Genomic DNA, 69,341 nt, shown 5'->3' on the forward strand with positions numbered 1-69,341 from the left:
ATTGACATACGAATAATAAAATGCAATATATAATAGGTAATAGTTAAAAAATAACACGTGATAATCCATATTAGACAATGAGCAGGAAAAAATTAGGTTAAATTGTTGCAGACGTAACAAAATTAATAAATAAGGATAAGTGAAGAAAATATTTTCTTCAAAATAAAAAGGCAATAGGATAGGAATAAAATTGGTGCAATACATTTTTTTAGATGGAATTTGTTAGGTTAAATAATTGCAAACCTAATAAAACAAATGAGCGGGAAAAAATTAAGTTAAATTGCTGCAGACGTAACAAAGTTAATAAATTGTTAGGTTAAATAATTGCAAACCTAAAGCGCAAAAAAATTAGGTTAAATTGCTGAAGACGTAACAAAATTAATAAATAAGGATATATATATATATATATATATATATATATATATATATATATATATATATATATATATATATATATATTGGATGTATCCTAGCAAATGCCTATAGGAGTTGCTAACATACACTCACTTATTTTTTAGAATGTGTGTTTTAGCAACATTCACCTTGAGGTGTATTTAACAACTTTTTAGTTATATCTTTGCTAAAACACACCTTAATAAAAACTAGTGGGTGTATCCTAACAAACCCATATATATATATATTAATCAGGGATTCTTAATTATCTACTCTTCCAACATTGTCAAATGTATATCTACGGTATCATAGAAAAGTTACCACTGAGGTATAATTTTTATTGGATATCTAACTTTATTTTTTTCAGAGCATTTTATCATGATATACTCTTTTAAGTTGAAATAAGCATATATGTTAATACTTGTCAAAAAAGGCATACAAGCTAAATAAATTTTTTGTTTTAAATATTAGTAATAGCAATTTTAGGGAAAAAAAAATTGTATAGGAAACATCAATAATATTACTCCTTAATATTGTAGATAGTTGAAGTTCACCAATCACCTAGCTAGAAATTTTAGTTATTTTTGTGGTTGTTGTGATTATTAAACGTATACAAAAAAATCATCAAATAACACTGTTAGCTATTGCCATGCAACATGACTGTCTATATAATTTTCATTTCGGTAAACAAAGAATTTGAAAAGTCCCCTTGAACAATCATAATTCATAATTGAATTGGAGGGTCAAAGAAAGACTGAATAAAAACAAAAACAGGTATATATATAAACTAATCGATGTTTGTGAACTGCGATTTTGAAATTTTCTCAGCCTTCTAGAAACGAAATTATTAAATAACGAATATGACCATATATATTTTATGTAACTAAAATAAAATAAAGGAAGATTGCGTCGAAAATGTTCAGAGGTTCAACTCTATAGCACTATTTGTGAAAAGAACTTTATAAAACAAACAGTCGAAAGAAAACTTTTTATTTAAAACTTGTTATTATATGTACGTAAATTGAAATTATTTTTCTCAATATTTTCTCATCTTCATGTTTTTCATAGATATTATTATATCATATATATTGCTATAATAATTTAGTTTTAAATTTAAAATTCATCATTAGTTGACATGGTTAAATCATATGTTCTTATACTTTGATGATATTGTTTACAAAGATAAATATTTTTGAAATAAAAAGTTCAACTTTCTTGTCTTCTAGAAACATATATGTACCAAACCTGAAATAAATTAGTTACTACTAATTGGAAAGAGAAAGAGATAGTGTAGATAATTAATAGTTATCCATTATAAGAAAATGAATGAGAATGCATGTGGGCCACGTCATGTGATATAGACAGAATGTTAGCAACTACCCAACCCAACAAGATATGAGTAGAAAGAGAAAACAAAAACATAACATAAGTGAGGAAGGAAGGTATGTGATTGAAGAAGAGAAAAGAGTCGTGTTTGGTGAGAAGTGGGGCCAGACATGTTGGAAGGATGAATGGATGGTGCGATAGAAGGAAGAAGACAGAACAGAACACAACACAACACGTTAAGAAAGAAAGAAAGAGAACTCAACTCGTGAATCTATTATCAATGAAACATCAACATTGAACCCTGTGCTGGTTGGTTAGGTAGGTAAATGTTGCACAACGTCACCCTTCATACCTACCCTGTGTCTTTTCTCATTAATTCCACACTTCTATTATCAACTTAGACGATACAGATACGATACGACAAAATTTAAGATATAATATGGTCGAAATGTTTAAATAAAAAATTTAGTTTAAAATTAAATCTTTAAATTTGCAATATATACATATAAGTAATATTTTATGAAAATGGACAATTAATCGATTACATATATCTTGATAAAAATCATGTTTCCTCAATAATAGAAAAATCAGTATTCAACGCGTATCGATATTGGGGTGTATCTAATGCGTATCGATGCACGATACATATTGGATATGGTGCTTCATTAATTTTGAAGTATATGGACATCACAGCTTCTATCTAAAGTCTGGTAAAAGAAGTTTGAAATTTTATTTTTTCACTATAGATTTTATTTTGTGCATATACATTGTTTTATCTATAAAAAAAAATTAGTGTTCAGTTTATGGAAATACAAACAAATAAGGTTGCTCATACGTTAGATAATATAACCATATTTTCAGTTAGTTTTTCAAATCTTGATAGAGATCTCAAATTGTATTGAAGAAGTAATGAAATGATCTAAATTCTTTCCTTTAAAAAAAACTAAATTTAAACATTATATAACTGAAGTTTTACTCTAAAAAAAACTAAATTTTAGTTATACCTTTTTTGTGTATATACAATTCAGAACTAGTGAACCAATATTTGTTGAGACTCAAACAAAATCCCTCAAAAGGGAGATTTTAAAAGGAAAAAAGATATATGATATAAGTTGCCCTAACATAATCGAAAACGACGAGCATAAAGAAAATCTAACATGCATTAATATAAGAATATATTTTAATAGTATTTAAATAGCAATACACACACATAAAAAAAAAAAAAAAGGTGTAATTTTATACATTGTCATATACAGTGTCAACTTTTAGATATCCAAATAACATCCTTCTTTAAAAATGCTGGTTTTTAATGCAGTATATTTAAGATGCTGGTTTTTAATGCAGTATATTTAAGAAAGAATAAACAATGTTCATGTGTACCTACTTCATTTATAATAAAACTAATGTTTGTACCTACTTCCATGAATCCGCTCCTGACTTTAATTTATATGGATATTTTTCATAAGTATAGTACAGTGTTTATATGTATTTTACGGCTAGTATGGATATATATGTATATGCTTGCGTGACAAATAATGTAGATGAATAAATGTAGTAGCGTGAGGACTAAGGAGGGAAAGTGCAGTAATTAAGAAAAGAGGCATGTTACTTGCATTTCACCTAATTCTTTCTTTTTCATCTCCACGTCACGTGAGCTTTCCACTCTTTAGAAGTTGCCAGTTGGAGTTCTCTCAAATTATTGTTGTTTGGTTTGGTTTAATATTTTATTGTCAACTCTATTATCTTCAGTTTAGGCCTCAGCTTCAGCTACTTCTTCAACACTTTTTGTTTATTTCAGATATTAGTCAATCATTGATATTTATTAAAAACAAAATCAAGTCAACCGTTGCTATTAACTAAATGAATTAAGCAAATAAACCAAATAGGCAGAATTTGTATGGGATTCTTTCACTCTAAGGCTTCATTTTGAGTAAGAAAAATTATTATTAATTTTAATCCCTATTCAAAAGACAATCCACAGATGTTTAAGCGACCAATTACTATTGTGAAATTTTTGCAAGGACAATGGACGCTCATGTTGGGTTCTACAGCTTCACCATTCTCGTGTGCAACATGTGTCTATGAAGGGTACAAAGTTTTCTGATGCAATTTTTTGGGTAAAAAAATTAGTTTGAAAAGGTTAAAAGGGTTTTCTAACCCTAATTCATGCTAGACCCGTACGAGGCTTGAATAAATTTCTTTTAGTCAAAAAACAAGTTTACAATTAATAATCTCTTTCAAAAAAAAATTATTATTAAGATAATCAACTTTTCAATTTTCAACTGCTATGAATCCAGGCAACGATGCCAACCAAGCAAACAAAAGTTATTTCTCCAAGGGACTATTTTTTTTTTTTCAAGAAAGAAGACTACTCAACAAAACACAAATCTATCATAAAAGAAATAGATTTGTTTGCATCAGGAATGGGAGCCTCGGGTTGGACGGCAAACATGATTCCTTTTACGAGCATGCTCTTCACTACGGTGCTGTGTCCGACATGCATATCCATACCAGCAATCTTCTCTTGTCGATGCTTCTGGTGGGAGAAGCTTTTGGAAATACATACAAACAAAAACAAAAATCAAAAGGGTCAACTTAATTTGCACACTGCAAGTAGTTTCATTCAGCAACTAAATTTTTGTAGTGCATAAAACATTGTAATGTTATCAATTCGTTCAGCGGATTCCAGGAACTGGAATTAGTTTCTTAGTAATTTTGTGATTAGATTGCATAAATTTATATTTGGTAAGCCACTTTTTTACCAAAAAAATAATCCACTCATTGCTAAAAAGTACAGATAATTGAGTTAAAGAAAGACAGACTTCTGATAATGCTTTGAGTTAAGGTACTTACGTGTTTGGGTGTAGAAATGCGAAACCAGTACAAGAAAAATGACACCAACTTCTGATAACAATCACTGCATGATTAAAAGAATATGAACATTCAAAGGTTACAATAGTTATCAACCGGTATACGGTGTTAATATGTCAAATAGAAATACAAGACAAAGTAGAGTTCAATAGGATTTTTTTTTTGCAGTGTTAGGAAAATAGTGCATAATTGTCCACTCAGCAAATTAATTCAGTATAAATGTATGTACTATTTACCTACAGGTATGTATCACATTACAAAATGCAACCTTCAATAATTTTAAGGTTTGACATTGGGCCTATTAAAACATCTAGGTAAATCCACTTTAGCTCAATGATTCAGTATAAAACATACCTGCATACAAGAGTCCCAGCAGTCATCATCTCTGCGTGATTCAGCATCAGTCGTGTTGTATCTGCCAAGACAGTAGAAAAAAAATAAAAACTCATGTATAAGTCAATATCTGGTGACAGTGTGACACCATCAATGTACAATCAGATCAAACAATTTGCACCAATGAATAGCTTTTTGTAAGAAGAATATTTTGCAAAATTTACCACTCAATTGAAAATTTGCATTGAGCTCAGCAAGCTAATGCAAAATAGGAATCCAAGTGCATGTTTGATAAGTTTTTTCTTTTCATTTTTTCAGATATATTTTCACAACAATTTACAAAATTATCTCCCTGTTTACATTTTGTTTCCTTCATGCAATGAAAACAATAAATAAGGCCAGGACAAGGTTCAATTTTTGTAATCATCAGTTAAAACATCTCACCCAAAAGTGAAAGAAAAAAGCTAACTAAAAAAATCGGAAGAATTATTTCTCATTAACCATCACATGAAAGACAAGTTTGTCACTTTACCGATTTCTCTGTTATTCAGCTTTGCTATCCACTCTGATATGACATCCTGCAATGTCCTCCCCATTTGTCTTATGCAACTTTCAGTGATCTAGAAAGCCACAAAACGTAAACATAGTAAAAAAAATGATCAGCCAAAACAGACTCAACAACGAAAATGTTTATTCGGAAACGCATACATTCTGTTCATGCAGATTCTTTTCATGGGCTACCAAAGGAATTCCTGATATAGTGTGTTCAGATATCTGCAAAGAAAAAGTCAAGCACATGTCATATAAGTGACCGTTCCATCATCTATTCAAAGCCTTTAACTCCCTAGGAAGAGAAGAAAATTATGTTGCACGTTTAACATGATGATGAAATTGACAAACATCGACCATGCAGTGTTGTCAAATGCAGATCACGAAAAAATAGTTGTGTTCGAATTTTGCTACATAATAGTGTTTGACGATATTCTGTACTAAATAGCATATCTTGGAACATTAAGGATTTCTTCAGATATCATTAGGCTATAGCACTACTACTTTACCACACCATTACAAAAATATAAGAACTCTCCAGAAAGCAACTTTCATAAAGTTATTAACTTTAACGGTTATTACAAACAAAGTAGTCCATACCGGTCTTAAAGTATCTGGGGAACAAACAGGATAAGAGCCACTCCCAGTTACCCCAAGAGCACTCCAGTATGCTCCGCAAAAAGGTCTATCACATCCTAAGCCTACAATAAATGACAACATGAATTCTATGACATTTTGAAGCAAAAAATTGAATATTATAGTTCACCATAAAGAAAGTGGAAAAACAAAAAAAAATACTCTATTTCATCAGCATGAATTTAATGACGAGACACAAATTAAAAAAAAAACTACTCATTAGATAAATCGCACATTGACAACTTACAATATTGAGGAACACCAAGACCAGTACGGGAAGGCATCATTCCTCCACATTCTTGACATTGGAGATGAATAGTGCTGGGATCGCATTGAAACCCGCCAACAACAGTAACTATAATGAAAGACAATTCAATGAGTATGATGAAACTAAAAAAATGAAGGACATCACAAATAAGACATTTTTTTTACTATTTTGTTTTAACATCACACCTGACACATTGTAAAGAAAGTCAGCAGAATTACAATAGCAAATTGGAAGTACCCACACAAACAAAATTCAAATCTTTTTTAGGTCTAGGGATAATAAAAAAGAAAAGAAAATAAGTCTAAATGGCATTTCTGGCCCGATAGGCCATTTCAAAAAGATAAGCTTCAGCGTCATCAGTCTAAGCACCATTCAACTCAAAATAGAAAACGCACATTCTTAAGGATCCTATGTATATCTTGAATGATTCAGAGACTTGCTGAATTCAAACATAAACATTTTTCTCTGCAGCACAATACAGAATACAAACACGGTATACTTATTGATAACATAACTAACACTGAATGTCGTAAATAATTAGCACGGAAAACCAAGAAGATTGATGGGGAAAAAATATGTTGTGCTGCATAGACTGCCTCGTTTGACATTGTATAACGGTAATATTACCACACTGCGAACAATGATGATCTGGACCATCACTTTGATTAACCATTGTTGTGTTGGCCCTCTCCCTCTTTCTACTCTTCTTTCCAGATCCAATGACCTAACAGTGAAAATACAATAAACTCATTTTTCCAATAAAATTCCATGGCAAAGGGAGGATATTAAACTACAAGTCAACAACTCCCCACAACAAAAAAATATAGTTCATTTTTGGTCTAATATTTCAGTAAAGTTGGATAAAAATTTCACAACACAGTAGCAGGAGAGAAATCATGATCATTAAAGGAATCATCATACTCACAAGGTTTGACCGTACTGATGCATACGTATCTAAAAGCGCAACTTCATCGTGTGAGCGTCTTAGGGAAGAATCAGCTTTCACCATATCCTGAAAAAGGTATAGGAAAAACACACCTGCTGTGTAAAAATAACAACAAAACTTCACTACACCTAGTGGATCAACTATATGAAATCATGAATCTATCCAGAACATTCATATTTTCTATGAAACAATTCCGAGGAACTGTTTAGTGAAATGAAAGAAAAAAATCAATAGATCAAACAACATAGAAGTATAGCAAAAATAAAAAAGAACTCTCATAACTATGAACAAGAGGTTTGTCAAAAATATGACATAAAATTGCATAAACAACGTCAAATATTCACTGCCATGCCTACATGCTATGCTTTATGTCAATAATAAATACTATATCAAGTCCCATTTGCAATTCAGCTTAATCTCTGTGAAATGCTTCTGCATAAAATGTACCTCCGCGATGGTACGCAGAAAGTGATTTTTCCCAACAAATTGAACAACTGCTCTGCATTGAGGACAAAGTACAGTTGAACGTTTTTCCTGCGATCTCCGTAACCACTCTGAGAAGCAACCATTGCTGTAATGTCACATGACAATTCAAGAAAAAGTCAATGAACTAAACAGAACCATGTTCATTAAAAAAGGAGGATCAAAATATTATCATCCGTACCAAAAGTTATGAAGGCATGGAGCAACAGTAACAACATCATGCCATATGTTTAAGCAAATACTACATTTTGCATGATCAACATCTACACATATCTGGAAAAGAAACACAATCAAGTCATCAGCACTGCAATAAAAAACAGTATTGAAGAAGACATTAAGGATGCAGACGAATTAAAAAATGCCAACCTTTAGCAGCGTCTGGCAGATTTCTGGGCTAGACACAATTTGGAATTTGTAGCTGACAAATCCTAATGCCATAAAGTGGTAATGATGGAATTAAATAGACTGATAATCGGCTTAGAAATAATAAATTAATGGTATCAAAAACCAAATACTTTGCTTGGAGATAAAGTTTTTGTTGAACTCCACATTAAAGATATTTACTGGTTAATTAATCAATGGACTCAAATACCATGTTAAAAATATCAATCATAATTGTAGTATATGAAAGCATGAAAACTATTGAGGCAAGTAATTCTCACTGGTTATGAACATAATTGGATTACGATTAAAACATGCACAATTACATGTCATGATTTGTGCCAACGTTACACTATTTTTCGTCCCAGAACTTTTATTTAGTTAACTATTTAATACACCAAACAATTAATTAACAAGACTACTTTTGTCAACAAGTTTGAATATTATTAAAGAAAAAGGAAAACTTGGAATACATCTTTGCTAAAGATAATGTATGGATTGATGGGGCCAGATGGCAACACTACTTCATTGAAGTGCACCAATTAGATAATAGATTTAAAACACAATTTACAATTTTCTACTTTATATGTATAATCAGTTATAGGAGGTATTACACTAGCATAAATATTAAAAAGGTTCTAACCTTCTTTAGCAGGGCCTGGGATAATTTCACTTCTATCCTTGATAACAACAGTGTCACCTTTGCCTACCTCAGCCCCATCAACCAGTATTGTATTTGAACTACAGCATGAATGTGCAATGCAAGCAAAAAATAAATACTTTTTTTCGGCAAAAATTGACAACATATATGCAGAAGAAAGGAGATGACATCCTTGCAGAGACGTATACTTTCAATACTTCAACGGAGAAGAAAGGAATGTAAAGCGTGTAAAAAAATAATTTTTTCAGTAATTAGCACTCCTTTACTGTCATGAAGCTGAAACATATGTTCCTACTAACAATCAGCATGGAACATATAAGCTCCAACAGCATTTTTGAACGATATGTGACGAACAATGGATTAAAACAGTGACGATGAAATGGACACGTGCATTACAATTTTTAGTTTTAAAAATAATAGTTCCCTGTTTTTCTGAAAAATAATTTAGAATCAAACAAAACTAATCATCTTGGCAGATAGGGAGCACGACTTACTGAATTATTTAAAAGATAAATACTTGTAAGTCGTGAATTTACCTCTTATTTTTCAATGTGGCAGAACATAGATCAGAATTCCTTACTATTTTGCACCACCTATGTTTGTCACAAGAAGCGGTTGATATCTCCGAACGTATTTGGCCTTTATCTGACCTTATCTCAACATCAGGGTATCTCGAGTCAGACTGAACTGCATGAAAGAAAAAAGTGCCTTAAGAAAGTCACAAACTTCACACAAAATATATCCCTTCACTTGGTAATGATATCCCCTCTAAAATGGGATGACAAACCCAGATGAGTTTTCATCATATTTTCAAAGAAAAACCATTCCTTTATTTTCCATACTTGTTTTCAAGAGGAAGCCAAACTCATATAACAGTTAAAGCAAATGTCTTAGTAATTATCAGGTTTTAAATAAAAGACAGAAGCCACAATTTAGGGGGGCGACATAACGGATTTGATGTTGTCAAAGGCAACCATGATCGAAGCTGCGTCAGTTGCGTATGATCACTATTCTCCGCAATATCAAGAATGGAGACGCAACCGTAACTGTTATCACTATTTAAAAACCCTAGTAGTTAGTAAACAGCAATGAAATTACATCCTCATGATTCACCATCAGGTGTACAGACACAATAAAAACAGTGATATACATAACTAGCCCTATAAAATTGTTAAGATAGCTTTTTGTCATTATTATGATAGCATCCCCTATAAAATTGAAGCCCTAAAAAAATAACAAGCACACACACAGTAGAAGTAATTAACCAGTGGAACCTAACATGAAATTAATTTTTTAAGAGATAAAAATGGAGGCTTTATTGTGTTACGAAATGCTATTTTGAGTATTAAACAAATAAATACCAAAAATTTCAACCCTTTTGATTCTAATTTCAAAAATTTGAAGAATTGAGATGAAATCCCAAAGAGGGGAAAAATAATGAAACGCCCAAAGTTTGAAACTTCAATGGATAATTTAGTGCGTGAAATAAGGAAAAGGGGTTACCAAGCTTTGCCCAGATTTCATCTGAGGGTTTGGCTGAGGCTGAGGCTGAAGCAGAGCATTCTGCACTTTCTCCACTTTCTCCCATTGATCAAAATCAATTAGAATCTTCTGTCTCTGCGGTTCAAGGGTTTTTATTTTAGGGTCATGTATTTATAATTATATGCATTTATTGATTTTATTTATGCGACAAAATTGAAAATGTTGAAGAGAGTACAGAGGAAGATCTACTACTTCCTTGTCCTAGACTCCTCCTCATGTGCCGCTATATGTCATTTTGAGAGTATATCTATAGGTTTCGATGTTATGCTTTGTTTGATGACTAAAAGCCTTTGAGATACCATCAACATCGGTGGAGCCAGAAAAGAAAAAAAAGTTTGGTGTCACCACTAAAATCGAAATGTTAACTAGTGTCCCGGAGCACTCTGAACACTCTTACTTTAAAAAGGTAATTTTTTTTGAATTTTTTATAATTATTGCATGGAAAATTGAAATATTTGACTTTTTTATGGAATTATTACTTCTTTTAGAATGTTTAAAGAGTGTTTCGGAGGAATTCGTTAACAAGACTCATATATAAACATAAAATTAAGATTGTAATAAGTATTAAGCATCGAGTTAACTAAAATATTTGAGTGGATACAATTAATTACATATCTTACTATTGTTAAAAATTATGAAATTTTATGATACAGCAGTTAATTGGATGAACTTTCAATTTGACAAAATAAGTTAAGGGAGGTTTGAAACTCCGCAAATTAAAAGGTTTGTAAACCTCTTCTAATAAGCAATGTATAATCATGACAAAAATTATATGCCTCTTTCGGATATGCCGAAAACTAAAACCATGAGAAAATTATTTGAAATATTGCAAAATACACCTATATTTATTAATTTTAAATTTTTACGAATGGACCGTGGCCCGTCTCGATCCATAAAGGGCTCTGCCATCAGGCACCGTCTAACTTGTAAAACTTTATAGATGGGTAATTAGGTCAAAGAATGAATGATGATTTATAAGAACATTCGAGATATACAAAATTGAATTCTTTTTACGAGGATTAAATTTAATTTACAAGTCATATTATAAAGCTATACAAAAAGATTGTATGTGTAGAGCAGTTGATGCTCCATGTAAAAAGATTGTATGTGAGACTTGTCTATGTTCATAAATGATTTGAGAGGACAAAATGTTAAAAGAAATGAAAGTGGGTGGAAGATAAGTATAGAGTGTGATGATTTTAAATGATTTGACCAAGTTATTACCTTTTTATGAAAATATTTTTTAATTGTATTACTTCCTTGACAGACTTTTTCTAAGATAAGTTCTACAATATATTTCTTTAATCAAAATATAAAATTAACCATACAAATTATCATCAGCATCCTGCAACATCCGTATCAATCCAGTTATGTTTATGTAAACTTAGTGCGTTTTTACAGCTTAAAATAAACATGATGATATTTCATTCCCTACCCTGTTTTTCTGAAAATAATATTACAATGCTTTAAACAAACACATTTTAAAACAAACACAGGTAACTTTTGGATGTATGAGATTTTAAGACAAAGATATGATGTCTATGAAATGAGAATATTATTTGACTTAATAAATTTAAAATATAAGAATTTTTTTACAGATAAATAATGTGTAAAAATCTTTTGACAATAAATTAATAAAATTTGTTCTTCTCTCAAACACTTTTGTTCATTGTAACAAAAAAAAAAAAAAATTCCTACCTCAAACTGTTTAAAATAATTTTAAGGTGAGTTAACTCACGTTCAATAGACCAGATTTGACTTAACTCAAGCTAATATGCAACATGAGTTAACTCAGTTTGAATATCAACCTCAACGTGAGTTAACTCATGTTGGGTTGTCTTTATATACAATTACATACAACTTGTGCTTTTATGTGTTATTTGATTTTTGGTTGGGTTGTCTTTATATACAATTACATACAGCTTGTGCTTTTTGTACTTTTATGTGTTGTTTGCTTTTTGAATATTCTATATTGTGTGTCTGACATTAATTAAATATGAGTATTTTGTCAGCTAGAAATCAAACTTTATTTAGTCACAACTTTATTAGTGTGTGACATTATTAATATATATATAGGATTTGCTAGAACACACCCACTAGTTTTTATTTGGGAGTGTTTTATCAAGTTACACCTTAGGGTGTATTTAACTACCTTTTAGTTATAACTTGTTAAAACACACCTTCTAAAAAATAAGTTGGTGTATTCTAGCAAATGCCTGTAGGAGTTGCTAACATACACCCACTTATTTTTTTTAAATGAGTGTTTTAGCAACATTCACATTAAGGTATATTTAACAACTTTTTATTAAATTAATATATAATTCGCATATAGCTAGAAGTAATACAAAGTGCAATATTGACAATATTAAATTAATGTCTATATTAAATATTATTTTCAACACGCATGCGCACACACTCATAGGCACAAGTGCATGCGCGCCCACACACACACAAATATATATATTAAAAATGTCACGCACTAATAAAGTTGTGACAAAGTTATGTAAACCAAGTCATGTAACCCGCTCTCCCTAATCGGATCCCAAAACCAATTCTCATTCCCGTTTGGGCGTCCGAGACTCAGGATCTTAGCCCCATGATTAATCGGTTTTACCACACGGAGCTTACGAACCTGAAATAATAGAAAAATAAACATAGTTTAAACAAACAAACATATAAATAAAACAATTAAACATAAAGAAAAGAATTTAAAAAAACACATTTAAAAGTGGATATAATAATTAAACAAACACACATTTAAAGAAAATAATTAAACATAAAGAAAAAGAATTAAAAAAACACATATAAAAGTGGATATAATAATTAAACAAACACACATTTAAAGAAAATAATTAAACATAAAAAAAATTAAAAAAAAAAAAAACACATATAAAAGTGGATATAATAATTAAACAAACACACATATAAAGAAAATAATTAACATAAAGAAAAAGAATTAAAAAAAAACACATATAAAAGTGAATATAATAATTAAACAAACACATATATAAAGAAAATAATTAAACATTTAAAAAAATTACACTTACATTATTTGAATTATACCAAAGTGGCAACGCCTGTAACGCCCTATTTTAATATTTATTTATTTTATTGAGTTTAGAGTCTATTTTTATGACTTATGTGATTTATATGATTTTTGTGATGTGTTGTTGATTTATTAAGTGACTTATTTTATTATTTAGTAGAATAATATTTGAAAATAAAATAAGATTATGTTGTGGGGGCTGTTTTGGAAATTAGAAGAGTTTAGTGGAATAAGTGGAAATATTATGTTATTTGGTGTAGAAATATATATGTTATTTGGTGTATAAATATATGTTAGTTGGTGTAGAAATATATATGTCCTCTGGTGTAGAAATATGTTATTTGGTGTATAAATATATATGTTATCTGGTGTAGAAATATATATGTTATATAAATATATTTGTTATTTGTTATAGAAATATTTTATATTATATATATATATATATATATATATTAGAATATAATATTGAGACTTGAAGAGCAGATTTAGAAATAAGAGAAAATAAGTAGGTTAAGGATTTATATAAAAGGGGAGAGTTAGAATTAGAAAATAAGGATTACGTGAAACCTGTTTTTGGAGAAAAAGGGAGAAAAACCAAGAGAAGAGAGAAGTCAGAGAAGAGAAGAATCATGTGAGAAGAAGAACAGTCTTGTAGAGTCCGATCATCTAATTTAAGGTAAGGGTGGGATTAACTTTCTCTAATTCTAAGTTGTATAATTATGAAATTGAGTTTAGCATGTTGTTGTAGGTTGTAGTTATGGGAATTTGCGAATTAGGTTTTGAAGTTGTAATTAGTTGTTAATAGAGTAGAAAATCCGTTGAATTTGTGTACAATTGATGTTTAGATCATGGGTTATTCTTAGTGCAATGTTTTATACGGTTTTTAGTGCCTTAACATGTATAGAAATGGTTAGACAAGTTTTTGGATCAAATTTGGGCATAGGGAAGTTAAAATTGGGATTTTGGGGTGAAAAGTGGGTTTTTTCCCGAGTTGCTCTCTGACAGCACATCCTGTTTCATGTTCTTGCATCTTTTTAACACGTTTCTGTTTTGAATTGGCCTTTAGTGTAAACATGAAAGTTGTAGATAATTGAGTTAGCTTTCCGGTGGCTTTGGTTTGACGTGAAAATGATTTTTGGCTCTTGAGATATGATGAAAATACTCCAAGGAGGTCTTAGTGAAATCTTATGAAAATTCAGCATAACCGTTTCTAAGTTAATCCAAAACTTAAGAAATAATTCCAAATCTCGAAACTAGAAGTACTATGAGTTCAACTAGGTGTTTAAGAGTATTTAACCTATGTTGTGATGGATCTAATTTGGTTTGACGTGAATATCTTTGTTGGATAATTTGAAATACATATATTATGTGAATGTTGTTGTTGAATAATTTGAGTTACATATATTTATGTGGAAAAGGTATGATATAGAAAATAATGTGGTTATACCATTCAAGTTGTTATTATTAATGATGCTATGTTGTGAAAGATGTTGATATGAAGTTGTAATGGTTATATTGGATGATTATTGTTAATGTTGACTTGCTGCATATTATTTAATGGTGCTGCCTTGCTATCGTGATTAGGATGCTAATGTTGGTCTAAGTTGTTTAAGTCGTAAGATGTTGATCCAAATTATTGGAGTCATATGAGATGTCTAAGTTGTTTAAGTTGTAAGATGTTGAGTCCATGCATACTTATTTAAGTTGAGGGCTTGATGCCCTCTAATGTATATTTATACATATTATGTTGAGGGCTTGATGCCTTGTAAGTTGAGGGCTTGATGCCCTGCGAGCCTATTTACGCTCAATACGTTGGGGGCTTGATGCCCTGGTTGATACCATATGCATGATTAAGAGGTCGTAGTTGCATTTTGTCTAGATGGTTCAAGATGTGTAAGATGTCTAAGTTACATTGTCGAGTTGAAGTCGTGTCGTTGTTGTTAAGTTGTTATTTACCCATGTGTCGTTAATGAAGTGCTAATGATGTTGATTATGATGTTTATGATGTTGTTTATGATGTGTTGTCTATGTTGTTATAAGATGATGTTTATGATGTATCGTTTATGTTGTTATAAGATGATGTTTATGATGTGAAGATTACGTCGTTATATGATGATGTTTATGATCTGATTATTATGTGCTATATGATGTTGTATATAATGTGATGAATATGAAGTTAATGATGATTAGAAGTTGGTTGAGTTATTAATGAAGTATTATAAGAAGAGTTAATGTTATTAATTGATGAAGTTTAAGTTGTTAAATGTTTTTGATGAATTATATGCTTATTATTATTGAATGTGAAATCTCACTCCTTCTGCTCGGAAATGTTGCCCTCACAATTGGGTAACTTGCAGGTAATCAAGATTAACTGTGAAGTTAGTCGATTCTCTCACATGTGTCTTAGGTGCTCTGGTACGTAACGAGATGGGAATTTTGTTGTTGCTTTCTGTTCCTTACGTATTATTTTATGAAGTTTTATGAACATGTTATTGGAATTATTTTATGAGATTGTACATTGAGGCCTTTGTGCCAAGGTTGTTTTAAAAGTTGAAATAATTTATGCTGCAATAAGATTTAATTTGATGATTGAGATAATTAGTAATTTTACTATATTCAGATTTGAGAGAAGTGTAGCATCCTGTTTAGTTGTTTTACTCTGATTTATGCAAAAAATTTCAAGTTGGGAAAACGGAGTGTTACAACGCCACATGACTGGCATAAGAGTGGAGCAAAGATAAGTCTGCCGGTCCACCAGGAAAGGGAGGGTCCACAGGTAACACCTCCGGGGCAGCAGCTGCTGCAATGTCATCATCGTCTCCTACATGTTGCTGTTGTGGTATATGATCCTGGTCATACCCACCATCAGTCACATCGTGGTGTACCTGATCCTGATAATTCAGGTACTCCACTCTAGACTGGTCAACAAGCTGTGACGGGTCAACCACATGTGACTCCTCAGGCTGTGTAGCCTGAGAGCTCCCTGAACCATCTCCCCTCCGACCTCTACCCCTCTTTGGGACGTGGCCGCTCTACCTCTCCCTCCGGTGACTCTGAGTCATCACACGCCTACCACCAATCATCTTAGATGGATCAATGGGATCCTGATCGGCCTATCTACACAAAAAATAATAAAATTAACATCATTTTCATAACCTAATCAAACACATTAAACATAAACTAAACATAAACATAAGCAAACTCATTAAAAGTACAACAATGAACATCATTTCCATAACCTAAATTCATTCAATATAATCAACATTACAATAAAATTTATTTCCATCATTTCCATAATAACCTAAACATCATTCATTAATTAACACACACTTAATCATTTCTATACCTTAATCATTTGTGTCCATCATAATTCTCGTAACCTACACTAACTAAAAAATCAATATACACTTAATCAAACTATAATTAACATCATTTCTATCATTTCCATAACCTAAACTAACTACATAATCAATAAAATTGTCATTGAGACATTTTATCAAATACTTTGTGTGCAAAGTATAAAACTTATTCAAATTGTGTTCATTTGCCACCATTCAAAGCCCCATTATGATTTAAACAACATAGGCAACAACTACATTCATTTATCAATTCCTAAACTATACATGTAATCATCAAATTATCAATTTTAAAATCAACCCTAACCACATGTAAACTACTCTAATTTTTTTTAAAAAATCAACCTAAACAAATTAACATTATCATTAAAATGATTGACACAACTTACTTGTGATAATGTGCAATTGATTTGCTTTCAATTCGTGAAAATGGACTTGGTGAAGATTGGAGAGAAATTGAGAATTTTGAAATTGTTTTGGAAATGGGAAGTTCTGGTTCTGCGAATGATTAAGTCCAGATTTTCTAGGCAGTTAACTACCTAGGTTTTCCTTGGCAGTTAACTGCAGCCGGATTTCTAAAACTTCGACAATTAACTGTCGAGGGAGCAAAAACGTCATTTACTCGTGTGACACATCCTTATGTAATGTGGGAACAATAATTCTCTATACTATAAGCCCCTAAAACATTTGTTATATAAACAAATATAATAAAGATATTTAAAAACTCCTTTTTTTTGTTCAAGTATTTTAAAACTAAAAAAAGTATTTTAAAACTACTTTTAAACAACAACAACACTTTTAAAACTACTTTTAAAAGTGTAAAATATAAATCTTAAGTTTTTTTTTTTTTAAGGAAAATCTTAAGTTTTTTCTTTGTTGACCAAATTAAATCCTTGAGTTGAATGTTGAAACAGTACAACAAGGACCAAGCCCACAGATATAGTGGTAGATTACAAAAGTGTACAACATTTGTTTAGTATCTCCAAAAAGATAAAATAAAATAAAATAAAACAAAGCACACCTTGTTTTGTTTTGTCTTGTTTCTGAGAAAGATAGAGAGAGAAAATATAGGAGATGTCAAAAAACACGACCACCTTAATTTAATCACAACAAAACGTGCTAAGCATTATTCAGTCACAACAATAATAACTCCGAAAAACACAGTTTCAGTTTCAACGTTGTTTCAATGGCGAAAGAGAATCCAACTCCAACAATAGCATTGAAACCAGTAACATGGGTTTTACCCTACAGAACAGAGAAGGTAACAGAGATATACAGAATGGGTCGAAAACTCGGTCAAGGTCAATTCGGAACAACCTATCTATGCACACACAAATCAACCAACAAAAAATTTGCTTGCAAATCAATCCCAAAGAGAAAGCTTTTCTGCAAAGAAGATTATGAAGATGTTTGGAGAGAGATTCAGATAATGCATCATTTATCTGAACATCCTCACGTTGTTAGAATAGAAGGAACGTATGAGGATTCTACTGCTGTTCATATTGTTATGGAGCTTTGTGAAGGTGGTGAACTTTTTGATAGGATTGTGAAAAAGGGTCATTATAGTGAAAGACAAGCTGCTGGTTTGATTAAGACTATTGTTGAAGTTGTTGAATCTTGTCACTCTCTTGGTGTTATGCATAGGGATCTTAAACCGGAGAATTTTCTCTTTGATACTGTTGATGAAGATGCTAAGCTTAAAGCTACTGATTTTGGTTTGTCTGTGTTTTATAAACCTGGTAGGATTTTATTCTTTTCCTTCTTTGTTAATTTCTATGGTCTAGATTTGAATATTCATTGATCTGATTGGAGCTGGATTCTTTGTTAAATTGTTTCTTTTTTTGTGTGCTTAATTTGGTTGATTAGGGTTTACTGGATTTGATTTTCTTGGTTTTAATTTTGTTTTGCATTAGGAGAGAAAAGGGTTTGCTTATTTTATTGGATGTGACTTGTGAGTAATTGTTTCATTTGCTTAATTGATTTGATTTTAAATTTTGGTTCTTGATTTCTGGATGGAATTAAGGGATTTAGGGATTATTTGGTGCCTTAAACTATAAGTTTGTAATATTTGTTTTGTCGTTGTTTACTTGATTCTGAGGTGTTGGTGTTGAGTTACTCTGGATCCATATCTTGATTGTAATGCTTGATTTCATGTGCACCTTTAATTTTTTGGATTTTGTCTCTACTTTGTATGATGATAAAAGCAGCACATGGTGTCTTTGGTAGGAGTATATACTGTAAATGGAATTTCATCAAGTTTATGAATGTTTTTCCACTTTCCAGGTTAATTTATTGATATTCCATATTATGGTAGAAGCAGGTTACAGTTGATTTTTTTTTTCCAAAAATAGAATCTAGTTTACTTTTGTTAGGTTGTAAATTGGAATCCCAGTCATTCAGTGTTGGAATTTTGTGTCATGTGAATGGATAAGGTTTTTAGGTATATTGTATTTCATTATTAAAAAGCAATTGCCATGTCTGAGTGATGAGAATAAAATTATTTTCTTCTATAATGGAGGCTATTGGTGATGATGCCAGAAAGCGATGTACTATTAAAGGGGGAAAATAGTAAAGGATGCTCACATGGGATAAGGGAAGTTAGTCACCTTTTCTGCACCATCTATTTTGGTCCCTTACTTAACACCTGAAGTTTTTGGCATTCTGATTGCTACTAAGTATACTGTGGAACCTGTGTTTCCATATTGTAGTAATTTTTTAGCCATGCTATATTTAAATTTGTTTTGCTTGGAAAACTTGTAGAATAGTTGAAAAAATTACCATCCTTAAAATGAAGTCTTATGAATGCATTCCTCGTGGACTATGGTTCATAGTTGACACAGTTCTTTTCATGCAACTAAGTGTTGGGAAAATGTTGACTTATACCTAAGAGCTTTATATTTGTACAAATTACAAATAGAGAAAAGTATTGTTTGGCAATAATATACATATATCTATTTAAACTTTAATATAAGTTATGCAGTCTTGTTTTCGTTCTAACTGGAAAAACTTTCACATTGCATATGCCAGTGTGCCTAACGTAGTGATATATTTTTTAGGTGAATCCTTCTCTGATGTTGTTGGGAGCCCATACTATGTTGCACCGGAGGTCTTGCGCAAACTCTATGGACCTGAATCAGATGTGTGGAGTGCTGGAGTTATTTTGTACATCTTATTAAGTGGGGTGCCACCATTTTGGGCAGGTAGGTATTTTTTATTCATATGTTAAATCATCAATTGGGGATATAAGCATATTACTGTTTTATTGATGTTTGTCATTCAATGCTGTTGATTCTTGATACTGATGATTTGCAAATTGTCACATTCAGAAACTGAACCCGGGATCTTCCGACAGATTTTATTAGGAAAACTTGATTTTCAGTCTGAGCCTTGGCCTAGCATTTCAGACAGCGCAAAAGATCTAATCCGGAAAATGCTTGATCAAAATCCGAGAACAAGGCTAACAGCGCATGAAGTACTCCGTAAGTCACTTTAACATATATATCCATATATATATCAAGCAAGTGGTATAGTAGAGTTTACAGCGTCAGTACTTAAAACAGTTTTTTTATTTCCGTTAATAAATGTAAGGTTTTTGCAAGGTTATGGCACTAAATTGAATTTCTGTTTCAGGCCACCCATGGATTGTTGATGACAACATTGCACCTGATAAACCTATCGACTCTGCAGTTTTATCACGTCTGAAACAATTCTCTGCTATGAATAAACTGAAGAAGATGGCTTTGCGTGTAAGTTTTCTGTAGATCTTCCTGCTATGCCTACTATTCTGTGTCTGATATGAAAATAAGGGTAGATTAGGATATAATAAATAGAGGTATTAATAGAAAAAGTTAATTAATGCTTTATTAATATTCTAATATGTAAATAATGAGACAAAAAATAATTCAAAACGTGACATTTAATATGAGACGGAATTTTGTTTGCCTTTTAGCAATTGGTGGGATAGTTCACTGGAGCCAAAAATTCTTCATATATATTTTCATGGGAAAAAGTAGGAAGTATGAAAGATATTTTATATATAATAAAAATCATTAGTGTCATTTTCTAGATTTGTTTTTTGTAAAAAAATATGAAATAAAAAATAAATTTTGCTCTTGACCGCCCTTTACTATCAAAGCAAGGGTAAGAGCATTGGATGCACTAGAGTCAAAAATATCTACATGGTTGGACCAGAACAGTTGGATTATGTTCCAATGGTTTTCTCAGCAGCCATTATTGGTTAGATGCTTTCCATTGATACGAAGGCTTATTTTTACTTTTACATTCATGTTATAACGTGCTTTTGGATTTCCATATCTTGATTTTGGTTCTCTGTAGTCCGTATGCATTCCACTCTGGGTTGAACGAAGTTTCTATACATTCTCTCGTTAAAACTTTATTTTATTATTTTCATTGTTGCAATGCTATGTTTTCCAGTAAATTAATATAAATCAGCAAATTGGTGAAAGGCCACTTTGTTTGCATCCTAAGCTTGAACCTCAAGCATCCTTATGTATCTGTAGTTTGTAAGTACTGAGATAGGACATGTCATTCCTTACCGGAAACAGGAAGTTCTAAGTGGTCTATTTTTTAGTATTCTGCACATCAAATCTCAATACCACATCATTTATAGTTTTTGCTCACTTTATCCTAGGTTATTGCTGAGCGGCTGTCCGAGGAAGAAATTGGTGGCCTGAAAGAGTTATTCAAGATGATTGACACAGACAGCAGTGGAACCATAACATTTGATGAGTTAAAAGATGGCTTAAAGCGAGTAGGATCTGAACTTATGGAGTCTGAAATCCAGGATCTAATGGATGCTGTAAGTGTTTTTTTGTGGGAGGATAATTCATTTTTTTTTATGCAAGCCTTAAATTTAACCCAATCGAGTTTGCCCTAGTGAAAGCATGCTAGTGGGAGGTCTCTGGTTAGATCCCTCGTGATAAATAAATTCCTTAAGAAAAAGTCGTATTGTTGTTGCCTTTTCGGCCATAAACATGATTGCGTCTGTTGGATGGATGATACATGAGGATTTCATCAAAAAGCCTTCAATTTCTTTTTTTATTATTTTTGGCACGTGACAGGCGGATGTTGATAAAAGTGGGACAATTGACTATGGTGAATTCATTGCTGCAACTGTTCATTTAAATAAGCTGGAGAGAGAGGAAAACCTGTTGTCAGCCTTCGCTTATTTTGACAAAGATGCTAGTGGTTACATAACCATTGATGAGATTTCACAAGCTTGTAAGGACTTTGGTTTAGATGATATCCATATTGATGAAATGATCAAGGAAATTGACCAAGACAATGTAAGCATTTTTTCTTGGTCTTTCTATTATACGTTCTCATTACTAAAATATCTCATTTATTGTCTCTGGTGAATCTATGATGTCATATTACCGAAGCATCTTATTTATTGATAACTTCCTTAAATTGTGGCAACTTGTTTATTAATGTGAAAATTTTGTGGTGCAGGATGGACAAATAGATTATAGTGAATTTGCTGCAATGATGAGAAAGGGCAATGGAGGGATAGGAAGGAGAACTATGAGAAACACACTAAATTTAAGAGATGCTTTGGGATTAGTAGGCAATGGATCCAATCAAGTTATTGATGGTTATCTTTAGTAGTAATCACTTGGAGACAAAATATTTGAGAAAAGATAATTTAATTTGATAAATTTTAATATTATCTTTAGCTTGACCAAATTTTGCATATCTATTATTAGATTCATCATTCCAGAAACAGATATATTCTTCACATTGATCATGATGTGGTCCATGTGGGGTAGACCAGGCTTGGTGCATAATGCATTACTGCATGTTTGTTATTTATGGTATTTTATTGCATGAAATTGAAATGACTTATGACCCCACACAGAACAAATTCCAGATTCTTAACCAAGCTCTATGCTAGGCTGTCATTTTGTCTTGTTTTTTTCACCCAGGAATCCGTAATTAAAGGTTAATTTTACAAAGCAAAGTATGGTGGAAACAAGATTTATTTATTTTTTTGCTTTGACGAAGAAAAAATGTCATAGTCATTGCCACTTGCATAATACATGCATTAAGTTTACTAGTTTGTATGGTCTATGTTCCGAATAACTATCAGATTCTTTATACGAACACATTTAGTTACACTCCAAATTTACCAAAATAATCTTTTTGTGAAATTAAAATTTCAAATCTAACCCTTTTCACACACATTCTCCCTCCCCATTATCTTCCTCTTCATGTTTTCCATCTCCCATAACAACACCAAGTGGAAGTAGCAAAACTTCGTTATTAAGAGCTATGGCTAGTTTATAGAAAATTGGAACTACAAAAGATCATATACTATGTAAAAGGGGGGAAAGGCGCTGAGAATTATATCCGTCAAATTCAATTGAAAATGTAATGTCATATTCTCAATTAAATTCAAAGATTCACTTACGTACACTTGAGTTCACGTACTTGTAAAAAAAAATTAAAAACACACGTGAGTTGAGTACAGGTAAGATTCATAGGTGTATAGAAAGTAAGAAAAACACACATCATTCAAAAGCTCACTTACATATGCAATAAAAAAATTTATGGTAGATTTTGTGCTTCAGTCTTTAACCGTTAATCAAGTTTTTTCACCATCAATGAATATTTGTAAGATCGAGAGATGAAAATATAGGGGTTTGTAAAGTTAATATGAGAGGATAATTAACAAAATGTACGAGCTCATTTAGTTGAAATTTTGGGCAATGAATACCGATCAACTATTAACATTATCACGCCATCAATTGTTGTAACATTGACATAAACAATGTGAGGCCTTCCCAAGAGTCTGTGACTGATAATGCAGTGGCCAACACCATGCAAAACATGGCATTCTACAACACGAGTTCATCATCCACAATGATAAATTGCAACCACTCAGCTTCTATGCAATGCCTCTCACGTACTGGTCCAACGTTGTATTGAATAGCTCAGACCTATGAAAATCCATCAAAACATTGTAAAACCTTTATTTCTTTCCAGATAAATCCAAAAAAAAAAAAGCAAGAAGAATAATCCATGAACCTATTACATTGAAGAAGAAAAAAATAACTGTAAATGAATGAATACAGTTATTTAGCAACACATAAAAATTGAATCAGGCATGAGTACCCAGCATAATAACATAAGCAGCAGTAAAAAAATCAAGTGATATCTCACTATTATTAGGTTTTTATATTGAACTTATATCATCCTTACAAAACATGTAAGGTAAGGGGTACCACTCTTTATAAAATAAATTCAGACCTTATTTTTTTTCTTTCTTTTTTGAAGATCAAATTGATTGTATTAAAAGAACTAACCAGAAGAAACAGAGAACTGGACATGCATGTTCGGACCAAACCCAGACCTCATCTTTGCCAATGTGGGAATTCGGTTTATTCTAAGAATTGCACCTTCACGCCTAACACTATAGGGCTTGACGTGTGGATAAGTGGAGCTTCTTCCCCCATGATTCTTAAAAACTGCTCCTGACTGGATTTATCCATTCGGACGGGAAAACACCTTTTTGTCCGGATTTATCCATCTGTGTGTGAGAAAAAATGGTGCTTTTCCCGTCTTGATGGATAAATCTGGACAGGAGTGATTGGGAAAATAGCTCGCTATTAAGTTTTTATATTGAGTCTAACCCGGCCTTACAAAACCGACTCGTAAGGCGACATTGCCACTCTTTCTAAACTCTTCTCAGGTTTTGTCTGTTTTCAATGTAGGACTTTGGTTTTCCCCATTACTTACTAGGCCCATGGTTAACCATACATGATACATGTTTATCAACAAAGCCAGGGTATTGTTACAGGTGATGTCACATGATTCTTTGTCTCCTAAACAAAAGTTACTAGTACAAGTTACTGCTTGATGACCAAAAATTTTAAGGGTGTTTTTGTTTCCATCGTATTCAAGCTGGATGGTTGAAATGGAGAAGAGCCTTAGGTGTTTTGTGCGATAAGAAAGTACCACTTAAATTGAAAGGAAAGTTCTATCGGACAGCAGTCAGGCCGGCGATGTTGTATGGTACGGAATGTTGGGCGGTTAAGAGTCAACACGAGAATCAAGTAAGTGTAGCAGAGATGAGGATGTTGCGTTGGATGAGTGGTAAGACTAGACATGATAGGATTATGAATGACACCATTATAGAAAGAGTGGGGGTAGCACCTATAGTAGAAAAGTTGGTAGAAAATAGGCTTAGATGGTTTGGACATGTAGAAAGAAGACCTGTAGATGCCGTCGTAAGAAGAGTAGATCAAATGGAGGAGACTCAAGTTAGAAGAGGTAGAGGACGACCTAGAAAAACTATTAGAGAAACCATTAGAAAAGATTTAGAGGTCAATGAGTTGAATCCAAATTTGGTTTATGATAGAACGCTATGGCGTCATTTGAGCCGACCCACTTAGTGGGATAAGACTTGGTTGTTGTTGTTGTTGTTTTTGTTTCCATTTTATTTTACACCAAATTGTATTTTTATCCCCTGTTTGATAAGTATATGCAAGACATAAAATTTCCCCTACATTATTTTGAAATATCTGATTTCAAATATATCACATACGACAATGGGAAACCCTTTATGTTTTTAAAACATTTAAACTTATGATCATTTAGCATTTAAAAATAAAAAGATGTTTCAATAATCAAAAGCATCAACAAGCATATTTTGAACAGTCCTTATATCCGTTTTCATCCAACAAGAATATAATGAACAGTGTTTATAACACTTTTAAGTTCAATACCTAGAAACAAAATAAAAAATCCTCAATTCCCTGCTTTTGTATGCTAATTTTATCATTTTCATTTTGAAGTGAAAAAGCAAAGACAAAAAAAAGGTGAAAAGAAAAAGATGACCCATTTGGACGTGGGAGAAAAATATAAATATTTAAAAATGAGTGTGATGGAGCCACAGACGAATTTTCTTCTATTTTTCAAAGGAAATTGCCCACAGATGATAATATGAGAACAAAGTGCAAAGGGCAAGAATCCCATCTTCTTTTTGGTGATTGGACTAGTATGTCATTTAAACAGAAGTGAAAATTATGTTACCTGATAGGAGATCCGGGTGTATAGAGTGGATTCTTAACAACATATTCAACATACAAATTGTAGATATACTTTAAGGATTCCCGAAGATCACCAGTTCTAGGATGAGTTACCAAGATAATCTGCATTAAGCATGGAAATCATGGCAGTGTTACAATACAGTTACTATTACAGGGAACAATATATGAATATTGCTTCCTTGATTGTTTATCTGAAAGCACAATATGACAACTTTTGTGACTTTTTGCTGTAATATACCTGTTCGATTTTAAAATAGTTCACAGTTTTAATAGTTATGCATCTTACTTTACACAAGTTTTAAAATAGAACTCAGAATTTCAGCGAAATCTACCTAAATAAATTATCAACTAAACTTCGTGTCGATAGCTGTGTGCTGGCAGACCAATGCCAGACCGAGATCATAGAATCATACAATCATGAATGTAAATCAGAAGCTCACAACTACATACCGAATAATTGAGAGAAGAAAATAATATTATTCAGTCACTAGCCTACTTTCCTTGCTTCCAGAAGGATTGGCTTACGTATCTCACAATGTTATTTCATTTCTACCTTTCCGTCGTCCCTCAAAGGCTTTACTATATCCCCTGTACTCATTTACATATTTTCCCTTATTTTTTCTCCTACTCATCATTCCTCATCAGCACCATAATTAACTCAAATAGCAGTCCCATAAATCTCTGGAATTACTCTCCAACCCTATCCGTGTTTCTTCTTTCATACATCTGCCATTCTTTTAGATTTTTGTTTCTGCTATTGTGTTCATTTCTCCTCGTCTAAACGTCCCTTAGGGGTATATCATTTCTGATATTGAAATACAACTTGGGTCTAAAATTTCAGTTACTTGGCCTTGTATAATTAGATTTAATGGAGTACCCGACATACAATTATTAGTGTTCGCCGTCAGCCTCTGAATCTTTTCACGAGCCCATAAAAAAAAAATGAAAAATAGAGTATTGCCAGTTTCCGAAGGTTTCTGCCTTTTTCCACATCAGAAGCGAGTAGCATTTTGTTATCGGGTGGCGTAAGAGTAGATTACTCATATTCTATAACCAGTTTAGACTCACAGTCATCAAATAATGTTCTTTGACATGAATAATAAGATAATAGACAAAACATTAACCCACCAGTTCACCACAACAACAACAACCAAACATTAACCCACTAAATGAGATTGGCTATATGAATCAAATTATTGTATCATAAACCGTATGTTACAGACAGACGAATGTAATAAGGATATAATAGGTAATAAGACAGACATGTTACCTTGATACCAGAAGGAGTTTCCATGAAAGTAAGTTTGTAAGTATTAGTACGAAAAGTGTGAAAAGAACAACCTTGGCCAGGTAACTGAGGAACACCAAGGTTACCTTTCTGGGGACTAGTGGGGTCTATCTTAGCAGTTAAAGATTTGAGGGAAAAAAGAAGACCAAACATTAACTTGTGATCTTGATGAGGATTTAAAGTATGAAGAGGGCGATTCCATTCTTTATAAAGCAAGCAAATGCCATTCCTATTGAAAACATATAACATATGACCATTGTTTCCAGATGCTGCAGTTGGTGCTGCTGGTGGTGACGGACTGATCTCTGAACCACCAAAGAATTGCATTCTGTTATGTGGAGATCTGCTCCGAATCAAATCTGAAAAAGATTAGTTCTTAGATTTTTATTTTTTACTTTTAAATGCTACAAAACAAATACATGTGGCACATTGTTTAGACATTTAAAGTAGTAATTTTTATATTTAAATTTCTTTCATGAGTTTTTTAAATAATGTTTTCAGACGTGCGTAACCTATTTAACATCACATTAAACAGACACCCCCATTGTGGATTTACATATATGGATGCTTATGGAGAAGGATGGCTATGGAAACACCCTCTCTTTCTCTCTTCATTTTTTTGTTGGTCCTATTTAATAAATCTTAATAAATTAAATAAATTTTGTTGAAATGTAACGATATAGAATTATTTGAGGTGTTGAGTTGGAGAAAATTTGTGCTTATTAAGTATTACTATAAAATTAATGATGTAGATACATGAGACCCATTTAAGCACCCAATTTGAGGTGCTATGTTGTGGATCGTCTTGGCCATTTGTTAGCAAGAATTTTTTATTATTACGGCTGAAAATTTGTTTAATTTTGGTCTTTGATTTAGAAGAGATTAAATGCAGAGCCAAAAATACTAATTTTTTAAGAAGTTGAAACAAAATTAATGTTAGTTTAAAAGATAAATTATTTTTCTTAAATACTGTTTGTAGATACAATACAACTTAACAACATACTATGTAGATAACATTAAATGCAAAAACAGTAAATTTTTTAACATCTTATTATAAACAAGATGCCTAATCTTACTATAAGCTAGATGCTTAAATTATTCAAACAAATTGGTTATTTCTTGCATGTGCAACAACCACTGCAGAGGAAAATGGGGAAAAGGAAGTACATTATGTTCTAAAGTTTCAGTAGATATCAGCATCTAAGACAGTATCCCAGCCTTCCCAAGCAACAGTAAAAAATGGAGCTCTAAAATAAATTAGAACACTGATTCTAAAATGTAAAGCCGTTGTTGAAACATCCATTTTATTATGGAATCACTAATCAACACACTAGCAATTTACTCAAGCCACCGATGACTTCCGCAGAGTCCGTTCCGGAAATACATCCATCTTCAACAAATGGGATTGTTTTCCGTATAATCAAATTTACTGGAATGCTCCCTTTGTCTACAAACCACATACATGAGCCATTATCAGCTACTCAAACTGCTCAAACTACTAGATAAAAAAATAATGTTACTCATACAATTGTTGAATCTAAAAATGACCACGACAACTGTTGCTGCATTTTAGTACCAGAAAATAGTTTTAACATGTGGCATCAACAGCATGTGCGATTATGAAAGTACTGTGTAACTACCATTTCAGCAATATACTCTTATGACAACAAAAGAAAAGGCATGCTACCTGCATTGGTGTTGTCCTTTTCTATGCAAATGGCGGCATAATGAGAACCAATTAACTCTAAAAGCACAAAATGCCAATTGCTTGAGAGATTCTTCAGATCACCTGAAGGCTCAACGGTAATTTCAGCTTCCTGTCAGCAAAATAAACTCTTGAAGCAGACAAAATCAAATAACTCACATGGTACTAACACAAGGATTTGTTCACTATACTGCAATTTCAGCCCGAATATTTAGGGCATGCCCGTATGACAGTAGCTACCCCAGTAGTTCACCAACATAAATATCTAACCAACTTTATAAGAAACATACCTTAGAAATCACATCGGGTGGAACATGGATACCTCCTTTCACCACATGGTCTCTTAATCGAATAGTGAAAGTATTAAAAGGAGATGCTGAGAAGCCCCTTCCCAGTGCTTTTACATATGCCTCCTATAAATGGCAAATGTTTCTGTAAGTGAAGCTGCAGAATAGGAAGAAAAAAAAAGGTTGAATTCTCAACCTACTTATGCTCCCTAGTCACATTATCATTACAATTATCATAAAGCAGGTAAGTACCAAAGGAAATATATGCTTACTACTCAACATTTGATTAATCGCACAAATACTTCACACAAAAATAAGGAACTCATACATAAAACAATGAACTAGTAAAGACTAGAGCTACCAAAGAGAAAAAACAAACAATTAGACACTTTAAAAAGCATTTTACTAATATACATTCCCATTGAGAAGTTTTATATCACATCATTTATGTTTTGCAAATATTTCTAGTATCAAAAAAATAAGTAATGCTCAAAGAGAAAAATCAATGATACGAACTAACCAAAAAAATACTCAAATTTTTTCCAGTTAATAGTTCAATGAGTCACATTTGTGCTTCTGACAAAAAAGAGTCAAGTTGGTTTCTGACCCAACTCTCAATCCTAAATGAGTAGTAAAAATCAACCCAATAGCACAGTGAAATCAATAATGCGACAAACCTTCAGAGTCCATAATTTAATAAACTCCTGACGCCGAAGCTCAGGATCTACAATGTGAGCTAGCATTTCTACTTCATGTGGAGAGAAGTATCGACGAGCAAAGGCTAAAATGTCATTCTTTAACCTCCTTTGCTTCTCTTCCACATCAATTCCAATCTACAATGAGAACACAAGTTAAATACGTTCAAAGACAATAGTCTTGAGCAGGAAAAATTACAACAAAAATAATAAATCTAAAAACTCGAACAGAATATAATATAATGACAAAATAATAAATATCATTTCTATAACAATATAAAATACATACCGGTGAGCCAACAGTTACTCCACAAGCTATCAAAGAAGAAGTGTGCGAGATATTAAAATGTAGTGGTGGTAGGCTCCGATCATCAGTATATTGCCAATCTACCTATTCAAATATGCTGCTTAAAACTTTTGACTGATTACAAAAAAAAAAAAAACTCAATGAACAATAAACAAGCAAGATAAAAGTGAAATCTTTCAGAAGTTACAGACAAATAATAATTAAGAATAGATAAACACACCTCAGGTTTACCATAATCGTTCTTCCTAAACTTCAAGGATGTTGGATTAATTTGACAATTTGTCTGGTCTAGCAGCAAAAAAAATTGTTTAGACACATGACCTCTGTTGCGATATAGAAAGAATCAAAACCAAATGATACAAGAACATGAACAATATACAGATAACAGATGTTCCACCAAACAAGTAGGCTATATGTCTATCAGAGAAAACTAAATCAAACAAATTATGTTAAAAGTTGTAAAGGTAAGGAGTTACATAATGTGGTTGGTTCCAGAAGAAAAGGGAAACAACATGAACAGGTGCGACTGTTATGGGCCTGAGACTAGGGCCCAAAATTATAAAGTCTATGAGAGGAGGATGAAGAGATGTAAAGCGCTTGATCAAAACTCCAGAGGGGATAGGAGTTACAACTTTCTGCCGAGGAAGCAGTTGAGAGAGTGATTATAGGGAGAGCAAAGTGGAGGGTTATTTGAGTCACTATGAAGAAGGATAGAGGGCAGGCTGGAAAACAGTTAGACTTGGAAGAGCACGGCCATTCTCAAATTTCCTATTGGGTCGTATTTTCATTCGATTCCTGTAATCTATGTTGTTCTGAATTGTTGTTCAGAATCTTGTTCTTAATAAAATTGCATTTCAATTACCTAATTTGTATGTGAGACTTTCTGGTATCTGTCAGTGATCCTCACAATTGCCACCGAGGTACAGGACATTGATATAATAGTGTATGGATTTTCCATTATATATACCAATTCTCAAAACAACACCAATCACAAAAAATAAAAAGTACAAAGAGAGAAAAATAAGTAATCAAGAAATATTAGCAAGATTCAGAAAACCAAATCTTGCTAGTTACTATGGTAGTGTCGACCACTAAACAAAACCACACGTTTTTGGTCCACTAAATACTAAAATCTGGCTGAACATGTATATATGAATATGATTTGCAAACAAAATCTTCGAAAAGAAAATCTGCTTGGTTACTAGTAGTTAATATAGTAACAACAACAACCAAGTCTTATCCCACTAAGTGGGGTCGGCTACATGAATCAAACAACTCCATAGTGTTCCATCAAAAACCATGTTTTTCTCTAACTCATTTATCTCTAGATCCTTCCTAATAGTTTCTCTTTTAGTTTTCCTAGGTCTACCCCTACCTCTAGTGATCTGATTCGCCTTCATCTGATCTACTCTCCTTACTACATAATCCATAGGTCACCTCTCTACATGCCTAAACCACCTAAATCTAGTTTCTACCATCTTTTCTCATATAGGTGCTATCCCAACTCTCTCTCTAATGTCATTATTTCTAATTATATCATGTTTAATCTTACCACACATCCAACGCAACATTCTCATCTCTGCTACGCTAACTTTATGTTCGTGTTGGTTCTTTACCGCTCAACACTCTGTCCCATACAATATTTTCACTTCAACTTAAGCAGTAATTTAGCATCACATAATTCACCCGAGGCACTCCTCCATTTAAAATAATATAGTAACAATGTCATACAAATGAAATAAAAAACAATAAGAAAGTAAGTATTAGAACTTCAAAACATACATCTTGCTAATGTAGTGCGAACCAATGCACGAGCTAGGAGAGCACTTTTCTTGAGCTCCTCCCCACGCATACGAAGTACATTTTCTTTCTCACAAGGTGATAATATTTCAAAATATCGATTCAATAGATTTGTACACTTTACCTCCTGAGGTAAAACATACCAAAAATGTGCTTCCCTACATTGCAACATACAAGATAGTCAGCACCTAATATATCAGTGACAACCTATAAGATAGGTAGGTAACTTATGTCATACTTATGTGTTGGAAGTTGCACGGGCGGCAAACAACATGATGCGGTGGTGAGATTCCTTCCAAAGCAATATATGTTCATCGTTAACCAAGGTATTTTGTAACGCGTTGAACTCATGCGTATTCAGGACCAAATCATACCTAGTACAAAGTAAGGCACCACATAAAATAATATTCTAATCAATACTGGCCTATGAAGCACGGCACCGTCACATATAATTACACTAAATTATGTGATTTTCTCAAATTATTAGCGGTGTCGGCGTGTCGGTGTCAAGTCTGGTGTACCATGTACGTATCCTTGTTTCATGAATACTGACTTAACCATGATCATAATAAGAACAATGCAGCAGTATTAATAATACCGATAATCAAATTTGAATTGAAATTAAGCGATTGTTAATCAATAAAACAGTCAAATACAAATCTGAAACAACAAAATTACTTAAAGTTTAAACTATTTGACTTCGAATTTAAAATTTCAAAATTAACTTACGATTACTCACGATCGATCAGCGTGCACGAGGAGGGACAACGGCGGCGAAGCGAACGGCGAGGAAGGGTCGCGTCCGGCGGAGAGTGAAAGGGAACCGTATGTCGCGTTCCACCAAGAGCATGAAAATTATACTCTATACACTCCTACCTCACGAACAATGTGAAATTCCAAAAATAACTTTTTCTTTGAAGAACCAAAAATAATTTTAAGTGTTTGTTTATTTAAATTTAAATAAAAACTGAATTTATACTTCAAACAAAAACTGAATTTAAAGTTCCAAAATTTGATTTTTAAATTTTTTTGAAATAATTTTTTATCTGTAAATATTTTAAAAAATTGCAAAAGAAAATAGTTTAAATTAAAAAGGGGAAATTGAGAATTTTGTTAAATTGTGGGAATATAAGGAGAGATGTAGGGGTGTGAAATATATTTATGAATTTCTTTTCCCACATTTCATGGTATGTGAAATAAACAAACACTTAGCTAAATAAGCAAACACTTAGCCTCTCACCTTTTCCAAAATTCCAAAAAAAACCTTCTGATTTTCAGACTCTAAAATATGAAATGAGTTTTCCTAATATTTTTAAAGAAAAAAAATAGTCACGTCGGTTTAACCACAGTTCTAAAACAATTGTGATTAATTTATTACACTTACCTAATTACCAAACAAAAAAAGGCCTGTTCGAATTGTTGAATTTAAAAATTGAAATAAATATTTAGATTTACAGAGAATGTGTAAGAAACAAGAAATGTGGCACAATAACACTCCATTTTTATTTTTTTTTGACAAAACGATAGCACTCCATATTTTTAATCTTTAATACTTCAACATTTAAAATTCTCAAGTTCACATTTTGATAAATAGACTAAAGAAATTTGCTTTTATGTCTCCCTTTATTCCTCTGGTAATATTATGATATGATTAAATTGGTAAGCGATATGCACTTGCAAATTTTCTTTTGAAGGACAATCCTACAATGAAGCAAATATTTTTCATAATTACTTAATAAAAAAAGTAAATAAATTGAAGAAAGCATGCATTAAATATTTATTTCCCTTATTAAAAATACTTATCCCAATTTTAACTCCGGTTTTTAGAAAAAAGAGACCTTGATAATATGCAATTTGGTCTGGACATAAATAAAACTTTGATAAATGATTATTCCAATGAAATTTGAACTTGTATTCTTGAGAGCGATTTGTCATTACATACTTGATAAATATAAGGTAAAATAGTTGCATCCTCAAGATCATATTCATACTTTCTCACATGCCTTAGGAGATGCCAGGGGAAACAAGTTAAGCAATTCTGGTTCATTGAAGCCACTTGCTTTAGACCTCGGTGATGGATGCAAATAAAATCGTCTCTCTTTGATAGCTTTCTCTTCTTCTTCTATGTTTATTTCATTTATCACAGATCCTTGTTTCTTTTCATCTTCCATAATAGTTAACCGAGAGAACAATGTTGAAGGTGTGGTAGGGCTTGGAAGAAGACTAGAACTTCCACTACCTGATACAGGACTTGAAGGAAAGCTAGAATTTCTTGACTTAGAGGAAGGTGATGCACCTGGTTGTTTGTGATATTGTAAATTTGGTTTAACAATCTCAAGTTTTGGCTTCATGCATTTCCTTCTTTCATGGAGTTTTGGTGGTGTTCTCTTTGTAATCGGTGCAACCTTTGCAGTTTGCTCTTCCTTTGTTGCATTGCCTTCTGAGGGACCTGTTAATCTTTGCACTACTTCCCTAAATGCACCTGTGTTTGTGTGAACAAACGTTGTTAGTGGTTTACAATCACCTGTTGTTGAACCATGTACTGGTGGCTTCTCCATTCCCATCACTATCAGAACCTCACCTACAAATATTCATGATGATTATATTAGAACTCAACTATATAAGCAAGCATTAAATCCATGACATACTTGAAGATGAAACCAAAAAATGCTATATATTCGCATGAATGTTTTGATCAACAATTATTTTTCTATATATTGGAAAAAGCTCAAGTCTCAAATTAGCTAGAGATAAGTCTATAGACAATGCTCACCTTACAAGCTGATTTTGTGAAGATAAATCAGACTCAAAACATAAGATAATATTAGAGTTTATCTAAGATCTGTTAATAGGACACCATATTTTCAACGAACCAAGCAAAAATTAAAAATTTTCAATTAAAATAATTGCAATCAACATAAGAAGAGGAGAAAAATCACTACACTTTTATGAAGAGAAACAAAAAGAAGGTATTGTGTATATGATGACTATAGATCCAAAGATAGATTTATAGTAGCAGAAGACTCTAAAGATTAATGCAGGATTAAATCAAAAATAATTTCATGACCAGATCATAATGACCCCACATGTTCTTTAGAATGTGAAAGCAAAATGCTTTGTGCCCTATTGAAAGCATGTCATATCAAATAATTCAGGGTATGTCTTATCAACTTAGATCCGGGAAGAGTTTTTTGGAGTTGCGTATATAATCACGGGACATGTTCTTGAAACTATACTATGTGTCCCTTAATAATCATGTTCTAGAAAAGGGTAGGCATTTGTTGACTGGTAAATTATGTTTATCTTATAATAGAATGTACCTTAGATTAGATTTTGCAACTCATAACACTTTATGCCCAACTGTTTATTACCTGTTTATCTTTGACTCTTGAGGTCTTAGAATTGGACTTGCCTGTCTGTTCTTTTCTATTTCTCTCTCATTTAATTAACAGAAATTGATAACTCACAAATTTAGCAAGGAATAACAGACAAACGGTTAACTTTGGCACCTCCAATAATGTTATTTTTCTGTTTTAAAAAAATGTTTTACACGTGTAATAATTTTATATGTAGTCCCAACTAGAGGAAATTGGATCCTCTACAACTATTGTTGTATGATGCAGTAGTTGTCGAGACCGTTAAATTATATTCTCTCAAAATCTAACGCTCTCTAGAGCTACAATATCATACAACAGCCATAGAGAATCAGAATTCCGGGTTGAGAAAATGTATTTTATAAAATTTCCGCACATTGTCAAGCTATTAAATCCTATTTAGTTTGGAGTCAACCAATCTCTAATCATGGATCACAGATAAAATTTGACTTCTTCCTCCGTTTCTATTATGAATTACAAACTTGATGTAAATTTGAACCATTAAATTGAGAGGAATGAAGTAAAAAAACAAGACAAATATACAATTCACGCCAATATTCATTTACTCATTGTTTCTATTGTGTGTGTGGTATCAAGGGAAGGGGCTTCTTATCTATGTATCATTTTCCACAACAATAAGATGAATTCAAATTATTAACAAAGCTGACATGAATTCAAACCACATGATACAACAAACAAACACATAAGCTTTAAAAAAACCATAATTAAAAAACATAGAAAACTAAAATGAAAGGAAAAAGTAGTTGCCTACCTAAGATGATTTGATGGTAGTAAAGTAAACGCTGCTGCTTTTCTTGTATCTTAATATAATCCAAAGAAGAAAATAAGATGAGAAAAAAAAAAAAGGAAAAAGGAAGTATATAAAGGTCTCAATGACAGAGAGAATCCTATAACAATTGGAATGGAAGTGAGTGTAGTTAAAGATTGCTTTCTGGTACAAGGTTGTGAGCCAGTTAGGACAAAGAATCTATGACCTCAAAAAAGCAGTCCAACCATTTTAGCTTTGCCACATCAACTACCTGTTGTAAAAGGGAAATGGACCACACAACACTTTCCTTCCAGCAACTGCCAAATAAAGATTTGCTTAACTCATTCAAAGAGAATAAATGATTCTAAAAAAAGATAATTACAAATTAAGGATATATTTTTTTGCCTTTTTTAAGATAAAATTAACAACCGTCTATCTTGAACAACTCCAATGGTAATTCACTTTCAAAAGGTAATATATCTATATATATATATATATATATATATATATATATATATATTCAACTTTCCAGCTGTAATTTAAAAAGTCAACCATAAAATTACAAGCAAGCAATCTGTTATCTCAAACTTTGTTAGTAACAAGGAAAAACTGATCATTATTATGGTCGTCATAATTTCATGAATAGAATCTAATAAAAAAAATCTTTTGTCTTGTTGTGTGAACACTTGTTGCTTCATTCAAGAGGAATTTGGCAAGAAGTGAAACAAAAAATGTGGGCATAAAATAAAAGAGTCACGCTTAGAACTTGCAACTAGCCTAACCTGAAAAGCCATTAAACCAAACCATGGAGATAATGAAGAATGAATAAGCAAGTAAAAGTCAGACCAAACATAAATATTCAGCTTTGCAAAAAATATAAAAAGGCAAGTCTTATACGACTCTCCCTTTCTCTGCATATAAAACAATGACCCTAAAAAAATATTCGCACATTATAACTTCTATTGAGACATAGGAGAACTAACGAGGAAAACATATTGTAACCATGCCTTGCTGTCTCATTTGAGGATTAATTTCATAGCGAGTCCAAAAGACTTTAAGTCGTGAGATACCGTGGGGCGTCTACTAGGAGTCAAAGACCCTAATTATGGCGAGTTAACAAAACAAAAATATCATAGCTAAAAAATAACAACAAATTGAAAACGACCAATCAAAGTCGAAAGCGAATCAAATCGGAGTCATCTCAATGCAAAAATAATGAAAAAGTTTTTGAATAGTGACTAAAGGAGCAAACCAACTATGAATAGCATGATATTATCAGGCCATTCAGTGAAAAAAGTATTGGATCAATTCATTAACCCATACAAAACTGATATGGAAAAATGGGTAATGGGAATTATGCAACAAACTCCACAACAAAACAGTAGCAATAATCATTCACTAAACAACTGCAAGAATATTTCATATTCTTCTAATGCATAATAGAAAAACATTCCCTTTTAAATAAACTATAGCATCCTGAGTTGTCTCACCAAGAGTGAGCGCGCATAAACAACAACACAGGACTAAGTCCTGTTAATTATTCTCAGAAGACTCGATAACAAATACTAGATTCATAGATCCTTATGCTATCTTGGCAATCAAATAGTGAAAGGTAATCAATGAACAAAATCTCTGACAAAGAAACATGGCAAGAACATGCAGAGCATACATCAAAAGAATTCACGAACTCCACCTCTGATGAATACTAAAGAAGGTGGTTTTTATAATGAGAGATGCAAATCCGAAGCCCGAAATGGCACATTGAAACCAACATAGGTGTGCAGGGAGTGCACGACCGTGCATTAAGGTGGCGTAGTTGTGCCTATGCCTGTGCTAAACAATGACAGAGCTGCTAATATGAAAAGTGCACATTCAACTGCGCTTAATTACGACATCAAATGGTGCTGGCAATGCATGGCCATGCTTCTTACACAGTAGTTCGTAGTCTTTGCATGGTCATTCTCATTCGTTGGTAGTTGAAATTGACTCCCTTTCTCTCAAAAACACTCCAAAAACAGCTCTATTTTTTCTAAAATCACACTTCCCACTAAAGAAACACAATAAAGTTCACCCAAATTCCTAAAGCCCACCTGCTATCAGGTTTCCGCTATCGAGCTACCCACCATTTATGTCCACGAACCAAGCCCAATAGTGCTGGTCGTGAGGGGGGTGTTAAGAGTCCCACATCGGATAGGAGATGGCCTGAAAATTTGTTTATAAGTGGGGGGCAATCCTCACCTCACAAGCCGGTTTTGTGGGGTTGTGTTAGGCCCAACCACGATTTCTAAGAGTAACTATACCTGTCCAATATATACAAAGAACAAATTCTGGATTTAAAATGTGATTAGGCGACCTCATGTTATGAGCTATCTCGTAAGATGATTAGAACATACCAACATACCCTAGAATGGGTACTAAAAGCAACAAAAAATATGGTGTGGTTGCTCAAGTCAATTATTGTTCTTATCATGGATAAATTTTACTGTTTGAAGTTTTCTTTCTCTGAGCATGTAGCCACGCGTTCATCATACAACACTAGTAAAGTAAAGGGAAAAATCATGAAGGGTCAATAAAATGAGGTTTCACCTTAGCGAAAGCGAGAGTTAATCATCCAATGGAGGACTACCATGTCGTCGAGTTTGTGCCAATAGAAGGTAAACAAATTGGGTTTATTATTTGTTATTTTGCAATGACCACTTGGGGAACATTGTGCCTTTGTACTTACAGAAACATTTTCCAACATTTTAAAGAAACATATCTAGTTTGTGCTCATGTATGCTTTTGATATAGAAGATCCATAAACCTGAAAATCTTAGCAATAAGAGCAAACATACAAAAGCTATGACATGCAACAAAACCTAAATGTGACAGTTTTATTATGACACTAAAGAAGACTGTACTCACCTTCTGCGCTGCACAAAAGATTCAAACAGAGGGAAAAATGAAAAACAGCTGCAAAAAAATTGACATCGGAAGAAAGGAATTGGGTAACTCAGTGTGGTTTTCGGACTGCCAAATTCTATTCAGCGCAAAAAACTCACGCATGGCGACCATGTCATGAGTCGATCACCTGTGTTAGTTTAAAAATATACTTACAAATAGAGATTTTTTTATCGACGAAATAACACAACCATTGAAACTCACTCACAAATAGAAGGTTCCTGTCTCGAGCAATAGAACAATAGTTTCTCTTAGCTATGTTAATATCTTCACCATACAATAATCGATCTATTCGATCATTTCACACATTAAAAAATGTGTATAAATGAAAAATAAAAAATCTACTTTTACTATACTACCCTCATAAGTCTACACACAAACTAATCTTGCAATCTATTTGAAATCAGAGGAAGAGGATATCAGGTGAAAATGCTAGCTGAAGAGCTTAAGGAAATAAGAGAAACTGTCAAATGTTTATTGTTGATGATCAATAAAATATTACAATTTTGTTCTATTTGTAGAGTTCACAGTGCTTATTAACTGCAAACTGACACAACTGATTTACAATCACTAACCATACTACTAACTGACTAAAATGTGTACTTCCCACACAAACCAATGAGCCTTTTTGGATTTTATGACTTACAACAAATGTTATTGAATTGAATATTGATTAATGATACAATATTGATCAATGATACAATATACAAGGTAAAGCCTTAGGGAGCCAATATAATATACCATGCTGCCTAAGATTTTGCCAAGTTCAGAGTATTGTCAACCCCACTTGGACCATATAAGACATGACACCGTTGGTCTATTGGAATCTTTAAGCCAAACATAAGGTCCATTGGCAGCAACCACCTCTTGTCCTGTCGCTAGTTTCGAACGCTGATCATCAAGATGTAGCAGAAAAATAATAATTACAATGCTATACACAATTCATCTAATTACCATAGGTCCTACCTCATTTTCTTGAGGCTACTGCACAGTTTTCATTGTCTAGCTGTTGAATGTAACCATCACTTTCAAATCCTCCAATAGAATCCTTAATCAAAACTAAAAGAAATGCTACTGATGGTCCTTCCATTCTGTCTATCATATTTGACTTAAAAACCATGGTAGAGGTGGAACTGAAGCAACCAGGTGCTCAGAGCAATTGGGATTGGGACATGAGGCAAGAAAGTGTATCAATAATCCGTCATGCCTAAAATGGACTGAATTACATGAGGTTGAAAATACCACTTCCTGCCCCAAATATCAATTTGCTTCACACAAGTCGTTATTGGATGAGTCTTAATCAGTTTCTCACAAGCCAATTGCACATCTTGTGCAGGCTATGCCTTAAACAATATTTGCCGATTAAAAAAAAAAAGTCTTAATCAGTTTCTCGAGACAGGAGGTCAACAGCTTTGCTCTTCAATCCTAATATCTCAGATTTTGCTTGACATTTGCAACTGTTTCTGAAAGATTCAAAGCCACCCTTGCATCTTGGGACCAGATACCGAGACTCGACTCCCCCAACACCAAAGTGTTCGTGTTGACTGCTCCATAATTACTGCTGCTTACAAAAATTCAACTGTTCTGAGAAGAATCAACTTGACTCCAGAGTATCTCAGCATATGCCTTCTCTTCTTCCTTCTCCTCTCCAACACAATTGATTTCTTCTATTTCTTCCTCTTCCTCAAGAATCTCTTCCATAATTTCTTCTTCAGCTTGTTTCTCCCCCTCTCGCTCAGCGAGTTCAGTCATCACCTCTCTCATAGCAAGCTTTGTAGCTGGCTTATCTAGAGATCCATATTTAGGAGCAGGAACAACATATGGCAGAACAATATCATCTAATTTTGTACTTTTAACTTTAGGACATTCATTATTTTCTGATGGAGGAAAAGTAAATATAATCCCAAGTTCATAATTGCAAATATGAAGCCCAGAATTCACAGATGGATCTCCTTTGTGAGGGTCATCTGCTTTTGTACCAAATGGATTTGAAATTTGTCGCCCCCAGGCAGCAGCGCTAAAATTATGAGACCCACAGTATACCCAACCAATCGAAGGCGCCTCCCCCCTAGACCAGAAGCATCTACGCACTACCTGCATTTTTTTCACGTAAAAACAGTTAATATGTTTGTAGTACAAGGAGAGGAAAACAGAGATCAGTTTAATAATTGAGAAGCTAATCACCCAAACCACGATTTAACTCTTCCAAAGTGAGGAGTTCATATTAGACAGAAAAGTGAAGCATCTCAATAATCTCAATAATTAATGAGAAAATCATAGGAGTAGATTTTAATAAGTTCACATCATTTTGTTTTTGAAATGGTCAATATTAGTGTTGTTAATAATATTAGTGATGGATTTGGATTCTATCACTTTCCTTAGAAACTTGACAGTAACTTATTCAGATAAAAAGACAGAACATCCAATAGTTTAGGACAAGAAAACGGTGGGGTAGCTTTGGCAGATCGATAACTATTATCATAGCACAAGCAGCAAAAGAAAAAAAACAAACAAAAAACACTAGCAAATAAAGGAAACAATTCAACTATCACAAGCTAGTCATCTGGTGAAAAATACCAGCTCATGAGAATTACTTGGGCATGAAACATGGCCAAAGCATTGGCCCGACGTATCTAGTACTGAAATTTATCTATTTATTTATGTGCTTATGTAGGGGGGGACTAAAGTTTCAGCTGTTAGGTGATAGCACATGAAAAGTTTTATATCTAACAATAAATATTGTACACACACACACACAGAAGCCCAATGTGCAAATCTTTTATCTATTTCATGTTGAGACATTATTGTTGCATTTGCTTCTAAGCTGACGAATTAATATGATCATGTTGACTGCTGTATGACAGATATAACCTAAATGTGTTTAGGAATATGCCGAGATCAAGAAAATGTGCACCAAAAAGAAAACTTTTTGAGTATATTTTCTATAAACATATAATCATCAAAACATAAGAGTTACCTTGGTATGCATTGGATGCCCTACTCTTTCATGGGGATGAGGGACGGCATCATGAAGTACATCTAAAGTCTTCAACCTTTGCCATGTTCTCTGTTCAAATTGAGAGAATCAGTTATTTCCAAGAAAGCATCTATAAAATCAAAAGTTCACCTCTTTAAGATAAAATCTGAAGAAAACGGTTCCAAAACGATTTCCAAAACCAATCAAACATGAACAGCCACGAGATGAACGGCATTTATGTGTGGATCAAAAAGATAGTCATGAACCAAACTCTTTTGATCATCTCCAAGTTAATGTTTTATCCAGATAATTCCTCTAAATGAGCTTTTGAAAATGTTATCTATGGAGGATAGGGGGTAGTTACTGATTCTTTTCCTATAAATACCCCTTTAAAAATGAATTTTTCACATGTGAGATGGACATACAGATCCTGAAGAGGACCTGCACAATATTATGTCCTATGACAATGTTTCTCTCACGCTCCCCCCACATGATCCTGCCACCTAAGTTAACTCATGAGAGGACTAAACCTATCTTTGATAATTCCAGGCGTCTTAAATGCAGCTATTTCTCTAGTAACTTCGTTTTCGTGAGGGTACTCGTACACCTTAATTAATAGTTAAATATGTCCAATTGTTCTGCTTAACTGAAATATTACCACAGCAAGTTATTTTTGTATTAATATTGTAATCAAAGGGTCCTGCAAAAATTACTGACCATCATTCACTGACATAACCAGTTCCCTTATAAATATCAAAGGTACCAAAGGAATGTAACTTGAAGAATAATTGCATACTCCAAAGCACAGTCTTTACGCATTCAAAGCTAATAAGAAAATAATATTACCTCTGAGAAACAAAGAATACGTCTTGAAGGCAAAATCCCATTATAAGCACTCTTCACTCTTTCAATAGTGGGGAAAATAATCTTAACAGAAGGATTCTTCAATTCTTCCCTAGCATTCCAGCAGCCCCACTGTCAAAACATCATTACATTTATGAATCGGTGAACGCAAAAGTTTAATGAATCATGTATCTAGCAGCAGATATGTAAAAAAATTCAAGCAAATTCAATGGAAAAACAAAGGCCTTCAAATTACTTCAGGATCAGACTCTTCTGAATCAAAATGTTGCAGTGATTTCTTCCCAGCAGCAGCAGAAAATGCAGCAAGAAATTTTGAATTTACAGAACCAATGGAAGAAGCACCTGAAAGACAGAAAAGACCAAACAAAATAGTCCAAAAGAATGGGGGAAAAGGTCAGCTAGTTGATTTGAACTTCTAGTGAGATAGGGTTGGCATTGTAATAATATTAAAAAAATGGACTTACCGTATACAATTTCAGACTCCAATGACTCAGGCCATCTATATTGGTTCAGAACCTATTACAAACAGTAATAGTAGTTATACATAATTGGATATTTCAAAAGTCATCTCAGCATAAACTCAATCCATATGCAAGAAGATTGGGAAGTGTTCATGCAAAAAAATAAATAAATTATAACTCATTAAATCCAACCAAACAACAAAGGAAAATCAAATATAACCCTGGCTCCAACATTAAAATAAGTGCAACCACTTCAATCAAAACAAAAAGTATTCCCATTTTAGTGCTAATTACCTCTTGTAATCTCCAGAGTCCATAATGTCTTTGAATTGAAGCAATGAGAGAGCAAAAAGCAGCAATTTGTTCAGATTGCATCATCTTTGACATATCTCGAAAATGATGTCCCTAAAAGTTCATAAGACATCACTTTTATAAATATCAGGTCACATATACACAGACAATAAACAAGTCATCCTATAGATATAGAAGACACATCCAACACACCTCTGACACATTCAGTATCAGCTGTAGTTTCTGGCTGTTTTCTCCCAAGGCAGCTGCAAGGGCCTCTTTTGGACAAACATATCCAGAAAATGAAAAGAATCCAGCATCCCAAAGAGGAGAAACCCATTTGGCTAAATTTCTAGGCAGAAAACCAAGTTGAACAAAATCTAAAGAAAGAAACAGAAAGACATTATGTATTATTTCTTTTACTGACAGCATGAACAATATAACTGATAAGTCCAAAACACAAAAGATCAAGAAATAAAAATAAATTTGAAAATCATATAAAAAATGAGGAATGACTAATTCAACATACATGACACAAAAATTCTGAAGCAATGTAGACTATACCTCCCTCGGAAGTTTGATCAGATTTGGGAACAAGAACGCTAACAGCATTTTCATCAGCAGGCACATTGTGATTTCTTCTTAAAACAATCTCAAACCTCCCATTAACATTCTTACAATACTTTCCCAGGACAGCAGCCAGTGCTCTTAAACCTGCACTGTTTGAGTCTGCCACAGCACGGAAAAGATGGCTCAAACCAACCACAGATGCTACAACTGAGCCAAGAAACTACAAACGGGATGACGAAATGTACTGCAATTAGCGTCTATATGAGTATACGATGTAGTAAAAAAATCCAGAACAGAAAGCGGTGCAAAAAGTGGCTTTTATTATAGACACTGTTAATGGGAAAAATTAAATCAAAAATAAAAACTTTGAATTGAATTTTTAGAATATGAGTAGGCTATAAAATAATTAAATGAAAAAATAGATTAGGACATACGAAAAAGTTTTCTTCAATTTGATTTAACTTTCTTAATATTTTTTCACAATTTTGCATTATAAAAAAATTATAATGTCAATATTTTGTATTCAATAGTGATACGTTTAAATCAAAAAACAATTTATGCTAAAATCCTATACTAAAAAGTAAATAAAAAAATAAACGAGTAGATTTTTAAATATTTAAGACAGAGCTGTGAAGCTAATAATATTCAAACCCGTCTATAAGTTGGGTGGGTGCAACTTTCAAATATTAAAAATCAATAAAAAGTTGATGGCAATATCTTGCATGACATACGTAAGTGTACTTACAGAAGAGGACTGAAAGGATTCCAACAGAACAGAAGTTCTATTAAGGTGAATTCCAGGTAGTGAAGCAACAAGATGTCCTGTTGCACTTCCAAAGTCATATTTTGTGAGCTGAGTAATCCAGTGAGCCTGGCTGGGTACATCAATAACAAGTGATGCCATAAACCCAGCCAACTGAGCAGCAAAATCACATTTTGAGTTTCTATGAACTTCATCATCATCTATTTTTCGGAAAAGTGAAGCATAATCAACCAAAATAGCACGAGGGAAATCTTGCCACCATATAGTGTTAGTCACACTATTCCACTACATAGCAATAAAAACTGATCAAAATATTGTTATATTAATGACATATAAACATAGCATAGTAATAAACTTACTATTCACGTGATAAAACATATTTAAATATCTTTATTCTTCACCATAGAAAAGCATTAGTCTAATTTCTAACCTACAAACAAAGCCCAATCAACCTTATATTTGATCATGCTAGAAAAAGGAATTAAGTACATTACTTCTGATAGAATTTGGATACAGGAAGACCATAAAGGGACAATATTCCTAAACTATAAACATTTCACCAATGAGTGCAATGAACCACCAGACATTTTATGTCTAAGTTAATAACTTAATCTATTACATCCCATGAAGACAACACTTTTCTCAACAACAACAACCAAGCATTATCACAATAAGTGGGATCGGCTACATGGATCAAACTACGCCATAATGTTCTAACATAAACTATATCTCAATCCAACTCATTAATCGCTAGATCTTTCTTAATAGTTTCTCTTATAGTTTTTCTAGGCCTACATCAAGTGATTTGACTATCCTCCATCTGATCTACTCAACCTACTAGAACATTTATCTCTCAAAATTGCAAGATAAATATTATATGTATTAATATTAACAACTAGAAGCTAGGCTAATAAAATACCTGCTTTTCCACCAAATTAGCAGATGTAATGATAACTCGAATACTATCTTCTCTTTGTAGAACAATCAACTTCGGGTGATGGCAAGCTATCCCATGTCTCTTGTGGTCTTTACCAAATGCTATAGTTTCAGGAAATGGAGGATGCCTAGTATCCAACAAGAAAGTAAATCACTAGAGAGGGAAAAAAAATGAGCTGTATATTCCCACCACTAATCAAAAAGGGAAAAATCCTTACACTACAACTAGGTTAGGATAATTCTGGTAAGGCACAAATACTCTTTCATCAGGCTTTGAACTCCAACATTTCTCGGTATTCTGACATGCAATTGTAACCGGCAGATGATACGGAATCTTACAATATGTCAAGAACCTAGCAAGATAACTCAGTTAGGATTGTAAACATAAACAACTTCAAGTGTGGAAGTTCACACATGATATTGAGATATCCACCAATATGAGTGTAATGAAAAAGCACATAGCATGTTGCAAGCAAAATATCAAACATGTAACACAAGGAGGCAAGAAAAAGAAACACAAATCAACGACCAAAATGGTTTGAAAAACAATAAGAATATCAGCAAAGGAAAATAATACATTGGGAAATTTTAGGCAACCCCACCATGTTATGTCACTTGTAAACGTTGCAATAAACATCCTTGTGACGCTTTCAATAGGATGAATAAGTTCAGTGAGTGATATAGAATTATCAAGACCTGATGACGAGTCATGGTTCATATACTCAAGGCGGTTCAAATAAAAATTCTTCCCAGGAGGTGGGTAAAAATCATGTTGATTTGTGCCCTGCTCATTATCACTATCAGAAGAAACATTATCCTTTTCTATAGAATCTGACACTGTCAGATTCAAATTCTTATCACCAAAAGCATTGACATAATCAACCCCCAAATCCCCTTTTCGACAAAAATTTTCACCATTTTCCTCCAAATCAATCCCTTTACTTTTACAAAGTAAACCCGAACTAGACTGCACAACATCAATGCCAGTATCTTCCCTCGCCCTTTGCGCTAACTCGGTACCAATTTCAAACTTATATCCACATTGTAAATCCGAATCAGAATGCAAAATACAAGACAAAGGATCATGACTAAGCAATATATCTCTACATCTATCTATAAGATACTTGGCCCTCACAAAAACTCCATCAAATTTTGAATCATTCGCCTTCACCGCGAAAACCCTCTTTCTCCGTTTATCACTTTGTGAATGCCCTGAAAACGTTGACCCATCAATTCCACCAACACCGTTACAATTTTCAACAATAATTCTGTCTACAACAAACCCAATCCGATTCCCAATCCCACACGAAGCATTCCAATTTCCACAAACAAGCGAAACCCTATCTCCTTCCATTAACTCCACCGCCATTCCCTTTCTAATTTCAACACCATTAACAAAAACACCATTAGAAGCTTCTAGAATCGGAAAACCCTCACTACCGCAAGAAAACATCATCACTCTTTTCCTGAACTCATGAACAATTCGAGATTTGGAATCAATTGCAGACCCAGTGTTTGATAAAATGCCACTGAGAATGTAGAGTTTACGAAGCGAACCGTCAAAGAAGATCTGACAGTGACGTTTACTAACACGACGGTCGTTGAAGACGAAATGACAGTCGTGACGCTTCCGGCCGATCGAATAAGGTTGATCGGCGTGAAGATGCATGGTGGTGCAGAGTGAAACGATGCCGTTTTGGGAGGTTGAAAAGAGAGGGAGATGGAAATGGTTTAAAACGACGGAGACCGAAGAAAGAGGAATGTGTGGGAAGGGTCTCTTGTTGTGGTTTGAATTTGAATTTGAATCGATCATGGTGATGAATTGAATAAATAATTCCAATTCGAATTGGAAGAGAAAAATGAAATGAAACTGTTATTATATTTGTGAAGAAGAAGAAGTGTGCTAAGGAATTTTGGCTCTTACTATTTAATTGTTTTCCCTCCAAATTTCTGATTTTCATTTTTTTTTTTAAATTTATGCGGTTATATTCAAATCTATGCCTCCGATCCCTAACTTACAGGAGCATTTTGTCAAAATGGCGGGAATTAAAAAAGTTGGTAATGATATTAAATACAAGAATCTTCTGACATATTATTTTGTCTTTATTTTTTTTTTTTTTTTTGCTTTCGCATCGGTTTCCGATCCATCAATGATGGGCGACTAATCTGACTCATGTGTAGAGGCATGCGCACTACCCAAGCAGCTTGGTTTATTGTTTTGTCTCTTTTTATTTATAAGAACTCTTTCATATTTCCAAATACATTAATTAATTCTTTACCAACACACCCTTATTTATTTTATATCTTTTTCTTCAATCAGCAGTAAATATTATATTGAAAACATACACTAACCCTCTCTTTTAAAGGATACAATTGTAAAAACAATGACAATTACAAACAAATTTATTACTCATTTCAATTTTCTTAATTCTCCTTATTTTTTCAAAAGGGTCTTATAGTTAGAGAAAGATGTAGTAAGTAATTACTATTCCCTCCGTTTCATAATAAATGTCACTTTAGCAAAAAAAAAAAATTGTTTCAAAATGAATGTTACTTTACATTTCCAATACAACATTAGTTTTTTCTCCCAACTTTACCCTCACTAATTTACTCAAACTTTTCTCTCGCACAATTTTCAATGCAACTTTAAGTTTGTCTTTTTCTTGGGCAGTTTAGTAAAAGTGGTATGTCTAATGATTATTTCATTTCATTCTTTAATTTATGTGCAATTGGCTAAAACGACACTCATTTTAAAATAGAGGGATTATTGTTTTTACAATTTAATACTTAAAAGAGAGAGAGTTTGTTTATGTTTTCAACATAGTATTTATTGTTGATGGAAGAAAAATATGTAAAATAAATAAGGGCATGTTGGTAAAGAAATAATTAATGTAATTGAAAATACCAAAAAGATCTTGAGACAATTTTTTTTCTTTTCAAAAAGTTTTATAATTAGAGATAGAGATAGTATTATTTATATATGGTTACATAAAAAAGATTATATAACAAAGTTAAGAGTATTTAAAGAAAATGGATCAACAAACTTTTCAAGCCAGGCATCTCAATCTTCAGCAGATTAGATGGTGTGCATAAAATCTAACAAGGCTTCAACATATTTGCCGAAGTTAATATCATAGTAGAGTACACTTCTACTTCACACCACAATTATATGCTCTTAGAGACTTAGACCAAGCACCGTACCAAACCAATGGCAACTAATCAACATCAGAGACACCAAATGCTATGCTATAAATAAATAATTTCAAATTACACAATCAAACTCGTTTAACATTGCACTGTGAAGCTCACGTTGTAAAATGTAAAATTGCAAGTTTTGATTTAGACAACAAATGTGATTCGGGCAATTCCAGAACAATAAGGATATATTACAATTCATATGGAGTTTTAGTTTGCCTGGTATCCCAAATATTTTCAGTAACCAAATTGACAGTTAGTGTAAACTGTCCTCATTGTCAATTGTTTCACTAACACCACACACAATGCTGTAACCAACAAGCATCAAAGTTGTTGAGCTCTTTACTGTTCTGTTTTGTTCAGGCCTCCCTTCTTGTTTTACTCTGCATCCTCTGTATTTATACATTTAGTTACAACACTTCTACATTGCCGGTCTTTCTTTTAAGCAAGGATGTGGTGATTTTGCAGAATGCAAGTCAAGGAAATTAAAAAAAGTGTACAAAAGTGGTGTTGGAGTAGAATTTCTCATAGAGAAGAAGGGTTGTGAGATGAAAAAGAGAAAAAGTTGCCTTCCAGCATATGGTACTAATTTCGTAGATTAGTCCTAACTCCTAACTGCTTAATTTCCTTATCATGAAGCAATTATCTGCTAGAGCCATGTGAGGGAGAGTGAACATTGCACGAATTAACATATTAGTCCAGGTAACCATGGATTTCATCAATTAACCAAAAACTAGTGGTACATTTGAGAAACATTAAACTCTATTGTACTTGTATTTTTGCCCTAAATTGAATCTATTGACATGATGGTTAAACCCATTGAGCACTAAGGTCCTAACAGCTTGAACTCCCTGCTCCAATGACTCATCAACCTGCCATAAAAGAGGCAACAGAAAAATTAAGTGTTGCCATCAAATTTCAAATACAAAAAAAGATACACAATATGTAAAATTCTATCATTTTAGTGCCATAGGTTTTCAGGTTTATTAATCCTCCAATTGCTTTTGAGGTCACACCAACTGTCTAAATATTTGCATTGTCTAACTTCTCATTTTCTTTGCTATATTGCCCAATTATGAATTTTAGTAAAACAAAAAAATCTGATCCATCTATTAAGTGCAATTAAGTTCCACAATTAAAATAAGGAAAATGCTAAAGAGTGCCCTTAGGGCATTGGTTAAGAAGACAAATTTAGAAATGTTGTATTGGGAAATGGTGAAAAGTGATGAATTTGACTTTTTAAAAGTTAAAAAATTGTTCAATTCAATGCAAACATACTATTTTTGGTTTCCTTAACTAGTGCCCTTGTTAGCAAGACCCTTAAAATAAACCTAAATTTCTCTTATCAATGGATAATCATCACAAATGTAGACCGCGACTATGAAACATTTCACAACTAGCATAAGCTGAAAAGTTATATTCTATGTAATGACAGAAGAACTTAATCCATTTACGCATGGTAAAAGACTAGAAGGTGTTACCTGCTTTCTTTCCACCGAACTGAATTTTTGTAGAAGAAATGCTCTTAAATCCATAGTTCCAGGAGGATTTCCAATTCCTACAAACACAGTTTTGAAGCATACTCTGCTTAACAACTGAAGATTACATATAAACTTACGAAGTGACAGTAGACAAAGAACTAACCGATTGCAAGTCGAGGAAAATCACGGGAACCATCCAAATGGCCAATCACATTTTTCAATCTGTAACAACAGCAACACCAGTTATAGACTTCATAATTTTCCAGCAGAAGAGTACATATATAGAGAAATGTAATGCCAGCTCCTAAATAGGTCAAGGAAACAAGGTTTGCAATATTGGGATGGAAGTATTTGTATAAGAGTACTCTTTGTATAATTGTCCATAACATCATACAAATTATGACATAATTCAGATACAAATCTTTATCACTACAAAGAATTAAAAAAAAAAAAAGTAATAAAAAAATTGAGAGCTAGGATTCTACTACATGTTACCCGTGACAACATTCAAATAATTATCCTGGTTTAAAGATGATGGAGTCATGTTTAGTACACAATAAGAGTCCATCAAATAAAAATTCAGAGAAGAGAAAAAGGAGTTCAAATGGGATTTGCATCAAATGTATATGATACCTTTAATGCATCTAATTCCTAAAATCCCAACCTTATCTATGCATGTCATAATTCATTTCTTTCTTGCGTCGATAAGTTTATAGAGATTTTATTACTGCCTCACTATTCATAAAGTAAAAAAATTGAATTTGCCAGACTACCAATCCATACTTTGAAATCATACTTAGTTAAGATATACATAAAAAATCCTAATGACCATTTTATGAGAAATACAACAAGCATTACCCGTTGTGATGCCCATGTCCACCTTTAGGTTGAAGCTTTAAAACACCGCTTGGAAGGCTAGTTTCATCATAAACCTACATAAAAATTTCCACAAACTTAAAGCGAAGGAAAAACATGAACAAATTTCTAAACTGTATCTAAACAGAATCAAGATATTAAATACTTACCACTAGAATATGGCGCAAGGGCACTCGATAATATGCAGCAAGTGGCCCAACCTTTGACAATATTAAAAATGAGACAATTCAATAACAGAAAGTTAAACATTCAAATTGACGAATCACAATAAGCATAAATAACTATAAGCACCGAATCAGATAGTTCATCCATGACCAGTTTCAGTGTGTGTGTTAATCATGAAAAATCTAGCTATTATATATGACGGAAAACTAACCGATTCCCCGCTAAAATTCATGTATGTTTGAGGTTTCGCCAACAAAACTGGTACTTCTCCTATAGAACCTGTGCATATCAAATAATTAAATATAAATCAATGTTGCAATTAACCATTGGAAGGTTGGATAGCAAATAAAATTAAAAATCAATGGTAGGAGATGATGCACCTATTCCAATCAAGGCCTTTGACTGTATTGTATTCATCAGAATACCTTGTGATTGAGAAAGACTATCAATTATTTCAAATCCAACCTAACACATACAAAACCATAAGATTAGAATAACGACAAATAGAAAAACATTGATTCAAACACTTTGGGTGCACGTTTGAAATAGTCAAAATTGATTATAGAGTTGTAGAATTGATTTTAAAATGTTCAGTTGCTCTCGAGCAAAATTGGTCTTACCTCCAGAGTCAATTCTAACTTGAAGCTAAAAATGGAAGCTTTTGATTTTAAAATTGATTATAACACTAAAAAAAAAAAAGTAAATGAAAATAAGAATTACATTACATTGTGTCTAGTGGCATGGTATTTATTTCCAGGGTTACCCAAGCCAACAACAAGCCAAGGAGTATATTCCAGTTTATTATCTCCATTTGGAAGTGAACAACGAACAGAAAATTTTGTTGAGTAACAACGAGGAGTATGATGTAGGTTGTTGTTGGGGTAAGTTAAAGATGATAAGGTTGGAGAAGATGAAAGATGCAACATTTATTTATCTGTTGAAAAATAGAAAAAAAACATATAGAAATGATTAAGAAACATAAAACTTCATCATTCATAATTAAGCCAATTTCAATATTTCATGAAAGGAAGTAAAAGAAATTAAGGTAAAATTTACCTAATAGTGAAAAGTAAACGAATGATTTCTGCAAAAGAGGAGATGATTGTTTTGATTCTATTCTGTGAGAGATGGAGCCGGAGGGAACGTCGCAAAGGAACAAGGAAAGGGAAAGTGCGTTTTCTGGACAGTAGTTTGCAAATTCATTTTTTACGGTGCCGTTTCAATAAAATAAAATAAAATTTTATTGTTGATTAAAATATTCAAATAAAATTCCAATATAATAAAATTCTAAAAAAATATATGAAAAAGTTCATAGAAAGAACATGAAAGATGTCCCGTGAGCTTAGCTCAGTTGGTAGGAATATTGCATAATTTATACAGGGACCGAGGTTCGAACGGACACCCCACTTTTCCACAATTAATTGGATGAGCTCTATCCATCAGGCTACTAGACAAAAAATTATAAAAAAAAAATAAAAAAAAAAACATGAAAGATTGAGTTCAATCATGGAGACATCCTTTATTTCAATTTTTTTTTTTTTTTTGTGGAGAATGAGAAGTGGACATTTATTATTAGTATATTTTTAATTTTTAAAAATATTATAATAAGACGAATAAGAATTGAAAATTTTATTCAAGTCCTCAAAAGTCACCTCTAAAGTGATTATTTAAGTTCTCCATATTAGACAGCCATTTTATTATAAAGACGAATAAACTTTTCTATTTAAAGTGACAATCTTTCATCTATCTTTTCTATTTTCTTTTTTTTCAAAAGCTTCCTCTCTAAAATCCTAAATATACCCTAACGTTTATCTTGCATCAAATTGATTCAAGATACAACATCTGGAATAAATAAACGGCGGGAGTATTAAGTTATCCCGAGCTGTTTTCATCCATCAATTTTTATTGTTATTTTTACTTTCATTTGCATTTTAATTTATGCGTTACTTCTCATTAATTAAATTAGCGATATTAAATCCTCGTAAGCTTAGCTCAATTGGTAAGAACAATACATAATATATGTAAGGTCGGATTCAAACCCACCACCATCAAATAAAAATAAAAAGATTTGCCGCATTAAAAAAATTATGATTAACAATCGATCGTCATGAGAACGATCTCTATTTTCTCACTTTATTACTTCTCGGATTGTGTAATTAAAACTTGCACATTGCATGATTTATTTTACCTACATAAAATGGTCACTTTGTGATTTTGTAAGAAAAATCTACTTAGTTAATCAAACATTAATCATAGAAGATGTGATGTATATATACACGCACGAAATCCAATTGCAACCTCCCGTGTATCAATTACTCCATGCTCATGCATGCAAAAGAGGGTGACAAAAATAAAGAAAGAAAAAGGAAAACACAATATGTGTGGATCCCAAAGTTTTCGTTTCGTACTTTATTTCACTTGCTTTATTTTCCACTGTTTCTTACCAAATAAAGCATTATTGTTTGTTGACCAAAAAATAAAACTATTGTTTGATCTGTTCTATACTAGATACCTCCACTTTCCTCACTTTTTAAAAAAAAAAATATATATTTTCTCACTTTCTTACTTGAATGACTAATATGATACACTAAAATAATTTAAATAATTTTCGTAAACATAACTCAATTAATAAATATATTATATTATGCATGTATAAATTGAAGTTTGAACTTTGAATTCTCTACTTATTTTTTTTTAAAATGAAATTAACCTAATGGCTACTTAACCAAAAAGAAAAAAAATTAAAGGAGCTATAATTCTGAGATAGTTATAAACATTCATCCGAGATAGAAAAAGTTGGAAAATAATATCTCAAACTTTAAATTGAATTATTGAGATTTCAATTCATATATGTTTTATCCACAACTTTTGATGACATTTCCTTGATTGATTAATCAAAAGAAAATCAATTTTCGTTGAAAGAGCAATTTAGAAAGCTGTAATTGAAAATGACTAATAGAAACTTAATAAATAATTAAAGGTACTAGTACTAACTTATACGACTGCATGTGGCTTACTTTATTTTAATCTTGGATTTGAATTAATCGTCGTGATGGTGGCGTCAGTCCAAAGGCTGCTTCAGTGTATGTAATGCATTGGTTAGAATCAACGTGGTGAAATCACATGATATATGCCTTACACTACGGTGTTTTCCCTTATTTTAAAGGTTTGGTACAATCTGGTGGACTCTCACCAGCAGGTCAAATGGATTTAAATCGTTCGATAAAAGTTTTTTTTTTTTAAATAACATGTTACATATAATAACGATCATTTCACGTATATTAAAGAATACAAATGAAGTCGTATAATAATAAAATGATGCATTCAATAAAAAAAAAAATATATCAATATATTTGATATATCACGACACAAATTTAAATGTCATTTTCAAAGTTTTAAACACTTGATATACATGTTAGTTATGTGACTAGACTTTTTAGAACATATCAAATACAATTAAAAATAATAATATTATTATTATAAAATATTATTATTAAGTAGTGTTCTTTTAAAGGTTGGATAACTCAAATGATTTAAATAAAGAGTAAAAAAAAGTTGCAAATTCTGAGTTCAAACTTGACAGAGAGAAAAAAAATCTAACAACAAATTACTAAGATTTACCATTAAAAAAGTAGTATTGTTTTATTTACTATCATCATAAACTAAAAAGGAAATATAATGACTTATGTTTTTTTTTTTTTAGGGATAATGACTTATGTTATGAGTGATACTTGTAAGGTTAAAATGCATTTTTTACCCTCTATGTTTGGCTCTGTAGCAATTTTGTCTCCCTATTAAAAAAAAACCACTTTTCAGCGCCCCAACTTTACCCCTTTTGCAACTCAGTAGCCCCCTTCTATTTTGATCCGAACAAAGGCTATTATTGAATTAAATTTAAATGAAAAAGAATGATAGGAATAATTAATAGCCTTAGGATTAAATCAGCGGTCAAGATTAAAAGATTCAATACAAGTGTTATTGTGTTCCTTCGGTCTAATAAACCCCATTTCTTCTTCTCTTCTCTTCACCCCCACAAAACAATTGCAGATTTCCAGTTTCTAAATCCACCACCACCATTGGCTGCAATTTTTCTGAAAGCATGATGACAACCACAACCATCATACGATTTGGAACTTTTATCCAATTCTCTGTTTCCAGTTTCTAACAACATTTATCACAGAGTATATCTCCGGCGTGGCTGTTTTCCAGAACTTCGGCGCGGTGGTTGTCGACAAAATTGCTCCGATTGTGAAGTTGCAAAATCTGCATCTAAACAGATTCTTTGGAATAGAAATGATGCTGCCGGAAGAAGAAACAACGCCGGTGCTGGTGTCGGTGTCTGTGCCAGAGACTCTTGGTTTGAAGATCTAGAGCTTCTTCGTATACCTCTATTTAATACGATTGATTCTTGCGATGAAAGATGCAGAACTGAATCCTGAAATCATTGAAACTTGCGTAATGTATTACGCTAAAATCATTGAAGCCTGAAATCATTGAAGCTATTTGGGAGAGATAACCGTCAATGAGTTTTCCAGCGAGCATCATCGCCGGAGATCTCGATTCGGCTGCTTCTCCTTCTTCGATTACTTCTGCAACTGTCACTACACCGGCAATGGAGTTTCTTGCTTCGAATCTATTCAGAAAGAGAGATAAAATAAAATTCTCTCTACACAATCAACATCGTAAAGCGTTTCGTTCATATATGAATAACCCAATTTTCTTCTCCACAACGTTTCAGAAATTGCTGGTGTTGTTCTTCTTTTGGAAATGAAGTAGTAATGAATGGAGGAGGGGAAATTAGCTAAGAGAGGGAGCATGTGAGGACTTTTAATCTTGACCATTAATTTTTAATCATAAGGTTAATAATTATTTTAATTTGTTTTTTTTGTTTTTTATTTTATTTTAAATTACACAGTGGAAATTGATTTTTTTAATAGGGGACTAAAATTGCTATAGAGGTGGAGGCTAAAAGTGCATTTAAGCTTGCTTGTAATAGTAATAAGTTTTATAATTGAAAAATATTAATTAATACTCCCTCTTTGATCATATATAAGCAAAAAAATCAATCATATTTGATTCAAACATGAACTAAATACATTTGATTTTTTGGGTTATAATAAGATCTGAAGGGATATTACGTTAAAAAATAGAAATAACATTCATTTTGGTATGTATTTTACAAATGTGCACACTAAAATGTTTAAAGTAATTAATAACCTTTCAACTTTTTTTTTTAGGAAAGTTTTCAACTTACAACCGTAAAAAGAAAAGTATATCGAACGTCAAAAAATGACAAGAGTGTTAAAAAAAGAAGCAATCATTTATGTTTGGGTGGCTTTGGAGATAAAGAGAATAAAGGAAAACACATACAAAACTAGGCAAAGCAAACAACGCTGTCTTTTTTCTTTTTGGGTAAAAAACAACGGTGTCTTTTTCATTGTTGTAAGCTACGTCAAAATATTACAGGCTACTTAAATGGATAATTGTTAGTAGGACAATTGTTAGTAGATTCAATTAGCTAGCTTTGATAATTAATGGTTCAAAAGGATGATTTCTATAACATCGTTATTTTATAGATTTTTTTTTTAAATGTCTTTTTATAATTATTTTAATAGTTCAATACATGTCTCAAGACTCAAAAAAACTCTTACAACAATATCTACAAATCACTCATCAAATATGCCATTATATCGATAATCAAAGTTGAACCCATAATCTTACATGTGAGTTGACTTCTTATTAATCGAATTAACTTTCGTTAATGTCTTTTTTATCTTTTTACAAAATGAAACAAAATTTACATTAGTTAAGAAAGTTAAATGAATGAAATCATAATTTTTGTTCTTTATTTGAAAGAGAAACTTCATGACTGAAAAAAAAAACAGTGAAAACTTAATTTAAGTCTTATACTTTTTCTCCTATCTTTCATGATTTGGTCGCACCTCTCACTTTCAAGTTGCTAATTTTGTGTCATTTCTCCAACTACCGCACAATGATCCATGTGACCCCCCTTTTTTAAAACTTAAATAAATTATTATTGTGTTAAATTCTTTATTATATATTTCTATTTTAGAGAAAATTATATATTTGTATATTGTTAATGAAAAATTGGTTACTAGAGCAATAATGCAATATTACCTATTTAGAAAAGAGTTTAATGGCAATACACTTTTAATCTAAATCGACGTCCAATAAAAACTTACCATATTGCCACATAACTTCATTTTGTACCCTCATTTTAAAACTAATCACCACTCACTTGATTTCTATTAGATCCAAGTGTAAAACTTGTTTGCAAGGAAAATGCATGCCTCTTTTCTCTTGAAAAATCCTAACTTCAAGTATTTTTTAAACTTATTTAAAAGTGAAATAAAGTATCGTGACATGTGTATTTAGGGAAAACTTACTTTGAAATGCTAATCCCTTTCGGAATAGAAATACCAAAGTACTGTCTATTAATACACTACAATGTTGTATGCACATTTTGCGACTCAATTAATACACTAAATCCAACTTACAAAATTGACTCATACTTCAATAGTGTTCAAACTTTATCTTTAATATTAAATCCAATACATAATTTATAATGTCTGTTTCAATTTCTTGTTTATCTATATTTGATTTGTGCATAGGGGAAGAAAGCAGAAGAATATTGATCCATAACATAAAGGTGAAAGTAATTTTTTTTGTAAACCAACAATATTTTGGGTGAAATAGTTCTTACAATGCAACAATAACCGTGAAGCGACATATATGCGGTTAATGTGTCACCTCATGTACACTGACGACACTTCATACACTTTCATGTTTCAAAAATGTTTTTACTTATTTAGATGCTAAGATTACGGATCTTTACAATTTCAATGATCAATTCAGTGATTTTTTTTTCCTTTGGAAAAAGTTGTACAAAAGATTGATTGACCGGTTGTATGCAAGTGAAAAAAGACCAACTATAGATCACCTTTATAAATGGTGTCGTTGTAACTTAAACTATAACACTTAATTTTGTACACCTTCAATTTTCTTACAATCATTCAGCATCTCATTTTATTTCTATCTGTCTTTTACTCATTAAATATATTTTTCTGACAATTAAGTATCTAAACAGTAAAGATGCATTCATTCTTCCGGTTTTTAATATTTTAATACTAAAATGCAACATACGTATATATGTATAATGTATGCATATGGGGGGAGCCAGTAAAAAAGAATGTATATATATAGGGGGAGCAAAGACAGTAAGTAACTACTACAGAAAGGAGCAAATGAGTCTGACAAAAGAGATCAGAAAGTGTTGAATCAGTGCTTCAGAAAAACAAAACAGCAACATGGGAGGATCTTCTGCAGATCTTCATCATCATGAATCAGATATAGAACTCATTGCTCCTGAGAACAGCACAAAGTTAAGCACTACTGAGTCCAAATCTGTCACAGATGTTGACCATAACATAGAAGAAGATGCAGACTATGTTGAGGTGACCATGGACATTCAAGGTGACTCTGTTGCCTTACACAGTGTGAAAACTGTAACAGAAAGTGACATGGGAGAAGGGGAACATGAGAAACAGTCTTTGACTGGGAATAAGTTGGAGAAGAAGAAATCCTTTGGTGCTTCAGTGGTTCAAAATGCTACTATTCGTATAAAGCAGCTGAAGCGTTTGGCATCGTTTTCAAAACCAGAACCAGCAAAGCGATTGGAAAGGACCAAGTCTGCGGTGGCTCATGCTCTCACTGGACTCAAGTTTATCAGCAAGACTGATGTTGGTGCAGGATGGTCTGAAGTTGAGAAAGTGTTTGATAAGCTTACCGTGACAACTGACGGTTATCTTCCTCGCACTCTCTTTGCTAAATGCATAGGTATGCTTGTTTTACCATATTGCTTCAAATGATAAATGATAAGTTAAGAACTTGGATAGTATAACCAATGTTTTTGATGTCTCTACCATCACAACTATTAAAGTTGCATCAGTCATATTTGACAGTAATTTTCTGCAATATCAAAGATTGCAGCACGATCAAGTGATTTGAAACTTTGATTATAAGTATAGAGTAATTTCTAAGTGTTTCTTTGGATTCAATTGTAGGATTGAATGAAGAGTCAAAGGCCTATGCTGAGATGCTTTTTGATACTCTTGCTCGGCAGAGAGGGATTCAAGGAGGTTCGATTAACAAGATCCAGTTTAGGGAGTTCTGGGACTGTATTTCAGACCAAAGCTTTGATACTAGGCTCAAAATATTCTTTGACATGTAATTCTTTGTTTAGTTAATGTAAGCGTCAAATATTTGTTGAATGCTCCATAAAAATATCACCAACATTGATTTTGATTACAGGGTTGACAAAGATGCAGATGGAAGAATCACCGAGGAAGAGATAAAAAATGTATGGTACTTTTAATTTAACACTAAATAATCTAAATATGAGTTGCACAGTATGCACTGAACTTTATTTTTGGTGATTTTTCAACAGTAAAAAAATTAGTAAAGTAGTTTTTAATCAGCCAATTTTTGCCTGAGTGATTTTGTGTTATTTGATCATATTTTATGTAATTCTGCTTCAGATTATATGCCTGAGTGCCACTGCCAACAAACTGTCAAATATCCAGAAACAAGCAGAGGAATATGCGGCTTTGATCATGGAAGAACTAGACCCGGATGACACAGGATATATCTTGGTAATTAAATGACAGTATCTAAATTGTAGTCTCCAGATTAAAATAACTATTTCAATATTATAGAATTGTGACCTTACTCATTTGACCATATTTTAACAGATAGGCAATCTCGAGACTCTCTTATTACATGGACCAGAAGAGACTACAAGGGGAGAAAGTAAGTACCTGAGCCAAATGCTAAGCCAAAAGCTTAGGCCTACATTTGAGGGAAATCCTATTAAGAGGTGGTATAGAGATACCAAGTACTTCTTCCAGGATAACTGGCGAAGATCCTGGGTATTTGCTCTGTGGATTGGTGTCATGTTAGGCCTATTTGCCTTTAAATTTGTGCAATATAGGAGAAGATCTGCATATAAAGTGATGGGGCACTGTGTGTGCATGGCAAAAGGGGCTGCTGAAACACTTAAATTGAACATGGCCATTATCTTATTGCCTGTTTGCCGAAACACCATCACTTGGCTCAGGAATAAGACCAAGCTAGGCGCTTTTGTTCCTTTTGATGATGGCCTCAATTTTCACAAGGTAATTTTTGCTTCTGCTTTTTCCATCAAGAGTGTCAAGATAACTAAATACTAGTACACACTAATACGCATATGCATTAGTCATGTTTGTAGGATTATAGCAGCTTTCACAAGGCATAAAATTATGAGTATTTTTGCAGATGATAGCTCTGGCAATAGCAATTGGTGTTGGTATACATGCTATTTATCATCTTGCTTGTGATTTTCCTCGCATTCTTCATGCAAGCAATGAAAAGTACAAGCTGATTGAGCCTTTTTTCGGAGAGAAACCAACAAATTACTGGCATTTTGTCAAATCTTGGGAAGGGGTAACAGGAATTCTAATGGTTGTGCTAATGGCAATAGCCTTTACACTGGCCAATACTAGGTTCAGGAGGAATCGCACCAAACTACCTAAACCCTTCAACAAACTCACAGGTTTCAATGCCTTTTGGTATTCTCATCACCTCTTCATCATTGTGTATGCCATGTTGATTATCCATGGAACCAAACTTTACTTGACTAAGGAATGGAACCATAAAACGGTTAGGACCTTCAGTTAACCCTTACTTTGGAATACTTTTATAACTATTTTGAACTGAAAAATAAGCTATTCACATGCACTTAATAAATCTTATTATGTGCTTTGTAGACTTGGATGTATCTGGCTATTCCCATCACCATTTATGGATTGGAGAGACTTATTAGAGCACTTAGATCAAGCATCAAGTCTGTGCGAATATTGAAGGTATGTGTCAAATAATGATAAACAAATTATTTACTATATGATATGAAAACAAACATGGTTCTATCAAAATTACTTCTATTAAGGTTAGTAAGTTATATATACGTCTGATCTCATTTTCATTTCATTGTCAAATTTGAAGGTGGCTGTTTATCCTGGAAATGTGTTGGCAATTAATATGTCAAAGCCTCAAGGATTTAGCTATAAGAGTGGACAGTACATGCTTGTCAATTGTGCTGCTGTTTCTCCACTTGAATGGTATGGATTTATTTTGAAGAAACATTCTATAATAAATTAAATGTGGCATCTAATTAGAGCATCATATAAGCTTGAGCTATACTTCACATTTATCTGATTTCTATACCTTCATTCATTGTTTATGCATTCACAGGCATCCATTTTCCATAACTTCTGCCCCTAATGATGATTACCTTAGTGTTCATATTAAAATACTTGGTGATTGGACTAGAAGTCTGAAAACCAAATTCTCACAGGTGAATATTATTATTAATATTATCGCTGACCGGAATTGATTATGTGTTTTCTTATAATTAACAAGTTTATTGCTTTTGTTTCTATCAGGCTTGCCAGCCAGCCATCAATGGACAGAGTGGACTTCTAAGAGCTGAATGCTTGAAAGGAGATAACAGCCCAAGGTATGCCTTATTGTTTTTGCTTTTGGCAAATATTATTATTTTTCTACAAATATCTGATAGTAGGTAGGTAACATGCAAAAACTGTAGTTGGCTACGGCACTTAACAAAATATGTTTAGATTTAATTATTCAGATAACCCACTACAAGTGAGTTCCATGTTGGTTAACTTCACCTGTAAGATAAGGATTTAAATATCCGGAAAAGCCTATAACTAAGGTTAGGACACTATTCTATTAAATAGTACGTTAGTGAAACTTAATTTCACACCAAACGAATGTAAAGTCCTTACAATATAAGTTATACGTACTTTTGGTTAATTAAAGTAAAAGGATAGCACAGAGTGTATGCTAGAGAACCAACTTAATTACTGGATATCATTGGATCCAATAATTGAAGAACGTGTTTTTTTTTTTTGAACAAAATTGAAGAACGTGTTTAAAGTGAATTAACCTGTTTTTTGTTTTATCCAATTTGGTTTGGACGTCAATTTATATTCCCATAGCAACTTGACACATGCCTTGATTATAATCAAATGATTATGTTCCTAAAAAAATCAAATGATTATGTTAAGCGGGGCCAAAAAGACTTACTATTGTCTTGTTTTTTCTGGACGAAAGTCATCTGAACTTTGAGTGGAAAAAAATAAATAAATTAGGGTGATAAGTCCGCTTTTTGAAAATATATGTATTTAATGTAAACCGTTAAGAGTCTCACATCGATTAGGAGTTGGTCTGACAATTTGTTTATAAGTGGGGGCAATCCTCACCTCACAAGCCAGTTTTGTGGGGTTGTGTTAAGGTGTGTTAAGAGTCTCACATCAGTTAGGAGTTGACATAACAATTTGTTTATAAGTGGGGGTAATTCTTTTTTTAAATGATAAATGTTAATCGATTGTTGTTAAGTATAGAGATGAACCTGCTACTGCATTTTTTGAGTTTATTATTGTTAAAAGAAAAGAAGCTTAAAATGACCTTGGTAAGCTGTAACCCAAAAAAGAAAGATAAAAAGAAATACGTTGCCCAACAGATATGTCACAGGTGGTGATGATTGAAACCAATAATCATGCAAACGCTGATGAATTTCCTCTACCATGCATATTTGTAATTAACAACGCTTTTTCAAAAAATTATATGTATATCCAAAAATGATTGTATGTTATGATTATGATATTATGCAGTACTTTCCCTAAAGTTTTGATTGATGGTCCGTATGGAGCGCCAGCACAAGACTACAGGGAGTATGAGGTGGTTTTACTTGTGGGGCTGGGAATAGGGGCTACCCCAATGATAAGTATACTAAAGGACATGGTCAATAATTTCAAGGCAATGGAAGAGGAAGATGGGTTTGCAATGGAGGAAGGGTCACCGATGACACCAAACCAGAAAGACTCTAGGTTCAGTGACTTCAAGACAAGGAGGGCATACTTCTATTGGGTGACAAGAGAGCAGGGTTCCTTTGATTGGTTTAAAGGGGTGATGAATGATGTAGCTGAGGAGGATAGAAGGGGATTGATTGAGCTACACAGCTACTGCACCAGTGTTTACGAACAGGGTGATGCACGCTCTGCTCTTATCGCTATGGTGCAGTCTATAAACCATGCAAAGCACGGGGTGGATGTTGTGTCCGGCACTCGTGTCATGTCTCATTTTGCTAAACCCAATTGGCGCACTGTCTACAAACGCATTGCACTTAATCATCCGGAAGCACAAGTTGGTGAGTTCCCACTTATTGAATGTGACAACTGCTTTTGTTGTTTTCTTGAAAATCAAAAGTTAAAAAAAGTACATGTTGATCAATGATCGATAATATGCTTTGGAGTGTTAATTTCAACATAAAAAGAAAACGGTGCTTGCTTTTTTTATCAAAATCAATCATGCATTTACCTTTTTATTTGACGTGTTTCGTTAAACTTAATAGACAGTTTTTTTTTTTTTTTTTATGTAATGCAGGGGTATTTTACTGCGGGCCATCCACCCTGACCCACGAGCTTCGTCAGCTATCGTTGGATTTCTCTCACAACACATCAACCAAATTCGACTTTCATAAAGAAAATTTCTGATAAGAAGAAAATAATTGAGGATAACAGTGGAAGGTGTGGAACGAGCCAGTCCTCCACCAAGATGACTCAGCTATAATCATGTATTGTCACCACCCTTTTGTTGATAACTATAGTGTGCTTCTATACCAATGGTTGTTAATTGTTATAGCTTTGTAAAAGGACCAAGGTAAACGTGGGGTAAATGGTTAGGTGGTGAGTTGGCTACCAAATACTAAAGGTGAGGTCGGATGGCCCCCTTGGATAAGTGTGTCGTCATGTCTGTATAAATTTAATTAATTATTAAAGGGAAATAGATAACCATGAGAAGGCTTTTTTGTTTTTTTGTTTTGTTTTTCATTCATTATAGTCGTCCCAGGAGAAGGGACCTGGAAGGAAGTAAATCAGGAGGGAAATAATTTGTCCAGATGCAGTACAATTAATAGTTTATTTTTAATTTTTGTTCAAAAGTCTATTTTATTTGTTTTTGTAAAGTTAATGATAAGTAAGTTTGATCTACCAAAAAAAAAAATGATAAGTAAGTTTGAAGTAAAATTATATATTTAAATTTTTTCACTTAAATGTAAGTTTGTATTCAAATTTAGTGCAAATTATCAATCACAATTCAAAAGCTATGTTTCATCACTTCAATTTAAATCAATATTCCAACAGAAAATTTTGAATTAAAATGAAAACAAAAAATCAATGTTTCGCTATCAACTATCCTAGTAAAGTTTTAACCAAACTAGTAACACACCCAACTGAAGAGTTGAGCAATGTTATTAATGTGAAGTATTCATGATGGACCGAAATAATTTAATATAAACAAAAAGACACCTGAGCATTCAAAGGGTCAATCAATTATAGATGACATTATGATTGTTAAAAAGAATATTTCCAAAATTGATAAGCAGTTCAGCCTTGGGCTTCTTAGTTACTCAAGATAAAGTTGGAACAAAACTTTCTTTTGTGGAAAGGTTGATAGAAGTTTAAAATAGTAGCGTTCTTGCACCATCCTTCAAGTTGAGTGAGAAACAAATTCCCAGAACAGATGAAGAGAATACATTATTGTAGAAACTTTTTATGCCTCGTTTGTAGGAAGCTTGATGCATGTCATGATATGTGGAATAGGTCACGTAGTGAGTGTGATAAGTCGTTTTATCTTAAATTAATGTGAAGTATATAGTAATGCGGTAAAATGAATGACAATAATTATGAGAAAAGTGTCACTTGAAACTTAGCTCTGATGATAGAGTGTGTTAGTTGGGTATACAGATTGAGATATTGCCTGAGAAATCGACTCTCGCATATACATTTATGAAGAGGGAGCTAAGATGTGGTAGTCAGAATTGCAATAGTGTTTTGCTCTACCACAAAACCAAAGTTTATTGTTGCAATTAAAACTTGGAAGGAGTTGTTATAGTTGAATTGAAGAGTTTTCTTCATGAGCTTGTTTTCATCCAATGTATTATGACAACCAACGAACTATGCACCTTACTAAGACTTCTACCTATCATGCAAGACCAAAGCATGTTGATATTAGAGGTCACTGGGTCGTGATGTGTTGAATTTCAACTAATTAGAGATTTGTAAGATTCATACATATAACAATGTTAATATGTTAACAAAACTGCTACACATTTTCCCCCTTCTAATCCCTTGGAAAACATGTTTCGTAATTAGTTGTGGACAGTACTGTGGAGAGAAGTAGACATAAAATTTTAACAGAATTTATAAGTGAAATTTCAAATCCGCTAAAAAAATGTATGCATTTTAACGCTTCTGATACATTAGAAAACAAGTTTCATGTTTAGTTAGCTCTTTAGCAGAAAAATAACTGACGACGTAATAAAAAAGGGAAAAGAAATGCGCTGAACTTACAGACCTTTGAACAATTGTTTTCATGAAACGTTGAGTTGCATTCTTTTCATCTTTGTTTTCTTTTCTGCCTCTGGAAATTTGGTTTCATTAACTGGCTGCCAACTATGACTTGTTCAGTATTTTGAGTTGGCAGGAATGGTATTAGAGGCTTCTTTGTGGGCACAGCTATATTTTTCATACAACTTTCATTTGAAACAGGAGAGGCCTTCTTTCCTTTCGATGGCCTTGGAACCTCCAATCTCTCCAAAATCCTTGAAGTTTCCTTGTCTAGCTGTCTAATGCCATTTCGTGGTGATATACTTGATTGATCCAACTTGGCTTTGGGGATACAAGATGGAGAGTACAACTTGGGCTCTTCGCTCACAACCAATTGCTTCCACTCTTCTGTAATATAGGCCATGGTTCTGTCATCTTGGTCCGTAATATCCATGGACAAAGTTCCCTCATCCACACCAATGACATTAGTTGCTGATTCTGCTCTCCCAATCACCTCTGATGAAGGTTGTCGAGTAGAGCTTAGTTCAGAAAATGCACCGTCCATTTTGGGAAATACTGACCTACAAACATCATTAATAAATATATAAATCTTTGAATGTTCGAATAATAGACTAAATTTGCAACAATGTTGCATTTAGACTAAGAACCAAAAAAAGGCAGTCTTGAATCAAAATATCAAGTCATCTTTTATCTTCAAGAAAATTATATGCAAGAATTCTCAGATCTTGTAGTAAAATGTTCATTCTAAACAAAAAGAGTCGGTTGCTATTTCTGGCAGCATCTGTTCAAAAGCACTAGCTGTTGATTCTTATTTTTACTTCTTTTGAAAAAAAATGGTTTTGTTTTGAGAAGATATTCATGTCCAAGCGTACTCTTGAGTTCATGCATTGTTATGTCAAGCTGCATGTAGAAAGTAGAAACTCACCCCAATTTTAGGCTTTCTTTAACAAGCACATTTAGTTTTTGATGAAAGCCTCTTTCATGTAACAGTGGATCATAGTCTGTTAGATCAATCTGCAAGCAAATTTTGGCTTCAATACTCAAAAAAATAAGGAACTTATTCAAGTTTTTGAATTAAGTGATTCAATTTGAATTCAAAATCTATAGTTTAGTCTGCAGATGTCTGTGAATTAATTCTTCCAGTAATTGAGATGTTTGGACAGTCCATAATTCCATGGTCCACTTATCCGCACATATAATAACATAATTCTACAACTCATCGACTACAACGCCTGCCAAGCTGAACTTAACCAAACTGACCCTTAATGATACCCATGATTGTTACTTCACTCGGGAGCAAACACACAAATGTTAGTAGTAAGATGGTTGGACAGGATAAAATAATGTATTAAAAGGCTAGGAGAGAAAGCCATAAGATAGCTCACAGATTCTTAAGGAGAGTATAAGGTTCACAAAGAATATGGCAAAGGAGAGTATAAGGATCATAGTCTTTAACTTTAAGACAAGGATGGCATAGAAAACTGTGCAGCCTTTGGGAGACTGATTGAGAAGAGTTAGGAGGAGAAAATCGCATCACAAAAACCAATTTGATATTATGTTGGGGACATTGATCATGATATCCATATACTGGATTTTCTGCCAATAGTAAAAGGTACAAGGAAACCTTGGACTTCAGATTCACCAGTACTCCGGCTTCAATTTCTATGCTTTCACTGATGCAAATTGAGCAGATTGTTCTCAAACGAGACATTCCGTAACTGGTTACTGCACTTCTCTTGTAGCAACCTCTTGTTCGCTCTAGTACCAGGGACGTGTAATTTGCTAAATTCCCACAACCAAATTCACCTGGATTTCCTTTTTTGCCTGACATTGGTTCCCTCCGCTAGATTAACCTACACTCTTCTGTGACAACTGAGTGTCTCACATCTCACAATCAATCCAATGCTTAACTCTCGCACTAAACAATCAAATTAACTTGATCTTTGTTGGAAAAAAGTGGCACAAGATTGTTAGTCACCAAGTTTGTTCCACCTGCATTGCAACTAGCCAATATTTTTAAAACCCCTCGTCTGATTCAAACTTCCATTAACTGCAAACCAAAGTCTAACTAATCACCAGTATGTCTAGTTTAAAGGATGTGCAAATGAAGGAGATCATGCTTATCACATAATATCTTAATATTCTGTTTGTTAATTTTCATATTCTGTTATATTTTGTTCTATTGATATTTTAGTGCATCTAACTTATCTATTCAATAAACATTTTGACCATCCTTGGAGTTGAGCCAAGTCAAACTTTCTTCAATCCTCTATAGCAAACAGCCAATATTTTCTCAGATAAATTCAGATATCCAGAGCTCCCAGAAACCTAAACTTAAAATCTATGCATGCGGGGTTTTCTTATTTTCCATAAATAATGTCAACATCAATGCCAATCAAAGGAAAGAAGAAACAAAAAAGTGTAGATAAATCTTCAATGTAAATGTTTAAATCAAACCTTTAGCAAACAGGCTTGAACAGAGTTCTCTACATCCTTATTGACCGATGGATCAATTAATGGATAGTCAGGACTTTGTTTGACTTCTTCTGCCCCAGCAATGCGCTGCGTGTTTTATGGATATTGGAAAGTGATGAATCATCATCAAGGTATACAATTGTTGTTATTCTGCTATTAAGCAAATGAGCAGAGAATAAGAGGGATAAAGAGCAAAAACTAGTTCTCACCCTCATAAGCATTGGTCCATTATCTGATGGCTGAAGAATGTAGTAACAATGATAAGGAGCCTCTGTCATTGTTTCTAAATCACAATTTGAAGAACATATCAAACCCTGGTCCATTGAATGTAGAATGCTAGAAAGGCCTTGAAAAACTGTCAAATAGTAGTCATGTTAGGAAAAAAGATAAACTTTGTGAAGAATTTGACCAATATACATTGAACAGCAACAATTAAGGACTAATGACAATGACACAGATAATAGAACTTCAAAGTGGAAGGATCCTCTACACACGTTGAGCATTCATGTCTGACTGATCAGTATCATCGGAATTGGTTTCAATCACATGATAAGGGGATGGAGTCACAACAAATGAAGCCCCCATTATTAGACCTGCATTAAAACTCAAAATACAGAAATCAAATTTCTTTGTAGCGAAACCACAAAGAGAGGTTAAGAACAAGACACTGGGTGCACCGATATTGCTTAATCAGTCTCAGTGCTTCACCATAAAGAGGAAACAAATTGGTATGAAATAGACTTTAAAAAAGTGAAGTGTAAACAAAAGGAGGAA

The 69,341-nt window shown here is 32.9% G+C and overlaps 9 protein-coding genes across 18 annotated transcripts in view; 2 read left to right on the forward strand and 7 right to left on the reverse strand.

The window, feature by feature from the left end:
- Window positions 1-3,952: 3,952 nt before the first annotated feature.
- Window positions 3,953-10,711, reverse strand: LOC11439528 (E3 ubiquitin-protein ligase CHFR). Of its 2 annotated transcripts, none has more exons than XM_024773846.2 (15): window positions 10,351-10,711; window positions 9,384-9,534; window positions 8,830-8,927; window positions 8,172-8,233; window positions 7,987-8,078; window positions 7,770-7,893; window positions 7,302-7,388; window positions 6,896-7,100; window positions 6,356-6,463; window positions 6,073-6,173; window positions 5,632-5,697; window positions 5,456-5,543; window positions 4,945-5,005; window positions 4,573-4,636; window positions 3,953-4,268 (listed from the first exon to the last, which is right to left on the reverse strand). In XM_024773846.2, exons 1-15 carry the CDS (start codon window positions 10,433-10,435, stop codon window positions 4,137-4,139), a joined length of 1,524 nt encoding a protein of 507 aa, XP_024629614.1. In that variant the 5' UTR covers window positions 10,436-10,711; the 3' UTR covers window positions 3,953-4,136. The 2 variants fall into 2 exon arrangements, with proteins under 2 accessions (XP_024629614.1, XP_024629615.1); XM_024773847.2 differs by having other exon boundaries at window positions 4,064-4,268; window positions 7,004-7,100; window positions 10,351-10,707.
- A 7,114-nt stretch (window positions 10,712-17,825) lies between these two features.
- Window positions 17,826-22,553, forward strand: LOC11429153 (calcium-dependent protein kinase SK5). Its single transcript, XM_003630380.4, has 7 exons — window positions 17,826-18,530; window positions 19,848-19,991; window positions 20,118-20,270; window positions 20,422-20,537; window positions 21,443-21,610; window positions 21,873-22,097; window positions 22,264-22,553. Exons 1-7 carry the CDS (start codon window positions 17,978-17,980, stop codon window positions 22,414-22,416), a joined length of 1,512 nt encoding a protein of 503 aa, XP_003630428.1. The 5' UTR covers window positions 17,826-17,977; the 3' UTR covers window positions 22,417-22,553.
- A 771-nt stretch (window positions 22,554-23,324) lies between these two features.
- LOC11437534 (trafficking protein particle complex subunit 1) lies at window positions 23,325-27,536 on the reverse strand. The gene is made up of 3 exons (XM_003630381.4): window positions 27,133-27,536; window positions 25,846-25,964; window positions 23,325-23,750 (listed from the first exon to the last, which is right to left on the reverse strand). Exons 1-3 carry the CDS (start codon window positions 27,475-27,477, stop codon window positions 23,699-23,701), a joined length of 516 nt encoding a protein of 171 aa, XP_003630429.1. The 5' UTR covers window positions 27,478-27,536; the 3' UTR covers window positions 23,325-23,698.
- Window positions 27,537-28,166: 630 nt separating this feature from the next.
- On the reverse strand, window positions 28,167-32,851 carry LOC11436287 (4'-phosphopantetheinyl transferase). Of its 5 annotated transcripts, none has more exons than XM_039829506.1 (9): window positions 32,674-32,847; window positions 32,183-32,318; window positions 31,927-32,102; window positions 30,376-30,432; window positions 30,127-30,224; window positions 29,820-29,975; window positions 29,146-29,268; window positions 28,838-28,967; window positions 28,167-28,597 (listed from the first exon to the last, which is right to left on the reverse strand). In XM_039829506.1, the coding sequence occupies exons 2-9, from the start codon at window positions 32,293-32,295 to the stop codon at window positions 28,473-28,475; spliced, it is 978 nt and encodes a 325-aa protein (XP_039685440.1). In that variant the 5' UTR covers window positions 32,296-32,318; window positions 32,674-32,847; the 3' UTR covers window positions 28,167-28,472. The 5 variants fall into 5 exon arrangements, with proteins under 5 accessions (XP_039685440.1, XP_003630430.2, XP_024629316.1 ...); XM_003630382.4 differs by having other exon boundaries at window positions 30,127-30,228; window positions 30,365-30,432; XM_024773548.2 differs by having other exon boundaries at window positions 30,127-30,228; window positions 30,365-30,432; window positions 32,684-32,846.
- A 953-nt stretch (window positions 32,852-33,804) lies between these two features.
- Window positions 33,805-37,003, reverse strand: LOC11427089 (VQ motif-containing protein 31). Of its 2 annotated transcripts, XM_024773551.2 has the most exons (3): window positions 36,870-37,003; window positions 36,091-36,404; window positions 33,805-34,525 (listed from the first exon to the last, which is right to left on the reverse strand). In XM_024773551.2, exon 3 carries the CDS (start codon window positions 34,506-34,508, stop codon window positions 33,930-33,932), a length of 579 nt encoding a protein of 192 aa, XP_024629319.1. In that variant the 5' UTR covers window positions 34,509-34,525; window positions 36,091-36,404; window positions 36,870-37,003; the 3' UTR covers window positions 33,805-33,929. The 2 variants fall into 2 exon arrangements, with proteins under 2 accessions (XP_024629319.1, XP_003630432.2); XM_003630384.4 differs by lacking the exons at window positions 36,091-36,404; window positions 36,870-37,003 and adding an exon at window positions 34,718-36,044.
- A 2,478-nt stretch (window positions 37,004-39,481) lies between these two features.
- Window positions 39,482-47,726, reverse strand: LOC11437260 (uncharacterized). Its single transcript, XM_003630386.4, has 12 exons — window positions 46,492-47,726; window positions 46,108-46,242; window positions 45,873-46,017; window positions 44,936-45,238; window positions 44,185-44,410; window positions 43,834-44,000; window positions 43,624-43,734; window positions 43,333-43,384; window positions 43,104-43,210; window positions 42,851-42,979; window positions 42,005-42,094; window positions 39,482-41,121 (listed from the first exon to the last, which is right to left on the reverse strand). The coding sequence occupies exons 1-12, from the start codon at window positions 47,700-47,702 to the stop codon at window positions 40,603-40,605; spliced, it is 3,195 nt and encodes a 1,064-aa protein (XP_003630434.1). The 5' UTR covers window positions 47,703-47,726; the 3' UTR covers window positions 39,482-40,602.
- A 1,913-nt stretch (window positions 47,727-49,639) lies between these two features.
- LOC11441034 (chloroplastic group IIB intron splicing facilitator CRS2-B, chloroplastic) lies at window positions 49,640-52,820 on the reverse strand. The gene is made up of 9 exons (XM_003630387.4): window positions 52,663-52,820; window positions 52,332-52,540; window positions 51,987-52,071; window positions 51,818-51,885; window positions 51,591-51,641; window positions 51,424-51,497; window positions 50,729-50,787; window positions 50,566-50,642; window positions 49,640-49,956 (listed from the first exon to the last, which is right to left on the reverse strand). The coding sequence occupies exons 2-9, from the start codon at window positions 52,530-52,532 to the stop codon at window positions 49,840-49,842; spliced, it is 732 nt and encodes a 243-aa protein (XP_003630435.1). The 5' UTR covers window positions 52,533-52,540; window positions 52,663-52,820; the 3' UTR covers window positions 49,640-49,839.
- Window positions 52,821-58,831: 6,011 nt separating this feature from the next.
- On the forward strand, window positions 58,832-64,684 carry LOC11441035 (respiratory burst oxidase homolog protein C). Its single transcript, XM_003630389.4, has 12 exons — window positions 58,832-59,463; window positions 59,691-59,853; window positions 59,938-59,986; window positions 60,165-60,278; window positions 60,378-60,800; window positions 60,940-61,323; window positions 61,431-61,526; window positions 61,666-61,781; window positions 61,915-62,017; window positions 62,106-62,179; window positions 63,357-63,892; window positions 64,129-64,684. The coding sequence occupies exons 1-12, from the start codon at window positions 58,935-58,937 to the stop codon at window positions 64,236-64,238; spliced, it is 2,697 nt and encodes an 898-aa protein (XP_003630437.2). The 5' UTR covers window positions 58,832-58,934; the 3' UTR covers window positions 64,239-64,684.
- Window positions 64,685-65,416: 732 nt separating this feature from the next.
- Window positions 65,417-69,341, reverse strand: part of LOC11443110 (uncharacterized) — a 7,517-nt gene continuing 3,592 nt past the window's right edge. For 2 of the 4 annotated variants that reach the window (XM_039828462.1, XM_003630391.4), the window contains 5 exons: window positions 69,062-69,160; window positions 68,777-68,922; window positions 68,550-68,654; window positions 67,018-67,106; window positions 65,975-66,652 (listed from right to left, as the gene is read on the reverse strand). In XM_039828462.1, the coding sequence (XP_039684396.1) occupies window positions 66,142-66,652; window positions 67,018-67,106; window positions 68,550-68,654; window positions 68,777-68,922; window positions 69,062-69,160 (950 nt within the window). In that variant the 3' untranslated portion in view covers window positions 65,975-66,141. Of the gene's footprint in view, window positions 65,725-65,974; window positions 66,653-67,017; window positions 67,107-68,549; window positions 68,655-68,776; window positions 68,923-69,061; window positions 69,161-69,341 lie in introns of those variants that run through there. The other 2 variants (XM_024772362.2, XM_039828461.1) reach the window with 2 other exon arrangements.

The sequence above is a fragment of the Medicago truncatula genome, chromosome 8, assembly GCF_003473485.1.
Source record: "Medicago truncatula cultivar Jemalong A17 chromosome 8, MtrunA17r5.0-ANR, whole genome shotgun sequence".
Taxonomy (NCBI): domain Eukaryota; kingdom Viridiplantae; phylum Streptophyta; class Magnoliopsida; order Fabales; family Fabaceae; genus Medicago; species Medicago truncatula.

What these genes read in the sequence shown, in the direction of transcription:
- LOC11427089 (XM_024773551.2), bottom strand. Translation starts at nt 34,508, where the DNA reads ATGGGAATGGAGAAGCCACCAGTACATGGTTCAACAACAGGTGATTGT.
- LOC11439528 (XM_024773846.2), bottom strand. Translation starts at nt 10,435, where the DNA reads ATGGGAGAAAGTGGAGAAAGTGCAGAATGCTCTGCTTCAGCCTCAGCC. An exon ending in TCTGCCAGACGCTGCTAAAG is followed by an intron (nt 8,079 to 8,171) that starts GTTGGCATTTTT and finishes TTTCTTTTCCAG; the next exon opens with ATATGTGTAGATGTTGATCA. An exon ending in TTCTGCGTACCATCGCGGAG is followed by an intron (nt 7,389 to 7,769) that starts GTACATTTTATG and finishes TACCTTTTTCAG; the next exon opens with GATATGGTGAAAGCTGATTC.
- LOC11441035 (XM_003630389.4), top strand. Translation starts at nt 58,935, where the DNA reads ATGGGAGGATCTTCTGCAGATCTTCATCATCATGAATCAGATATAGAA. An exon ending in AGGAATGGAACCATAAAACG is followed by an intron (nt 61,324 to 61,430) that starts GTTAGGACCTTC and finishes TGTGCTTTGTAG; the next exon opens with ACTTGGATGTATCTGGCTAT. An exon ending in AAAGGAGATAACAGCCCAAG is followed by an intron (nt 62,180 to 63,356) that starts GTATGCCTTATT and finishes GATATTATGCAG; the next exon opens with TACTTTCCCTAAAGTTTTGA.
- LOC11437260 (XM_003630386.4), bottom strand. Translation starts at nt 47,702, where the DNA reads ATGATCGATTCAAATTCAAATTCAAACCACAACAAGAGACCCTTCCCA. An exon ending in TGATACTGAATGTGTCAGAG is followed by an intron (nt 43,735 to 43,833) that starts GTGTGTTGGATG and finishes ATGAACTTTTAG; the next exon opens with GGACATCATTTTCGAGATAT. An exon ending in GGAGTCTGAAATTGTATACG is followed by an intron (nt 43,211 to 43,332) that starts GTAAGTCCATTT and finishes TCTGTCTTTCAG; the next exon opens with GTGCTTCTTCCATTGGTTCT.
- LOC11441034 (XM_003630387.4), bottom strand. Translation starts at nt 52,532, where the DNA reads ATGTTGCATCTTTCATCTTCTCCAACCTTATCATCTTTAACTTACCCC. An exon ending in TTTTCCTCGACTTGCAATCG is followed by an intron (nt 50,643 to 50,728) that starts GTTAGTTCTTTG and finishes CTGTGTTTGTAG; the next exon opens with GAATTGGAAATCCTCCTGGA. An exon ending in GTTCGGTGGAAAGAAAGCAG is followed by an intron (nt 49,957 to 50,565) that starts GTAACACCTTCT and finishes CTTTTATGGCAG; the next exon opens with GTTGATGAGTCATTGGAGCA.
- LOC11437534 (XM_003630381.4), bottom strand. Translation starts at nt 27,477, where the DNA reads ATGCAATTCTTTGGTGGTTCAGAGATCAGTCCGTCACCACCAGCAGCA. An exon ending in AAACTCCTTCTGGTATCAAG is followed by an intron (nt 25,965 to 27,132) that starts GTAACATGTCTG and finishes TGCTTAATGCAG; the next exon opens with ATTATCTTGGTAACTCATCC. An exon ending in ACACCCGGATCTCCTATCAG is followed by an intron (nt 23,751 to 25,845) that starts GTAACATAATTT and finishes GGATTTTCATAG; the next exon opens with GTCTGAGCTATTCAATACAA.
- LOC11436287 (XM_003630382.4), bottom strand. Translation starts at nt 32,295, where the DNA reads ATGAGTTCAACGCGTTACAAAATACCTTGGTTAACGATGAACATATAT. An exon ending in ACGATTATGGTAAACCTGAG is followed by an intron (nt 30,229 to 30,364) that starts GTGTGTTTATCT and finishes ATATTTGAATAG; the next exon opens with GTAGATTGGCAATATACTGA. An exon ending in CACCCGATGTGATTTCTAAG is followed by an intron (nt 28,968 to 29,145) that starts GTATGTTTCTTA and finishes TTTTGCTGACAG; the next exon opens with GAAGCTGAAATTACCGTTGA.
- LOC11429153 (XM_003630380.4), top strand. Translation starts at nt 17,978, where the DNA reads ATGGCGAAAGAGAATCCAACTCCAACAATAGCATTGAAACCAGTAACA. An exon ending in TCCAGGATCTAATGGATGCT is followed by an intron (nt 21,611 to 21,872) that starts GTAAGTGTTTTT and finishes GGCACGTGACAG; the next exon opens with GCGGATGTTGATAAAAGTGG. An exon ending in AGGAAATTGACCAAGACAAT is followed by an intron (nt 22,098 to 22,263) that starts GTAAGCATTTTT and finishes TTTGTGGTGCAG; the next exon opens with GATGGACAAATAGATTATAG.